At 42.0% G+C, this 67,500-nt stretch overlaps 3 protein-coding genes across 4 annotated transcripts in view; 1 reads left to right on the plus strand and 2 right to left on the minus strand.

The window, feature by feature from the left end:
• prr5l (proline rich 5 like) overlaps nt 1–1,356 on the minus strand; it is a 13,020-nt gene extending 11,664 nt beyond the window's left edge. The window contains exon 1 of the mRNA XM_063196238.1: nt 975–1,356. Coding sequence (XP_063052308.1) covers nt 975–1,025 — 51 coding nt within the window. The 5' untranslated portion in view covers nt 1,026–1,356. The remainder of the gene's footprint in view (nt 1–974) is intronic.
• Nucleotides 1,357–16,946: 15,590 nt separating this feature from the next.
• LOC134447899 (ubiquitin-conjugating enzyme E2 H-like) lies at nt 16,947–29,403 on the plus strand. Its single transcript, XM_063197611.1, has 7 exons — nt 16,947–17,253; nt 21,867–21,943; nt 23,130–23,204; nt 23,670–23,709; nt 23,827–23,879; nt 26,356–26,484; nt 27,809–29,403. The coding sequence occupies exons 1-7, from the start codon at nt 17,201–17,203 to the stop codon at nt 27,925–27,927; spliced, it is 546 nt and encodes a 181-aa protein (XP_063053681.1). The 5' UTR covers nt 16,947–17,200; the 3' UTR covers nt 27,928–29,403.
• Nucleotides 29,404–34,859: 5,456 nt separating this feature from the next.
• Nucleotides 34,860–52,795, minus strand: nr2c1 (nuclear receptor subfamily 2, group C, member 1). 2 transcript variants are annotated; one of them, XM_063197613.1, is made up of 14 exons: nt 52,255–52,795; nt 51,383–51,508; nt 50,942–51,166; nt 50,433–50,505; nt 50,087–50,266; nt 48,172–48,319; nt 47,665–47,761; nt 47,198–47,376; nt 46,536–46,683; nt 45,265–45,386; nt 44,726–44,868; nt 43,399–43,536; nt 39,978–40,083; nt 34,860–37,403 (listed from the first exon to the last, which is right to left on the minus strand). In XM_063197613.1, exons 2-14 carry the CDS (start codon nt 51,440–51,442, stop codon nt 37,229–37,231), a joined length of 1,794 nt encoding a protein of 597 aa, XP_063053683.1. In that variant the 5' UTR covers nt 51,443–51,508; nt 52,255–52,795; the 3' UTR covers nt 34,860–37,228. The 2 variants fall into 2 exon arrangements, with proteins under 2 accessions (XP_063053683.1, XP_063053684.1); XM_063197614.1 differs by lacking the exon at nt 52,255–52,795 and adding an exon at nt 52,005–52,062.
• Nucleotides 52,796–67,500: the final 14,705 nt, after the last annotated feature.

The raw sequence follows: 67,500 nt of genomic DNA on the forward strand, positions 1-67,500 counted from the left end.
GTCTCTTTGTGTCTTTTCTACCCCCTCTGAAGCAGTTGTCTTTGTCTGCTCGACTGTGGGTTGCTTGGCGACGCTAAATAAGTATTTAGCGATCCCTTCTCTATTTGGCAGACGCATGAAAATAAACAAAGACATGCCTGTGAGCGCCAATCCTCGCGAGCGCTCAATGTGCCTGGCTCCAGAAGCGCGTGGCTGTGGATTGAACTGAAACGGTCCAGGCAAAGCACAGCAGACGTAAATGTACCGACTGATGCGTAAAAGCCAACCCGTATATAGATCAAAGCAAAGTCTAGTGGGCCATCAGAAAAGCAAAGGATGCATAGCCTACGACTGGCATCCACGCCTGACCACAAACGGGAAACACAATGTCAAGTCAAGACATCTTTGTGGTATTCTATCCCTCTCTGATGCAGGACCTGTTGCAGGACAGCACATCGCCAAATGTTGTGACCCATCAGTGTGACGGAGTAAGGCAATGTGTAGACCAGTAATTCTATACGAAGACCACGATCATGGGAAACCACTCAGTGGGGTTAATACAATTATATTGGTAGGCCTACTGAAAAGAGAAACATAACTTATTTGAAATGGTGAGGCATTGGTTCAAAAGAGACAGATCACCACATCATAGTTAGATTAGATCATCTCAGTGTTTTTTTTAATCTACGGTGCAACCAGTCCAGGCCAAGAGCCTTTTGCCGCACACCCCACTGTTGTTCTGGTTAACTTCACATGTTGAATGATTTGGTTACAATTCTTAGCCCCGGGCTATCCTGCATCTGGTGTTCACACAGTGAAGCGCAAACGATGACAACGTGTGCATTCATTTTCCATTTGGCTATTTTCTAATGGACTATTATGTCAATGATGGCGTTGACTCAACGGGATGAGCACATTTAAATTCAGGAATCTAGACTTGTAACAGGTAGCCACGCATGTTTCTATTCAAAGGCAACACGAGGATCTATACTTACAGTCCTTTTGCGCCAAGTAATGCTTCCCCAATCTTCTTGTAGGTCTAACATTAAATGAATTCACAGGTGCACGGACCACAGGACGGAAATAGGCTACTTAACAGACAAGTAGGGCTACTTTTCGAAGAGTCAATTACGCTTCACTATGCTTCAGTCAGAGTTCAGAGAGAGACATCAGCGCGTTGGCAGCGCAATCCATGCGATGCGTCTCGGAGACATGGCGCAGATTTCCCAAAGAAAGTCGATGATAATAACCCAGAATACTCCAGCGACGAGCGTTACTTTTGCACACTGGAGGTAGAACTAGTCTGCGTGTCACACCAGTCCCGTTACAGCTCTTAACTTTGTGAAGCATTGCACATGAAAAGCGCATGCGAGTGTGAGGGAGAGCTTTGATATGGCGCCTCCCAGCATGCTTAATAGAAAGCCCTCCTCCTCTTCATCAATTATTCATTCTAATAAAAACCCCTTCATGTGGTTCATTATCATTAGGCTACTCAGTGGTCATAATGATGGAAAAAAAACAATATATTGGTTGCCTTAGTTGGGAGAAAAAAAATCTTATCTCAGTTGAAAAGCGGTTTAATTCATGTTTATGCATAACTCATATCAAATGAAGACTTAGAATACTTTTATATCAACTGCCTACCAACGAGTTATGCTATATAAAACTGTAAATAAGTACTTGAAAACTTTATTTCACGTGTGAGATGGAGATGCAACATCCAGTGATACAGCTCTGGATGAATGTATGTTCTGCCACCTAGTGGACCACGACATCACTACATCAACAGAGGTCCCTTGCATTTTTAATTATAGCCTACCGTGCACATTAGTCACCAACAGGATTTTCCAGCTTGAACAAAAACGTTATATCCAGTATTCAATGAGGTGTCAAATATGTGTAGGTTAAATGTTAATGTAGGCCTAGTTAACCTAATAATAAAAATAAATAAATAAAACAAGCACAATCAGAAATGTCAACTTGACCTAAAAAAGTGTCACAGGGACTCTTATCAATTGACTCTGACTTAGGCGTGTGTGATGCATTAATGACTGAGTATTTGACAAATTAATTTGATAGACTAATACAGCCAAATTGGTAATTGCAATACCTGTCCAAAGCCTCTCCATAATGCCAGATAGGCTATAAAGTAGACAGTGCCATTGCAATATCTCACTGGCAAAGCAGTAATGGCAAAACTCTTTCAGTGAACTAACCTGACTCTTGCCAAAAGAACTCTGTCTTGAATGAATTCCGCCTTGCTCCACGAACATATGGAGTTATGCCATATGCATAGGTCTGCAAGGGCGTGGTTTTATCAAAAAGACCTTGCATGTGATTGGGGAAACACTTGAATGACATTCATTAAGATATTTTAGGGCTTTTATGCATGTAGGAGAGGACAATTAAATCGGCAAAAGACCTCCAACCAGAATACCCAGTTCACAAGCAATATGGCATCTTAGCTCATTAAGCCACCATGCCCCCATGTCTGACATCTTTAATGAGGTGCTACTCTACCTACTCACAGTCAAAAATACAGTTGAAATTACAGAATCAATGTCGATGAGTGAGTCTATGCGCGTGGCAATTGTTGTCTGAAACTGAAATTGTTGTCTGTTGTTTCATTTATTTTCCCCTTCTCTGCTATGTTTAAACATTGACTAGGCCTACTTCACATCTCTGAAAGTCCTGTGATCCTGATTGTTTCCATAGTATGTAGGTTTGGGCGGGTAAATCTGAAGGTTCTCCAGACCCTCATGTGAGCTCACAAAGCTGAGCGGAAATACACGAGGGTCTGGCGAGAGTCAAGCTGGTGTACCAAGTCAGAAGGATATTAAGCCTATATTCCGCACAATTTGCCAAATGTCAAACTGCATGTGAAAAGTTCAGATGCAAAACCCCCTAAGTGCCTTTTCAGAAAAAAAAATCTTAATTCATTTTTATTTAATACAAAGCCATCAAAACAGCATATTTTTTTATTTTATTCATGTAATATAACTATTTATATGTATTATCAAGTATATGAATGTAAACCAAACCAACAACAGGGTTCTCTAAAAATATAGAAGTGCAGGTCTTCAGAAATAGAGTTAGGGGGGTTTGCATCTGAACTCTTCATGTGCCAGCTTGTGCATGGGAAGGAGAAGTAGGCCTATGTGTCCATGTGTTTACATCATTTTTGAACGCTGGTGAAGTGATGAATTGGTACATACAAGTGGGTAATACTAGCCTAGCGCAGCCAGACCCGTGCCCCCGGGAGCAAATTCAATTTGCGGTCGCTAGGGGCGTCTAGATTTCTAGGCTAGGGTAATAGAGCTCTTCAGCGTTGACGTCAACTTGTATGCGGCGTTTGGACTACCGGTTCCATGGCGATTTTTTACATTGCAAAACGCCATAGAGATTCAGGTTTGGCAAAAATATAAGTTGCACGGCAACAACGAACATTAGCGTGTCCCCGCATCCCTTTCTCATTAGTGGAACGGATCGTATCATCATGTTGGTGTATTCACATGTTAAATCATGACGATTGTAATTCAATATTGCTAACCCCTTTCTGATCATTAAAACTTCCGAACTACATACTTTCCTTTGGTTGCCATGGGTACAACCTTCCGCACGTACATGCCGTTAGATACTGGCGCCGCTTCTGTAGTCGCCAAAAGCTTCCGGGTTTAGCATATGGACGCAACATCGTATTTATGTCGAAGTTTAACACAAAATGATCAACCATGTCATACCTACAGCCTATTTTTAACACCCTCGACAGTTTGCGGGGGTTCGCTAAGCGCGTGCTTGCACTCGGAGCTTATTTGAAATTTACCCCTATTCATTCCCAATGGAGGCCGGAAGCCGATAGGAACCAGGACGTCCTTAAATGCTAACATGAAAGACTACAATCTACTACATGCTTCCGCTTCCGCTGAAGAACTCTATACCTGAATGAGGGCTGGTTTACATAATGATCACAACCTCAGCTGTGTGTGTGTGTGTGTGTGTGTGTGTGTGTGTGTGTGTGTGTGTGTGTGTGTGTGTGTGTGTGTGTGTGTGTGAGTGGGAGAGAGAGATCTGACTTTGTGAATATATGTATGGTAAATGTGCAATGTTGTGTGTAATGTCTGTCTTTTTTAAATTTCCCTCGGATTAATACATGGTACTACTTTACTCTAATGCTGTAATTCTTGTTTGATTGTCTTACTATGCTCTATGCCAGTGTTTCTCAACCAGGGTGCCGGGGCACCCTGGGTTGCCGCAGGACCCCCTCAGGGGTGCCGCGGAAACATGACTGATAAATAAATTGTGTAAAGTAATATATATTTGTCTAAATTAATAAATTAATGCTTAGTCAGTGGAATCTTTCGTCCATTTACGCACAATAATGTAAATTTAGGTCGCCCCAGTCAGCTGCAACTTCAAACGTAGTTTGTGTGACGTCTACAAATGTATTGCTTTTCTAAGCTTGTGTGGTATCGGATGCGATGCCATGTTACGGCTTGTTAGTTCAGGGTGCCTTGAAATTTTTCATGAATTGAAAGGGTGCCTCGCCTAAAAAAAGGTTGAGAAACACTGCTCTATGCTGTCGGGGTGTGTTCAATATTATCCCATTGCAATATATAGGTAGGGCCTATTGTATTCTGCCTCTTTTTGATACACATATTCTGTCATGACCCCTACATCGAGGTGTTAAGCAAAACCCAGCTATCCAGTTATCAATTGCTATGCAGCGCAATAAAAAAAACAACAACCTTAGAAGGCTGATTACTTTTGTATATATCACATGTATCACAACATCATGATCTGGCCCTACAGTCTCTCTCTCTCTCTCTCTCTCTCTCTCTCTCTCTCTCTCTCTCTCTCTCTCTCTCTCTCTCTCTCTCTCTCTCTCTCTCTCTCTCGCACACACACACACAGTCACACACACACACATGCACACACACATTTTTGTTATTATATCTTACCGTCTTTTTACCTATATGTTTAAGTGTTCAATGTTAAATGTTTAAATTGTGATTATTACTTCATACATTACATCACACATTATTGTTAGTGGTTCATCACTGGTCCATCACTGTCACTCACTGATGTTGTCAAATGCTCAGGTACTATTTACTTAATCACTTTACTCTTTTGGTCCATCGCTGTTACTTGTCCTGTCTTGCACTTTGATGTCAGCTTGTGTATGTCCATGTTCTTTCATGTCAAGTCAAGTCGGCTTTATTGTCAATTTCTTTACATGCTCTGGTCATAGACTTTAAATATAAACATAGACAGTAGCCTATATGTATAGACAGTAGGCCTACACATATATACCAATACAATACACATTTAGACATTTTACAGTGCAAGACAACAGAACACATACAGAGAACATATAGGCCTATTAAAAAGAGGTATTGTTGTGCATTTCCAATAATGTCCTATTGTGACATTATTGATAGTAGCATTGTGAAATATTAACAAATAATAAAGTGAGTCATTTGTATTGTGCAATATTTACATTGTCTTAGTATGACATTCTAAAAGTGGTTGTATAGGCGCATAGAGATACAGTAAATAACACAGTTTCTATCAGAGCTAAAAAGTGTGTTGTGTGTATATTTACCTTAGGTTCATAACTAGTTTTTCAGTGCAGTAATTTACGTAAGTAGGCCTATACATGCATGATAAGCAGCAGCAACATGTTTTTGTGTGTGTGTGTGTGTGTGTGTGTGTGTGTGTGTGTGTGTGTGTGTGTGTGTGTGTGTGTGTGTGTGTGTGTGTGTGTGTATGTGTGTGTGTGTGTGTGTGTGTGTGTGTGTGTGTGTGTGTGTGTGTGTGTGTGTCTGTGTGTGTGTGTGTGTGTCACACTACAAGGCAAGGCAAGGCAAGGCAAGTTTATTTATATAAACAGTGGTGGTGGGGATGGTCAGTGATGGAAGGGTGGGTTGAGTGTTCAGCATTCTGATTGCTTGGTGAATGGAGCTGTTTGCTAGTCTGGTGGTGTGGGAGCGGAGGCAACTGTAAGAGGGGAGGAGACTGAACAGTTTGTGCGCAGCGTGGCTTGTGTCCTTGATGATCATCAGTGCTTTGCGGGTGAGGCAGGTGGTGTAAATGTCCTGCAGGGAGGGCAGTGGTGCTCCAATGATCCTCTTTGCAGTGTTCACAACGCGCTGGAGCATATTCCTACCCACACTGTGATGCAGCTGGTCAGGATGCTCTTGATGGTTCCTCTGTAGAATGTTGTCATGATGGGGGGTGTATCACTTGCCTTCTTCAGGATGCGCTCATGGTATAGAGAGAGAAATGTAATTTCAATTTCCTTGAATGACCAATGCACATGAAGAAACTGACAATAAAAGCTGACTTGACTTTACTTGATATTCTTGAACAACCCTTATGTGACTGTGAGACTGTTGCATTGAAATGGAATCGGAAGCATTCAGACACATTTTCGCAGGCATCAAGTCAAAACTACACTCACCGGCCACTTTAATAGGCACACTTTTCTGCTCATTCACGCAAATTTCTTATCAAGCACAATCTTGCCGACTCAATTCATTTAGGCATGTAGACATGGCCAAGACGATCGGATGCAGTTCAAATCAAGCATTAGAATGAGAAAGGGTGATTTAAGTGACTCAGAAAATTGCATGGATGTTGTTGGCAGAGGAGCTTGGTTTGAGTATTTCAGAAACTGCTCATCTGCTGAGATATTCAAGTACAAGCATCTATAGGGTTTACAGAGAAGTGTCCAAAAACATTAGAAAATATCCAGTGAGTAGCAGCTCTGTGGGTGAAAATGCTTTGTTGATGTCAGAGGTCAGAGGAGAATGCCCAGGCTGGTTTGAGCTGAAACAAAGGCAACAGTAGCTCAAATAGCCACTCGTTCCAACCAAGGTATGCATCAGAACATCTCTGAGCCCACAGCACCTCGAACCTTGAGTCAGATGCGCTACAGCAGCAGAAGACCCCACCAGGTGCCACTCCTGTCAGCTTGACAGGAAATAGGTGATAATTCTCACATGTTTACCAGAATTGGACAATAGAAGATTGGACTTTTTTGATGAGTCTTGATTTCTGTTACAAAATTTGGGTGATATGGTCGGAAATTGGCGTCAACAGCATGAAAACATGGATCCACCCTGCCTTGTATCAACGATTCAGGCTGGTGATATAGTGGCCAAGGGATATTAAGGTCGTTCATGATGGTGTTTTTTCAGCCAGGCAGCAAATTTGCTAGGCAGCGAGCATGCTCACTGTGTCCGCGTGAAGCATCCTGGTTAGAATTTCCGTTCACTACGCAGCATAAGGGAGTGACCTCTGCGCCGCAGTCGTGTCAAATGGCGTTAAACCATCGCGGGAACAAAAGTTTTGTCAAGCAGCCACGCAGTACCACAAGAGCAAGTGCTGGGCAGAAGACCTCCTCCATGCCGTCGGTAATCTGCTGTGATTGGCATTCATCAATCTGACGTGAATTGCAGGTGTAGCCCACATGCTTGTGAGGCAGTTCACTCGCTGCTCCAAGTAGGAAGCAGCGTTTTTTATGTCTTGGGAAATCACGTTAGAAAAAACTGTCCAACTTGTTTGCCAAGCATTCAACTCCACCTTTATTAGACTAAGCAGATCTCGTGTTGATCAAGCATTTTTATGCTTGGTTGCGACCGTGCCTATTTTCTTGGTTCGATATGGGCCCCATAATATCAATTAAACTTTGTTGGAATACCAACGCCTATATCTGAGTATTGTTGCATGGAGGAAAGGCATTTCTGAGGGCAATAGGGGGTCCAACCCAGCACTAGGAAGGTATGCCTAAAGTGGCTGGTAATTGTATAGGACCATTTTCAGTTTTTTTTGTTTTTTTTAATAACCTTTTTTAAGTAAACGATCCCCTGGACCTCATTCTAAGCCTGTCAACACCCAACTTGGTATAAAAAAATTAAATAGACTAATGCCTTAGCCCTACCCCCTCTCAGTTGCACTTTGTGCACTGTAAACTGAGGCTATGTCTCAAATGACGCACTTTTGTCAGTGCACTGACAGTCAGTGCACAGTGCACACAGTGCACTGAGGTCTTTAGTGCATATGTGTCTTGGAAAAATTTGAGCACTATGCACTGTGCCCTCACTGGAAGTGACGGCTGAGCATGGCATTAGCTCGCCAAAATATGAGTTGGCTACTGTTTACAATGCACAGCGTCTGGTGCTTGTATTTCCATGTCCTTCACCCCAAAGGACAGCAATCACACATACAATACTTTGGTTGGCATGAAAAGGTTGGTGTCCCATCAACATTACTTACAGAATTAGGAGACTGTTGACCAAACTCTTCTACTGAACTGAATGCCACATTTCCTCTGTGTCATTGTCAACATGGCCGCCGTTTAGTGCGTGCAGTGTCCATTGCTGTGTTCCATTATTCACCCTCTGTACTGTGTACCTTGTTTGAGTGCAGTGAAGTACCCTTTCCACCCTCCGCAATTCACGAGGAGAGTACATTCTGATACCCATTCTGTCTGATACACTTAACGGAAATGACGGTTGGTCTCGTGTCATCCGAGTTTACCAACCGCCAATATGCAATTCAACACGGAAGGCACTGTTTGTTATGCTAACACTTTTTAAAGTTACCCCTGCCTCTAATACACATGGCGATTGTCTTTGGAATCAAAACTATGCTGTTATCACGGAGATTCAACCGTTTGACAGATCTGACACTCAACTACGTCACAAACATGGCGGCCGTTGAGTGCGAAAAGTGTACAGTAACTGCACACTTCGAAAAATGGCCGTTTTGGGGGCGTTATCCGGGTAATTTACAGTACACTTTACCGTCGCGATTAGAAATGGAACACCCTCCGTACCCAAACACAGTGCGGAAAGGGCGGACAGTACGAGTATTGGAACACAGCACATCAGTCAAGGGCTGAATCTCAAATGGTGCACTTGTGCACTTTAGTGTTCATGTTTCAGTGTGCATGCCGTATTAGTTACGCACTGAAACATAGTGCCCGAAGTGCACAAGTGCACCATTTGAGACATAGCCAAGCACTGCATTTTTCCGCCATTGTTAGGGGATCATCCTGGCACTTTCAGTGCACTGGCTCAACTGAAACTTTCAGCGTGAGCGCCCTAGGCACTGAAAAACAGTGCCCGAAGTGCACATTTGAGACACAGCCTGACTGTCAGTGCACTAACAAAAGTGCGTCATTTGAGACATAGCCTTACAGTTGGAATAGTAGGTTATCCTGCTGTACTGTATGCACAAGTGACATTATTATTGATTGGTGAATCCATCTTGTAAAATTACCTCTTTGGCTGTAGCAAGTTAGCTAAACATGGTTACGACACAACTAGCTCATTTACTCTCTGAAGGGAGACATTGTGTGCATTCCAATATGCATACTCCCATCCTCCACTTGTGCTTGTGACCTCGCCCTACCTCCTGGTCCCGCCTCCATGGAGAAAACAATAAAGTTTCCCAGCAGTCAGCCTGGCCAAAACAATTTTTGGAGGATTATTCTTCATCCACCATCCAGTTTGCAAATGAGAAAATGACTTTACAATTCTTGGGTTGCAGTTACGTCAGAATGCCCCTTCACTGGAGCGCGCGAATTTGAAATGGTGGACAACCCTGGCTTGGAGCCATTGAAACCCATTCAAAAGTACATTTTGTTCGATGTTCGACAGAATATTTTTAATTAGACCTTAAGACACACCATGGGTCTTGTTTAAAAGCTGAGAACCTCAGCTTTCCATACCTGAAAACGGTATTTTCCTAGCATCTACCAATCCGAAGGTAGCCTACTTTAAGTGCGGAATTACTTTTCTAAAGATAGCATTTTGTTTCCTTGGAAACGGACGCGGTTTATGTGTTACGCATACGCTATTTGACTCGGTTTTGCATTATTATGGATGAATTTCTAATCTTGACATTCTAATGGACAATCTGTGCGAGTTTCAAAATGCGTTTTTATGTAACATGGGAGTAAAATGTGTTAACAGTACGCCCGTCTGGGATTTGTTAGCTAGTTCGCTAGTTAGCTAGCAAGTAAGTAATAGATATTAGAATCGATCTGTCTCAATGGCCCAAGCATAAACAAAGAAACACCAGGATTTGGATGTAATGCTATAATATCAGCAATTTGTCAGAGCAAAACATTCTGAGAACATTCACAGAACCAGTTCATTATATCCACAGCCTTGAGTGTCGGCAAATCTTTCCACTTTTGACATGATGTAGTGTAGAGACCTAGCACTTGCTAGCTAACTAGCGGGCCAGCTAGTTTAACAAATCCCAGACGGGATGTAAACACATTTACTCCCATATCACATAAAAACACATTATGAAATTCGCTCGATGTTGTGTCTTTAGGTATAATTAAAAATATTCTGTGTCAGATCGAAAAAATGAAGTTTTGAATGGGTTTCAATGGCTCCAAGCCCAGGTTGTCCACCAGCAGCGGTAGATCACCACCAGGGGGCAGCACTATGACGTCAGCTGCAACCCAAGAATTGAGCTTTTGCGAGATATTGAAATATAATGCTGTAGTCAGTAATGTCATCACAACGTATTACTTCCTGGTATGAGGCCACAAGCACAAGTGGAAGATGCAAGGTTGCATATTGGAACGCACTCACAGACAGAAGAGGTGCCTTTCATCCCTGTGTGTGTGTTTTCGAAGCAGTTGCGCATGCTCCATGTGCAAGGGCGATCATGTGACGTGATGGCTGATTAGTAATGTGACCAGCGAATCAAAAACAAATCAGCTTTTTAATGACAGGACAAAAACTTGTTTGTAAACGTAAGCAGTTTTCAAGACGCCCGCACAATGATATGGTGAAATGAATGAATGTAAATGGCACATCAGAAACACTACTCTATGCAAATGTGTTGTCTGTTATGGTCACACTCTGGCTGAATCTCAGATGGTGCACTTGTGCACTTTGTGTTCATGTTTCAGTGCTTATGCCGTATTAGTTACGCACTGAAACATAGTGCCCGAAGTGCACAAGTGCACCATTTGAGATCCAGCCTCTGTGTACAAGTCATATAGTTCCTCCTTTCCTTTCCTGTTGCTTGTCAAAGTCAAAGTACTTTATTGTAAAAAAAAAAAATGTAACAGGGTTAACGCAGAAGCTGCTGGCCAGATGGTGCAAAGACAACAACCTCCTGCTGAATGTCAACAAGACCAAGGAGATTGTTGTCAACTTTCAGAGGGTCCAAAAACAACTGCCACCACTGACCATCGACGGTGATGCTGTGGAGAGAGTGAGCAGCACCAAGTTCCTTGGAGTGCACATCAGCGACGACCTCTCTTGGACCACCAACACTACATCACTAGCGAAGAAGGCCCATCAGCGTCTCTACTTCTTGCGCAAACTAAAGAAGGCAAGTGCTACACCCTCCATCATGACAACATTCTACAGAGGAACCATAGAGAGCGTCGTGTCCAGCTGCATCACAGTGTGGGGAGGAAGCTGCACGGAGAAAAACAGGAAGACACTCCAGCGTGTTGTGAACACAGCGAAGAAGATCATTGGAGTACCACTCCCCTCCCTGCAGGACATTTACACCGCACGCCTCACCCGGAAAGCACTGATGATCATCAAAGACACAAGCCACCCTGCACACAAACTGTTCAGCCTCCTGCCCTCTGGAAAGAGGTACAGGCGCCTCCGTTCCCGTACCACCAGGCTTGCAAGCAGCACAATGCATCAAGCAATCAAGATACTGAACACTCAACCCACTCTCCCTCCACTGTCAGCCTCTAGCCAGCCAGGCCACTGACAAGCCCCCCATCCCCACCACCATATCTGCGACTGAACATTCCACCTGCACTACTACATCTGTGACTGAACTTTCAACCTGCACTAACTCAAAACATGCACACACACACACACACACACACACACACACACACACACACACACACACACACACACACACAAGCACACCGCACTTTCTGCACTAAACCCATACTCACAAACACACACACACACACACACACACACACACACACACACACACACACACACACACACACACACAGACACACAGACACACACAGACGCACACCGCACTTTCTACCTGCACTAAACACACACACACACACACACACACACACACACACACACACACACACACACACACACACACACACACACACACACACACACACACAAACACACACAAACACACACACACACACACACTGCTGGTGTAATTGATAGACCTATTTTAATATTTATTTTTCTTCAAATGCTACTATTGCTATGTCAGAACGCTATAAAGGACTTTTAGAAAAAGCACAACAAAATACCTCCTCTTAATGTATGTTCTCTACAAGTCTTCTGTTGTCCAGTCTTGCACTTTAAATGTCTGTATGAGCACTGTCTATGTCCATACTGTCTTATGTCCATGTATGAGTACTGTCTATGTCTATACTGTCTATGTCTTTACCTAGATTAGTCTATGTCTGCATGGGAAAGCAAGAAACGTAATTTCAAATTCTTTGCATGTCCAGTGCATGTAAAGAAATTGACAATAAAACCAACTTGACTTGAGAAGATTGAAATTGCGTTCGTGCAGTTAGAGTTAAGTGTCAGACACACCAAGGCCGAACGGAACGGAAGCGAGACCAATGAGGTCTTTCGGCTTCCGGCCGGTGTGTTCTACTCTGCCTTTCACACTGACAGCATCGGTGTGCACGGCCAGTCCTGTTCAAAAACCCCCCCACAGCCAAAGCTAGCGTGCTACTTTGCCATTCATTTGAATGAGACACCGCCGGTCGCCGGCGTGAAAAATACGGTCGAGTTCTATTTTCCAAATCCAGCGCGGAGTGGAGCCGGCTCCCGCACCGCTGACGCCCGACTACTGCCGTTTGGTGTGTAAGGACAGATGTTTCCATGTATTTTCACCAACGCCGGTAAAAATCGCTTCCGTCCCGCAACGCTTTACCGCCCTACTGTGTAAATGGCCTTGGACTAACATATAAATAAGACATTGACAGTGATCACACACACACACACACACACACACACACACACACACACACACACACACAGACAGGGTGCGTTCCAATATGCAACCTTGCATCCTCCACTTGTGCTTGTGCCCTCATACCAGGAAGTACTATGTCATGATGACATTACTGACATCAGCATTATATTTCAATATCTCGCAAAAGCTCAATTGTAAAGTCATTTTCTCATTTGCAATTGGGATGGTGAATGTAAAACAGTCCACCAAAAATTGGTGTGGCTAGGATGACAGCTGGGAAACTTTATTATTTTCTCCATGGAGGAGGGGCCAGGAGGCGGGGCGAGGCCACAAGCACAAGTGGAGGACGCAAGGTCGCATATTGGAATGCACTCTCACACACACAGCAGGAGAAGTATAATCACTGGTCATTCAGGTTATGTGCTCTCGCCTGGGTGTTGCCCCATCCAACATCCTGATTACAAATGGATTGTGCAAAAGTATTTTGAAAAGCATTGTATTGACTAAAAGCACAATCAACAAAGACGGCCACATGCAAAAAGAAAGGATATGAGGAACTAGCTTGACATGTAACCACTTTACATGGAATGGATGAGAACATGTTAAGTATGCTAAAAGATTTCTGAACCGAAGCTATTCTCTCTAATTGGGTTGATAAGAAAAAACAAAGGGAGGACTTTCATTGGGGGGAGGGGGGGCGGTGTTATCAATTGCTTGGTTTCAGAGTATCAACATTACAGTGCCTTAATGAGATAGGAAGGTGCCAAACCATCAATGCAGCTGTCATTCAATCAAGCCTAAATCCTAAGTTTAAAGGTTAGGAGTGATCGAAGGAATCCGATCGAAGGTTAAGAAAATAAATGAGGTAGTCCTTATGGCTAGCCTACATATCAAAGGTCACACAGTAGATGTAGTCCAGGTAGTCTCCTCATATATCACTGATTCTTGAGAAAGTGGCTAAAACATGTCTCAGCAATAAACTGCCAATTTTGTTGAAAATAAACTACATTTTCATGAACAAAATGAATCCAGCTAAAGACCCAGGGGTCTGTTACACAAATGTACAGTCGTTTGATATATTTAAGTGTAATTTCATTACTTTTCATGGCTATAAACCTGCCCACACCCTGTAAAAACAGCTGTCCCAAGGACAAACATCATCATTTCAATTGACTTAAAATGTACAAATCACTGATATTATTGACTAATATCACCATGATGTGAAAGTCCATGTTGAAGTGGTTCTACAGATATGCACATAGTGTGTGTAAAACAATATTTACTACTATTTTCTGATTGCTCAAAATGTGTCCAGCATATTAGTCACCACCGTCAGATTTTTTTTAAAGACAATAAAATCAGGTCATTGTCATTACTGAGGACCCCTTTTCAAACCTTTAGCTCTACCGCATACTTCACCATCACTGAAGCTCCTGTAAGTTTACTATTTTCTCCTCAATTTGTTAATTTATTTGGACACTGGTACTGTCCCAACCATAAACTGTCAACACCGTCGGGGGTTTTAATAGTATTATGTTACATTAATGTTAATTAATATATACTTTTTCAGAAGCGGCATGAAGCCCCTAAGAAACAGAGCGAAAACGAAATGGCTAATGTGAGCAAAAAATGCATAATATGTAAAAGTTTTTTTGTCTCACACCGTCAGATGTCACCAACATCAGATTTTGTTCCGCTCATCATCTTGTTCCATATTTTACTAAATTGTGCTGGTTAATGAAACATTACCAGACATGTTAGTAATAACTGTGATCCAAACCTATACTCTAGCCTCCACTGAGGTGCATTTGGAGGTTTTTTTGTCACACAACCTGACGGTGGTGACATCTGATGGAGTTCACAAAAAAGCATGTGTTTTACATGTTTTTGACAAGTTTTAAGAATATGCTCTCAATAAGTATCTACAATTATGTTGAATTGTGAAAGTAATTCACTTAAATACAGTAAACATATATTTTTTACTTCTAATTCTGTCTGACGCTGTTGACAAAACCAAGAAAGAGCCCATTTTATGAAAAATGTAAAACATGGGGAGCTTGGCCAATACATTCACTGCACAGCCAAGACCTTCATCTATGATAATACACCTCTATATTTTGGATTTGAACAACTTAAAACCTGTTTATGCCACATTTTCAATAATCTAGGCCTACTTCCTAGAGTATCTAACAAATGAAGAAAAAACATACGCACAAACATACTGTGCACACACAAAAATAAAGTGTTTATGCTAGATGTCATTGACTTGAGAGGGCTATTTATTTTGCAAAATGTAGGTAATAATTAGGTCACTTTCACCACCCTCAGATTACTGTCACCACCGTCAGTTCTTAAGTCACCACCGTAAGAGGTAGTTTTGGACATTTTAAATGAATATGCTTACAAAATGTTCCTTTGAAGTTGTTGAATTATTAAAGTAATAGCAAATTTAAGCCTACACGAATATTTGTGAAATTACAAAAAATTGTTTGGTCTATTTAGGCATTAAGTAAGCATTGTCTGACAGCAGCTATTTTTAAATTAGAACACATGAAACAGTATTAAAATAGAATGAAAGTGAATTTTCAACATTTAAAGGCGTATGTGTGAACCAAAAAACACACATAATCACTTAAAAACTCCAGATACATATGAAACCAAATCAATACACTTTTTATTGCTTTTAATTGTGTCTGACGGTGTTGACAAAAAACAAGGTATTATCGGAGAAAAACCTGATCTCTGAAAAAAAATCGAATTGTGGAGATTGGCCTTGCGCATTTCTGAAAAGCTAAGACCTTTGTCTACGAGGATATACCTTATTATTTTGTAATTCACTTAGGTTTTTTCTTTCAAGATTACAAGCTGTTTTAGCCACTTTTTCAAGAATCAGTGATATGTCCACCTTGATTACAAGCTAGACTGGAAGGAGCTGCAGTCTTCCTCAAAAAGGCCCTGATATTTTTTTTCCCAGGAAACTGAGGTGGTTTCATATGGGAAGGCATATTCTAAACATGTAAACATGCACTGGATTCTGTCAGTTATGTGTATATGCTATGTAAAGATGATCGCCCATTGAAGGCTACAACATGTTCACTAGTGGCAGGGGGGGTCATCCCTATGTTCCCCGGGTCCTATGTTCCCCTCTACCGGGGAACATAGGACCCTTTTTTCAAAAAAGGGTTCTATGTTCCCCACTGCTTCCAAGTAGACTGCTGCCGCATGGCAAAGCGCAGGTTGTTGTTGCACCTCTGACAGGTTAGGTTTAGGGATAGTTTTGGTAAGGGCACAAATTTAAAACTCAGAAACACTGCATTACTGACAGGTTAGGTTTAGGGATGGTTTTGGGAAGGGCACAATTTGATAACTCGGAAACACAATGCTGGGAACTTAGGACCGTTATTTCAAAAAAGGGTCCTATATTCCCCGCTGCTTACAAGTAGGCTAGACTGCTGCCGAATGGCAAAGCGCAGGTTGCTGTTGCTCCTCTGACAGGTTAGGTGTAGGGATAGTTTTGGTCAGGGCACAAATGTACAACTCAGAAACATTGCATTATTGACAGGTTAGGTTTAGGGATGGTTTTGGGAAGGGCACAATTTGAAAACTCGGAAACATACAAGGCAGGGAACATAGAACCCTTTTTTAGAAAAAGGGTCCTAAGTTCCCTGTTCCCTAACAAAGACAGGGGAACAAAGGACCCGGGGAACATAGGTACGCTCCCGTGGCAGGAGGCAAAGGCACCTTCAACTAATAGGCCTAGTGCTTTACAGAAGGGATGTTCTTTCAGCAGCCAAAAGATCCCCCTTTGGAACTCAAATCAACATCTACTTTGATCAAAGTGTAAGCTAATAAATATGTGTTTGAATTGCATTGTTAGAATAATACGTCTCCAGTAGATACATTGCTGTTCTTACTTATCATTTGCGGCCTATGGAGGAGTTAATCATTTACAAACTACAAGGACTACAATGGCGCATTGGTGTGACATGTAATATATAGGCCACTTTGCTGCGTCGCTTCTGACACGTCATTAGCAGAGGGAGAGAACGTTCAGGAGAAACAGTGAACAGAGTTCTCGTGGTTGACAGAGGTTATTGTGGGGTGAAAGTGAACAACGTTTGAAAAAAATAAGGAAGGGAATACCTTAGATTTGGTGGATGAAGTAAGATTAACCTCCGATATTTGTTGTCATATCGTACAAAAAGGATTTCACTGCAGTGTTGCACCGTACAGGGACGCAAAAATGTCGTCTCCAAGTCCGGGCAAGAGGCGAATGGATACCGACGTGGTGAAACTGTATCCTTTTTCTGAAGATAAAAAGAATATTATGTTTTAGTTCCCAGATTACATTGACAGTTATCAACACCTAATGGCAAAGCGTTGGGATTATATTGTATTTGTTTATTATTTCTCTGTGTAATGGGATTTAGTTTGTCAAGTTAACTACAATACTTTTGTTTTTTAGTTAGGTAGGAGAATGGGGCAGTAAATATACCAGACCATATTTGACTGTCACCAAACTGTTTATTTAGTGTTATCTTTTGGGTTGAAACCCTTTTGTATGCTGCACTTAATTGACGAAGGTAGGTTGTGGAAATCAAAACGATCGCTTTGTTAAATCTGTGTTTGTCCAAAAATATTAACGACATAACTTCCATTTAAACGTTAGGTTCTCTTAATCACCGAAATAGTTTAGTTACTGAGCTTCAACTCGTCGTAGCTGTCGAGCTAGGTAGCTAGCCACGGAGCTGTTGAGGAAAACAACTCGAGTTAATTTGGTATTGGCTAACGTTCACGTAAGCTAGCTATCTGTAACGCTGACTGAACTACCATTGAAAACTATCAGCTGCGTTATGCGAAGACGGTGAAGGCCAGAACGTTATTGCCTTTTCATGATGCAACCTGGCTAAACCTTCGGAAATTAATGCGTTGTATAATCTAGTGCAGCGTTGACAGCTAGCTAGCTAAGTAAACTGACATAGTCAACCAAATAAGATGGAACCAGTTCAGAGAAGGTGCAGGGGCAGCTAGCACTTTGATTAGGTTTGAAACACGAATCAGCGAACATGTAGCTGTCGTGATGATCTTTTTTGTGGACTCCGTAATAATTTAGCACCCACAGTCTCTTGTTTGACAACATACGCCTTGGCAGATTTACAAAGAGGTTTCTGTATGAGTAATCGTCAGAGTAGGCCGACGCTGTTGACAGGCCTGCTTTGAGGAAAGGGGGGAGAAATGTATGTGTATCGCAGCCTCTATATATAGGCACCAGCTTATGGTGTGGGGAGGTGGACAGCATGGAAAGACAACGAAAACACAGCATTGAAACACAGCACTAAACATGCCTGTCGACCTATTCTATGGGTAGAGCAGAGCTCTAGTCTTTGGTGTGCCACATTATGGTTGCAATCGAGAACAATCTTGTCTGATCCAGTATGCCATGCATGCAACATTTGAAAGGTTTCAAAACGAGTGTTGATGTGCAATCGTTGCCACTATCATGCAAGATTAATAGAGTTCTTCAGCGGAAGCGGAAGCATGTAGTAGATTGTAGTCTTTCATGTTAGCATTTAAGGACGTCCTGGTTCCTATCGGCTTCCGGCCTCCATTGGGAATGAATAGGGGTAAATTTCAAATAAGCTCCGAGTGCAAGCACGCGCTTAGCGAACCCCCGCAAACTGTCGAGGGTGTTAAAAATAGGCTGTAGGTATGACATGGTTGATCATTTTGTGTCAAACTTCGACATAAATACGATGTTGCGTCCATATGCTAAACCCGGAAGCTTTTGGCGACTACAGAAACGGCGCCAGTATCTAACGGCATGTACGTGCGGAAGGTTGTACCCATGGCAACCAAAGGAAAGTATGTAGTTCGGAAGTTTTAATGATCAGAAAGGGGTTAGCAATATTGAATTATAATCGTCATGATTTAACATGTGAATACACCAACATGATGATACGATCCGTTCCACTAATGAGAAAGGGATGCGGGGACACGCTAATGTTCGTTGTTGCCGTGCAACTTATATTTTTGCCAAACCTGAATCTCTATGGCGTTTTGCAATGTAAAAAATCGCCAGGGAACCGGTAGTCCAAACGCCGCATACAAGTTGACGTCAACGCTGAAGAGCTCTATTAGTTCACGGGTTGAAGTTGATGCCAGCCATGACGGAAACAATGGAGTCGAATATTGTGTTTGCGCGTTCTAGTTTGATAAAGACAAAGCCAACGAGAAGCTATTGCTACAATCGCTGATCGCTCGAAATTTGACCGTAAAGCTTGGATTACAGTAATTTGTCCTAGGGATATATTAATTCAGTGTCTTGATTAGGCCAACGTTGCAGCGTTCCCTGTTTGTTTGTGTTGGTAAACATTGTAGCTCCAGAGTGATGTAGTCATACATCGCTGTTATTTGTACCGAATAGGACACTATCTGTGGATTACATGTCGAATGCGGAAAAATATGGCTTGTTATTGATGCCTGTAAATAATTCTGAAAATCTATTCCTCTCACTTATAAACACAGTCGTGTCTGACGGTGAAACCATCTGGAAGATTAACTCAAATAGATGCGATGTGTGTTTCTGTAAATAGCGTCGTTTTGCGTAGATTATCCATTTAGTCTTTTTAACGTCTGCCCCACTGCGTTTTACTGTCTGCATCAGCGGGATGTAGTCACCGAAGTTTGGGCAAAGGCTATCCTGTGTGGACAATCGGGTCTGGTATTGTTTTTGTGCGCATGCAGTAGCAGCTCGGAAGGGGATTGGCTGCTGTGTTACCATCCGGAAGAGGACTGGAGGCGGAGCTTCACAAACAGCTGATCGAGGACAACAAACTCTCCACTAGTCAGGAGCGGGGGTTGGGAATAGCACACTCCAACCAAATGACCTGGGCAGGCCATAGAGTTGGGCTGACTGGGTGGGTTTACAAACTATTCTGGGGAAATAACTGCTGAATTCCTTTGGATAACCTGGCATTTTTTAGCAAATTGTTCATTGATTTTGAAATGATTAATCCAGTTATGGTTATTATTGTAGGGATGACTGTGGCGATGGAAAGACCCAGTTTTTGTGTGTATGGATGACCTGTGCAGTAGTAAACAAATTGCATAATTGCAGATTCCAGAGTTCAGTTGACTTTGTTGTGGTGAGTAGATTAATATGTTTGTACAGTAAGCATTAGATTCTGTACAAAGTGTGCTACGTCAATAATTAAAATGCTTCTGTTGCTGACGTGTGGGAGTTAACACACCTGATTAGACGCTGTGTAGGTCTGCAGGTTGTGACCTGTTTTGCGAGTGCTAATAGGGAGTTGGTGGGGGAGGGGGGGGGTGTAGACAGAGGACATGTGGAGCCAGTGGCTTGTTTGGATTAGGAGCAGAAGAGACGTGGGACCACTTCTCACCAGGCAGGAATTTCAACACGGGGTGAAGTAGTGAAGATGACAGAGCTGTCAGTGTGTCATTTGTGAATCTCGGATCTCACTGCAACATCTGGTTTAATCTCATTGTAATATGCTCACACTCGCAGCATGTGTGGGAGGCCTGTCCTGTAATGTTGATAGCATAAGCATTTAGAAACTGCTTTATTCCACATAACTTGAGAAGGTGGTAGAATTCCAGTGATGGCTCATAAGCAATTTAAGCATTCTTTTGGGCTTGCCAAACTGATTGACAGAGAAATGGGGCTTGAGAACAAAACAGCTGAAGACTGCATACCACCCACTTCAAGGGGAAACATCCCTCTAAAACTTTGAACAGAAGAGCTCACTTCAAAAACCGCCAATATAAGAACTAAGAAGGAAAACTCCCTAAAATGTCAGCAGAAGTACACATAGTGTGTTTAATTGCCACCAATCGATATATAGAATAAAAAAAATAAAAATAATAATAATTCCGGCCATTTAAATCACACCTTTTTCAGGCATTGATCCAAGCACTAATGGAAAAGTGTTCTTGGTGTTATACTGTGGGTGGGTGAGGTGAGGTGAGGTGAGGTGAGGTGAGAAATCTCTCTGATCATTCCTGATCTAAGTTCTGCCATCCCTTGGCAGCCATGACCTGAGTTTTCACTAAAGCTGAGCTTCGTTTTTTCCATGTGTTTATTCATCATTGTGCTGAACATGTGGGTGGGTGTCTCTATGAGGGAGATGTCTCCTATAGTATGTAGGTCCACTTGGACATGCATCTAAGTGCAACTACGTACAGCGATCATGGTAGGCTGTGGCAGCTACCCTAGACCAGGCATATTCATCTAGCGGCCCGCGGGCCACATGCAGTCTATTTAAAATGTCCTGCGGCCCAGTGACTGACTGATTTGATGTAGATGAATAGATTTTTTGTATTGTCTTATTTTGCATGAACTCTGAAACACCACTGTTAGCTGCATTTGGCCATCCTAGCGCTGCCTTTGAAGGAGGAGGGGGATAATGACGACGTATGTCTCGCAACATGCAGTAAAGTCAAGAGTTGCCTCAAGTCCTATAAACATTTCAATCGGTTTTTGATATTTTTGTACCTGAAGGGGAAACAGTTTGGCAGCAATATGTAACACAAACTTAAACGACTTAATCATGACAAATGGTACAAAACCCCATTGTAGGCAATGGCATATAACAGGGTTTTTTCTACGCATAACATGCAGTATAGCTAATGTGTAAAAAAAAAAAAAGATGTAACTAGGTAATCCATTTGTAAATAAGGGCTACTAGAACAATGGGTAATCTATTGGTTTGTTTGGCTTCTGTCAATGCTTTAAAACGGTCCTAAAGACTATACTGTACATACAAAGCCCTACTGTACTAATTTCAACTTCATCTCCTGTCATCTGTTGCATGACTACCCTGAAAACATGCAAAGAGGTTTTTTTTCTGTCTGACTCACTCTGATGTTCCTTAACGACGTGACGACAGCATTGAAAGCAAACACGAAGTCACCATCCTCAGCGGGCTGAACGAGTTTGTGGTGAAGTTTTACGGGCCGCAAGGAAGTAAGACCTCTGGTGTTACTCATCGCCTTTGTCCTTATCTCTGCTACCAGTTGCATCCACACACCAGTTACACCACACAGCTCCTTCACACTGCATGCATGTTCTATTAGTGCTGTGGTGTCAAACTTATATTGACGTAGGGGCCACCACAATACATTTTGAATGAAGTTGGGGGGGACAAAAATTGTGCGCACAGACACATTACTCGTATTTAAATTTCATCATAGTTCACATGTGCTTGTATGTTGTTGCATACGAGTGTGAGCTGTTTCACTGGTCTTGGCCCACTCATATCCCTATGACACACCAAACTTCATGTTCAAGTCTTATTACCCTCCCTATATATCAATAATGTGTATGAGCCAACTGTATTACACAGACACACTTCAAATGATTTCGCGGCCCAAATAAAATTACTCCTCAGGCCAGATCCCCCGGGCCCGAGTTTGACATCCCTGTATTAGTAGTCTAGTAGCCTTGATTTAACAAGGAAAGTGTCACCATTTTTTTTTAAGAAACGAAAGGGCAAGAAATCCTGGTTGACATAGACATTTTCCTTTTTTTGTCTAAGTTACTTTGCTCCAACTCCCAGGACAAAAAAAAAATGGATGTGGGGTTCTTTGACTAACCTCAGTTAGCCTTGACTCGAGCAAGGGTCATCAAAGGTTTAGAGCAAGGGAATCTCAACACATCAGGCAAAACGTTTTTGTGTTGTTTTGATTTTCTACAGGCAGCTGGGAGATGTGCTGTTCTAATTATAGCGGAGCATGTGTCCGCCCAAGTCACTGGCTGTTCCTTTCAGCTGGGCACAGGCAGAGCACATGCATATTCTATGGGGTGGTCTTCAATAGCTGTTTGCCCTGCACTCTCATCAGTTTGCCACCAAAAATGTTTTCATGACCATTTTTGGTAATATTCCTGTTTAGTAGTTTCTTGAGTTCACTTGTGTCTCACATGGAGTCTAATCGCAAGCATTGGCTTTGGATGGTTGGAGAAGACAGAATTAAATTTTTCCTTGTTCCATGTCATGTTGCAAGAAAAAATATGCACCACCTACTGCTTCAGATACAAGAGAAACTGTTTAATCAACTTGGAATTACCAGTACAAAAACACTAAGAATTCTATTGGTATGTGTAAATGCACGTTTCCATGTTGTATTTTTAACTCTAATTTATAATTTTGCAGCGCCATATGAAGGAGGCGTGTGGAAGGTGCGAGTGGACCTGCCAGATAAATACCCCTTCAAGTCTCCATCAATAGGTACGACATGAGCAAGAACACTGCTTCATGCTGCCACCTTGTTTTGTCGTGTCTGTTGTTGCTGCCAACTCATTGTTCCAGGAAGTCACTGTATTGAGTCATGCTCTTAAATGAGTCAAACTTTTGAAAAAAGCTATATCAACACACAATTGGCTGTCAGACATTTTCAGTGGCCAGTGATGATTGTATAAACAATATTTATCATAAAGAACTTGAGAACTAACTTTTTGTTGTTACTTTGTGTCTGGATAAATGCGAAAGTATAAACCTGTTTTTATGTTTAATTATATTACAGTGTATTTTGTCAGTGATCACTTGCAACACCTGTAGACTGGCTCAGTTTCTACAGCTATGTGATGTTTTAAAAAAAATAAAATAATCATTGCTTAATTAAAAAAAAAACATCACACATTTTTGCGTTGTGCTTGGATTTGAGATCTGATATGGCCTTTGTTATTTTTGTAGGTTTTATGAATAAAATATTCCACCCAAACATTGATGAAGCGTAAGTACACTACAAAAAAGATCCATAAACCAACTATTTTTAAACATTCCCCGCCATTGTTTTTCACATGCATACAACATCCATTCATTAAAAATACTCATTTTATATGTTTTTCAGGTCAGGCACTGTTTGTCTAGATGTCATCAACCAGACGTGGACAGCCCTTTACGGTAAGCAGATCCGAGGCTGGAGCCCAACACTCATATCAGCATTAATGAAGTTAACGTGGATCCTTCTAGTATTTCCACTGATTGCTATTAGAAGAGTAGAGAAACTATTAGTAGTAAACACAGTGGTATAATAATCAGGGTTCCCACTGGTGCTTGAAATCCTTGAAAATGCTTGAATTTCAATTAAGTGTTTTCAAGGTTGTGAAAATGCTTGAATGTTTGGTGAAGCGCTTGAAAATGCTTGAAATTTGTGTCAAGTCAAACTCAGTAAGCCAAATAATAGAAATAGATTGTTCAGGTACATCAAAAATCTGAGGGACTGAGATGTCAGATGGAATTTGCCATTTGACACCCTAAAATTGATTAGAATGCAGGAAATTGCATCTTAAAAACACAACATTTTCTGGGGGAGGACCCCCACACCCCCTTCCCGCAACCTATTTAAAGGTGCTGGAAAACTGGCAATTTGGTGCTTGAAGGTGCTTGAAAAGTGCTTGAATTTGTTCATGAAAAAGGTGTGGGAACCCTGAATATCTTCCATATGTCGAGTGGTGTGGGACCCCTGCTGTCTCTGCAAGTCTGTCAGGGACAGTATTGGCAAAGCTCCCACAGGTAGACACGTACACTCGCCTCCAAAAGAGTTGTCGCCTAGCCATCTGTTTGGAATAACAGCTAATAACCTGACTTTCAATTTATCAATTGGCTTCAGAAGTCACTCATATGAAAGCTACAACCCTCCCGTATGAAAATGTACTGTATGTACAAAAATAAATTTCATCCACCAACGAAAGATTGACCCTCTATTGAACACAGACAGGGCAGATTTTCACAAGACAAAAGTTTTGTCCCCTATCGGACATAATATGAAAATGAGCAGATAAGTCACTTCAAAACACTTCAAATACGCAGATTGGGTGTCATACTTAATCACTGAATCACTCTCACCTCTCCAGAAAATCAACTTTGGCCTTAGGTGTATGTTTAGGGTCATTGTAATCATGGAAAGCAACACAATGAAAATCAATGGAGTTCAATGAGAGATGGTGACATATTCGCTATTCGTAGAGCAATACATGTTTAACTTCATGATTTAATCAATGATAAAAGCCCTCAAACACCTGCAGCATGCATGCAGCTCCTCATAAGAGCTGTATCTGTACCATGTTTCACTTTATGCACCATTTCTCTTTTTTCATATTCTTCATCTCCAACACCATATAGTTTTGATGCTATCAGTTCTAAAATGGTTGAGCTTGGGATCTTGACTTCAGAGTATGAGTCCCATTAGCCTTCATTTTTGTCAGAATTAGGCCTGACATACTCTTGGCTGGCTTTTTTGAGACAGGACAGTGGGAGAGACTTCTTTGGTGTTAAAGGTGAAGAATTTGGAAAAAATACATGGTGCCTAAAGTCAAACATGGGAGGGATACAGCTCTTATGTGGAGCTGCATGCATGCTGCTGGTGTGTGAGGGCTTTTATCATTGATTACATCATGAAGTTAAAAATGTATTGCTCTACGAATAGCAAATATGTCACCATCTCTCATTGAACTCCATTGATTTTCATTGTGTTGCTTTCCATGATTACAATGACCTTAAACATACACCTAAGGCCAAAGTTGATTTTCTGGAGAGGTGTGAGTGAATCAGTGATTAAGTATGACACCCGATCTGTGTATTTGAAGTGTTTTGAAGTGACTTATCTGCTCATTTTCACATTATGTTCGATAGGCGACAAAACTTTTGTCCTGTCAAAATCTGCCCTGTCTATGTTCATTAAAGGGTCAATCTTTCTTTGGTGCATGAAATTTATTTTTGTACATTCATTTGCATTCGAGAGGGTTGTAGCTTTCATATGAGTGACTTCTGAAGCCAAGTGATTAATTGAAAGTCAGGTTATTAGCTGTTATTCCAAACAGATGGGTAGGCGACAACTCTTTTGGAGGCGAGTGTAGTTGATGCATGTGCTCTTGAGTTTATGTGTGGTCTTGTACTTGAGGATGGAGATTATGCTTTACATTTTACCCCATATTGAAATAAAACTGCGAGCAAGGTATCTGTGCCGGCATGAAAAGTGCTTTGTAGCAGGAAAGTCTCCAGTCAATTTACATTTCTCTTCTATCTAATACATTTCTATTACGTCTGGGTTGGGTCATCTGGGACCCTGTCAGCCGCTTTTAGTTTTTGGAATTTGATTTTTGGAATGTGAAGTTGACATAGCTTGGTAATCATGACATTCCAAAAAATGAACGATACTAACATTAAGCATCAACTGTCATAGTCATAATGTGTTATTAATGTTCCTGACACGGGTCTTATGCTGGTTACAAGAGACCCTTGTGTATACCCATTCAAAGAAAGTGTTGCCTATCATTGCTCTATTGTAAGCATTGTTGTGATTTGTGCATGTTGCTGGCATCTGACTAGATTTTTGAAAACTCTACTACATTAAAACTGTCCTTGTGTTCTCTTTCAGATCTCACCAACATTTTTGAGTCATTTTTACCTCAGTTATTAGCGTACCCTAACCCCATCGACCCGTTAAATGGAGACGCAGCGGCCATGTACCTGCACCGGCCAGAGGAGTACAAGCAAAAAATCAAAGGTCAGTCTTGAGTCTCACCTTTTGAGCTGAAAATATGTTACATGTACTAAAGCACCTGGTTTGGTGGAAATTCTCCCCTTCTTCTAGCTCTAGGGGTGTAAATAATAATAATCGAAATGTATCGATGCATCTATCCTACGGCTAGCGATCTAATTGAATCGTATCATATTGTTGGGGCATTCTAAAGTATAGAAAATAATCGAATCGCTGGCCCCTGTCCAATGCCCTAGCTCCATAACATAATAACAGTGGAAAAATAATTGGAAAAAATCAAATCAAATCGTATTGTGGGGCATTCTTAAGTACCGAAAATAATTGAATTGCTGCCTTAAAGGGACACTGTGTGAGATTTGTAGTTGTTTATTTCCAGAATTCATGCTGCCCACTCACTAATATTACCTTTTTCACGAATACTTACCACCACCATCAAATTCTAAGTATTCATTATGACTGGAAAAAATGCACTTTTCATACATGAAAAGGGGGATCTTCTCCATGGTCCGCCATTTTGAATTTCCTAAAAGAGCCATTTTTAGCTGCAAAATACCTGAAAATATTTGTTTATTACTTAGTAAACTTTCATGTAAAGATCAAATTTGGCACTAGGGAGCCTAGTTTCAATGAGCAGCATAGTTCCAGTACCTTTTTTGACCATTTCCTGCACAGTGTCCCTTTAAGAAATCGATACCGAATCGTATTGTCATGGAGGCTGTGATTCACACCCTTAGTGCTAAGTCCGTCCCAATGACTTGCTACACATTTGCAAAACTAGACAGAGTGTTGTAATTGGAGGACAGCGCCAGGTCAGATTCATGGACCAGCTGCAATCAACCTGCCAGGCAAAAACCCAGTAGCCTGGATCTGCCCATACTTTCTGTGACGCCCCAAAACATTCTTGACCAACTCACTCTGGCCCAACTATTTTACCTCAATTTCAAATCTTCCTGGGGGTAGAAGTAAACTAAATAAAGAACGGCTTGACGGGGCAGGTTTAAGACAAGTACTCATTTGAACCCTGAAATTGTGTCCGCTTTGCCAGACTTAGAAGCCGATTGCTAGGCTACTACCTCTGTAAAGTTCTTCAGAACTTTTCAATCTGCATTCAATTCCTCCTTGCAGGCCATCTGACGGGGGTAGAGGATAAATTGGTATGTTGTCCCAGGCTTGGGGCAGTGGGCTGGATGGGGTTATTGGGTCCCCATTACATTGTATGTGTCGGGAGGGGATGATTATGCCACAGGCCTTGCCAAGGTTGTCAGCAGCCCTGTCTCCTTGTATGCTTGTATTACATCTCTGCTTCTCCGTTTGTTCTGTTTGTTTTTAGAATACATCCAGAAATATGCAACAGAGGAGGCGCTGAAGGAGCAGGAGGACGGAGACTCCTCGTCTGAGAGCAGCATGTCAGATTTCTCAGAGGACGAGGCCCAGGACATGGAGCTGTAGTGACATCCCCCACTCTTCTCCAACCACAAAGACTGATATTTTTCTCTTTTTTTTCCTGAAATATTCGAAGCAGACTTATGATATTCATATTTAAACATGGCAATTTTTTATTACTAAAACAGGAATTTTTATGACTATATTCGCGTCTGTGTAAAAACGCCACCCTTTTGTGAGGGTTTCTTTTTTTATTATAATTTCTTGATCATGCTCCCTCCCTTCCACAAAATGTCAGTAAATATCGTCATGTACTGTCCCACAAATAAGTAGTAGCCCAGTCTGACTGCATGAGAAGACTCATTACCCCTAACATTATTCGTCACAAAAACAAACAAACAAACAAGCAAACAAACAAGCAAAATTGGGCTGATGTGGGGACAGCGCAGTGACGATAAGTGGTGGCCTCCTGCACCCACTGGGAGAAAAAAAAGGCAAAGGATGCTGTTGTTGCTATACCGTGGCAACACTAAAAAATAAGTTCACTTTCACACGTTTTTTTGAAATGAGCTGTTTTATTTTTACAGTATACAAGTATAGTTATGTAAGGGCCCTAAGTAAGGATCTCAAAAGGCTTGTGCTCGTTATGTACTACCTTACTTGCCTCTTGATGAATTTTTCTGCGGATTTTTGGATTTCTTGCTTATTCTGCGTTGTGTGTGGGAGGAGGGCGGGACTAAAAAGGGGATTGTGGACAAAAAAAATCATCAGCAAGACCTTTTTTTATATGCACAATGGATATTTTCACCTTATTGTTCATATTAGGAGCATCTTGTGTACATAGAACATGGCACCAAGACTGAGAATCAGTTGGCTTCTCTGATCTCAGATGGGAACTCCTGTGTCTGGCCTTCCATTCCAACAAAGACATTCTTCAGGTGAACTGTTGCCTGACCAGGAGATGGCTATCCAGGCTGCCGACTGATGACATGCCGGTTTGCGAAAAAGGCCTCTTTCCCGTTTTGGTTTTTTGTCTCTTACGTGTCTGTTATCCTTTGCTTGTGACCACGAGGATTATTAACACAGAGATGCCCACCGAAAGAAAAAAAAATGCCCTGAGCATTGCTTTTAAACAAACAAAAAATAGCCTGCAGATATTTTTTGGGTAACTGGCTGTGTGTATGTATACATCTTGTGTAGGCTAAACAGTATTCAGTTTTTATCTGGGGTTGTGGGAAGGGAGGGAGGGGGGAGGTTTGGGGTGGGGGTGTTGGTGTGTGTTTCATTTATCCTGTTTTCCAGATTGTTAACACATGGATGTGTTAATACAAAAATAGTCCCACATATCATTCTCCATGTTGCCAGTCTCAGCAATGGCTCTGTATCCCCTATGACTACTGTAAGATGGATGGATTACTACTCTGTGTCAGTAGGACTGTAATCTTGTAAAAGTCAATGTACAAGCCATGTCTGTAAAGCAAACTTGGAGGTGTGTTTTGCAGGAGAGGAAATGGCAATAAAGAGTGATATGGGGGAAACCAAGCTTGTGTTTGGGAATGATAAAAGGCCTACCAGTAGAAACCTTAAAAACAAATCTTATCGAAAATATTGAACGTTGAACAATGCAAGCATTTTCAGTTGAGATTAAGAATGTTAACATCAAGTTCCATTATGATGACTTTGGCAATGATAAGTTACTTCTAGTCAGGGCCGCTGACGGCTGTGGCTGGGCCTGGGACAAAAACGTCTGAAACGCCCCCATACCTAATCTATACAATGTAATGAGAATCCAATTCTGGGCCCAGGACAAGTGACCCCTTTATCCCCCCCCCCCCCCCTGTTGGCTTCCCTGCTTCTAGGCACACATCCCTATGTGTTTCACTTCCTAAATAGGCTGACAGATCTCATTTAAAGGCCATTTGTTCGTACAACTGACCACTGGATGAAGCAAGAGCAATGGGGACAGAGGAAAACCTGGTGTTTGATCTAGGGTCTCCGAGGGTAATTGGAATGCTGAAATGCCTGGTAGCTCCATACAATGTCTGGACAGTGGGAATTCTGGAATGTCTCCAGACTGACTAAGGACACTTTGAATGCAGAAAGTTCTAAGAACCCTGGACAGATTTTGAGTTTCTTTCTTCGCAACATCTCTAAGGTTTAGGAATCATCTCTGCATGTTGTTTGGGTTGATGAATGACTCAGCCAGTGCATGGCAAAACCATGCTCGTAAGTTGGCTTGTTCTCGTGTTCTGTCAATATGCGCTACTTTGTTGAAATTAGCTACCGTAGACTGATAACATAGCCCTTGCCCTAACCACTGACGTCGATCTACCTTTTGCAGCTACTGCAGCCTCAACTGAACTTGAAAGGCTGTCCACAGGATTGAGGGTGTTTTTATAGGATTTTTTGATCAATCTTCGAAAAGTGCATTGATGAGGTCACATGCTGATGTTTGTCGAGAAGGCCTGGCTCTCAGTCTCCGCTCTAATTCATCCCAAAGATGTTCTATCGAGTTCAGGTCAGGACTCTGTGCAGGCCAGTCAAGTTCATTCATATCAGACTTTGCCTTTACGGACCTTGCTTTGTGCACTGGTGCACAGTCATGTTGGAAGAGGAAGGGGCCTGCTCCAAACTGTTCCCACAAGGTTGGGGGAATGGAATTCTCCAAAATGTTTTGGCTCTCTGAAGCATCCAACGTTCATTTCACTGGAACTAAGGGGCCAAGCCCAAATCCTGAAAACAACCCCACACCATAGGTCCTCCACCACCAAAATTCACACTTGACACAGTGGTCCGAAATGTGCCATTCTCCTGTCAATCTTGAAATTAGCTACCGTAGACTGATAACATAGCCATTGCCCTAACCACTGCCGTTTTTTGTAGCACAGCTCAATTGGAAGGCCCAGGCATTTTTGTGGCGCCCGCTCTCAATTGTGGGTCAGTCTCTAAGAAAATAAAAAAACAACCCAACAGCGTTGCCTCCTGAGGACTGTCAGCCCCCTGGGAAATGGCTTGTATGCATTATATACAAAGACTATCAGTCCAGACTTGGGTAGGCCATATTGACAGAAGAACACCTGGTCATCACTTGTGTGTTGTAACTAGTGATCATTCGAATCTGGCCTGTAAGCAGAGCCTCAAACCAACAGTTGCCTAGTGTTACTTTAAAGCAGTGGGAATGTTGAAATGCCTGCCGATTACAGACAGAATGAGAGGAGAGGCAATATTTTAAGGACCAGTGGCAAGGCTGAAGTAAGAATAGCCAGTTTTGTTATGTTTGAGTTAGGAAACAAACAAGGCAGTGTCCTTTGTCAACAGATGGAGTGGTAGCATCTTGACTGAAAGCATTGTTCGGGATGACGTACTCCTTGTTTCTTCAAAGTAAGATAAATGTATTTTGTGGTTTAACATTTTAACAAGGTAATTAAATGAAAATAAGCTGAAATCGTGAGAACCTAGTATTACTCTCTGGTCTTTAAGGGTTTTCTGAACTTGTTCATTGTAGCAGGAGTTGTTTTTGTTAGGATTTAAAAGCAAAAGTCTAGCGGGCAAGACTACAGCAATACTAATTTGGTTAATCTGGCCTCTACAGCTTTCATTAGGATTTACTGTAGTGTGTCCAAAAAAGCATTGGAATGGCCTTTCAATTCGGCATACTTAGTTAATCAGAGCTCAGTGCTCAGTTTACCTTTTGATAGTTGTGTTTAGTAAGTGTTTGAGTAAACCAGTACATATTAAACTAAATGAATGCTGTGTCCAAATGATATTTTAAGATTGATTTAACATGTCATTATATACTTCTATACTATATGATTCTGCTTATGCCACATTCAAATTCAGTGTTGCAACCGTTCCTGGTTTTACCCCATTGTCCCAGATTTTAACTCATTGAGTGCCAGCCATTTTCAAATTCAGACCGGGGGGTTGCCAGGCTTTTTTCAACATTTGAGTGTTTTTTCAAGAGCCATGAAAATTTGAATTCTCTGTCTATGTGAACAACAAACATACCAGATCAATGTGTTAGGCCCCACCCCCCATAAAAAACGCAATTGACTTGATACCAAGTCTTTGGCACTGTGCCATACATTCTGAAAAGACTCGTTTTCAAGTCCATGGCACTCAAAGAGCTACTGGTCTGTCCCTGGAAAAAGTAGTTCGTTGCAAAATAACACATGTCCATTTTGGGAGTTTTGTTTTATTGAGCATTCCATTGCATTGCAAAATGCATTTGATGTGAGTAGAAAAATAGTATTTTCAAAATATTTGAATGCCAATAATTCACACATAGATTCACACTCTTCAAATACTCTACCCCTGGACACTAAATGAAGGGTACAATTGCTTACAAGAAAAAGGGGTGTTGAGTTGGATTAGGTTGGGTCACTGTAATGCCCCAGTGTTTTGTCAGACTAAATTGGCAACCTTTTAGGGGTCTAGGGGTATGATTCTCCCCTCGGGTGTGAGAGGTCCCAGGTTCGACTACCGGACGAGCCCCTATATATCCCAACCACTGGCTTGTAAGCGGTTATGACATTAAGGGAGAGCACACCGATTTGTACAAAAAAAGAGGGTTTATTTACACATGTATAAGATATCAATAATGTTAATGTGTATCAATAAGTGTAAAAGGTGTAAGTGTGGTCTAATCCAGGCTGCCGGTGGCCCTGACCAAACAGCCGCCTCACAAATGAGCCCTATGGATGAGAGAGAGAGAAAGAGAGCGAGAGAACATGCTGGCTAGGGAGCCCTTTTATAGGCTGCCCAATCAGCAGCCCACAGATGCCCAATTCTTGTCAGTCACAGCTCCACCTGCAGGCCGGAGGAGAGAAATCCTACACCCCAAGCCACCAGCAGAGCCGAGCATGACATCAGTAACCTTACTCAAACCCTACTGGCAGAATATGTTTTGCCTGGCGAGTTGTACACTATATTACCAAAAGTATTCGCTGACCTGCATCATTGCTAACCAGTTGGCAGGCAACTTACTAGGTTTCCAATGGGAAATTGCGAAGTACGATGCTAACTTAGTTAGCAACAGTAATGTCGAGAAAGAGAGACTCACACATAAACTTATGTATCATCCCATTCCTAACCCATAGGGTTCAATATTATGTCGATCCACTTTTTGCAGCTACTGCAGCCTCAACTGAACTTGAAAGGCTGTCCACAGGATTGAGGGTGTGTTTATAGGATTTTTTGACCAATCTTCGAAAAGTGCATTGATGAGGTCACATACTGATGTTTGTCGAGAAGGCCTGGCTCTCAGTCTCCGCTCTAATTCATCCCAAAGATGTTCTATCGAGTTCAGGTCAGGACTCTGTGCAGGCCAGTCAAGTTCATTCATATCAGACTTTGCCTTTACGGACCTTGCTTTGTGCACTGGTGCACAGTCATGTTGGAAGAGGAAGGGGCCTGCTCCAAACTGTTACCAAAAGGTTGGGGGAATGGAATTCTCCAAAATGTTTTGGCTCTCTGAAGCATCCAACGTTCATTTCACTGGAACTAAGGGGCCAAGCCCAAATCCTGAAAACAACCCCACACCATAGGTCCTCCACCACCAAAATTCACACTTGACACAGTGGTCCGAAATGTACCATTCTCCTGCCAATCTTCAAACCCAGACTGATCCATCAGATTGCCTGATGGAAAAGTGATTAATCATTCCAGAGAATCCATCTAACGGCTCTAGAGTCCAGTGGCGGCATGCTTCACACCATTGCATTGGATGCTTTAAACTGCACTTGGTGATGTAAGCTTATGGCTTGGCAGCTTATCAGCTATGAAAGGTGAAAAAGTGGATCGCACTCGGGTTCTTCTTTTTTTCTTTTTTATTTTGTATTTACATAGCAGCAGAAGTGTACATAGTAGCATACATTTCTGCTGCTATGTAAATACAAAATAAAAAAGAAAAAAAGAAGAACCCGAGTGCGATCCACTTTTTCACCTTTCAAGTTATTCAACTGGAGACGCACCACACGGAAGAGCGCGGTGTATGAACTACAGCTTATCAGCTATGGAAAATCATTCCATAGCTCTCGTCATACTGTATTTGGGCTAATCTGAAGGTCACATGAAGTTCGGAGCTCTGTAGCAATTGACTGTGCAACAAGTCGATGATCTCTTGCACTATGGGCCTCCGCATCCGCTGACCCCTCTCCATCAGTTTACGTGTCCTGCCACTTATTGTCTGAGTTGCTGTTGTTCCCAAACTCTTCCATTTTCTGAAAATAAAGCTGACAGTTGACTGTGGAATATTTAGGAGCAAGGAAATTTCATGACTGGATTTGTTGCACAGGTGGCATTCTATGATAGTTCCATGCTGGAATTCACTGAGCTCCTTAGAGCGGCCCATTCTTTCACTTTTTTTTTATTTTTAAAACAGTCTGCGTGCCCAGGTGCTTGATTTTATACATGGGTTGTACATTTTTGTTTTCTCTCCCGACTGTGCGAAACTAGCTGCGCACAACTCAAAAAAATAAGCTCACGTGGTTGGCTGCCAGTGTCTTGCGGCAAACCCATGTGTACATCTGTGGCCAGGCCAAGTGACTAGGACGCCTGATGCAGATCATTTGGTTGGGTTAGCGAATACTTTTGGTACAAACTAATACAGTGTAGCTGGGCCATGAATGTGCCCTGGCTCTGTCCTCTAATAACAATGCCCTGTCTAGTTTGAGCTACCATAGTTGGCCATCAGACTGAGGTCACTATCTGGGAGATCCCAGATTTAAACAGCATTGTGATTGTGCAAGACTTCCAGTAGCCATAATCAGGAGCCAGTGTTTGTCTTAGCCCCTCAGAGTAACTCGTTCATAGTACAAGTCATTGTTCTGCTTCCGCTCGACTTGTTCCATTTCAACAATATTATGTCACATATTGTGCAAACGTGTGCCGTCCGTCCTTCCTCCGTGTGCTTCAGGGTACCAACCTTGTCAAAGCCCACATTACAATGAAGGGAAACCGATGTGCCAAAACAACAAAACTGAAAAAGACAAGCAAAGTGTTGCTGACACTCATTGTACCAGAGGTTTATTACATAACCATGTTATTCCAGTCATTCCCTTGTTTTTAAGATCTATAATTTAGAAAATTCTGTTTTTTTTCCTTCTTCTTTTTCAATGAGCAAAACAGCTGAAGTCACATATGAAGCAAGAGAGGTGCCCATTTATTATAATTATTATTTTAGCATCACTTTAATACCAAAATGGTGGCTTAGCCTTACAAAAGGTATATTCATAAACCTTCATTGTAAAATTCAAGACAAGGATAATATTGGTAAAAGAACATACTGAGCCTGAGCAAAATACACTTTCCATAGGAAGTTGTGATCACTTGCTTACAGAGGAGATAAAAGCTACATGGAAAAAAAACAAATAGTGTCTTCACTTTTACCCCTGACCAATGTATTCACACAATGGTCTGTAATATTAGATAACATACTATATACAACATTATATAATCCTCAAAACGATCATTAACATGATTTCAAATCAGAACCCTGAATGATAATTTAACACTAAAATCCCAACAGCCAAGATGCACTCACAGTTCGAACTTAGCTCTGACAATAAGAAAACACCAACCCTCTCTTTATGAAGCCCCAAGAAATGCTAAAAATAAACGTGCTAAAAATCTTACTGAATATCTCCTAAAACATTGATCATGGTTTGTGTGTTACACCCCGTTGTGTGTATAAAGTGGTGACATGATTACCTGCCACCCACTGGGAGTTGAGCCAGCTATTGCTGTGTGTGTGTGTGTGTGTGTGTGTGTGTGTGTGTGTGTCCGTGTGTTGTCTGCAGGGGTGCCAAACGCACACTGAGCCACACTGAAAACACGCACAATGACATGCAGCTAGTGTTGGCCAGGGAGGCAGGTTGCCATCTCTGATGTTGTGACTAGTTATGAACAGACCACATGTATGCACTACATCCATGATGGTTCGTCACCGCCCAGTTAGAAGGCTCCCACATGTGCAAATGAGTTTAACAAGATTGCTTTGCGTTATCAGGCTAATTACCGGTCCAAATTCAAACATAGTTGTTGGTTTTAAAACCTAAAGAGTGGCAGGCGGGTTTGCTGAAATAATTGTGACGTGAAAAATACAGAAACTGTAAAGACTTAGGTTGGCTCTACGGTAGATATTACAAACAAACTGTCTATGACGGACGGGTATTCAATTAAATGTTAACGAGGGCCAGTTTTTCAAATTCCTCCCAGCACAGGGGCCGAACTATACGTATGTATTGTGGTTGCCGACGACTGTCAATTTAAAAAATACGGAATACTTCATTGAGGTGGGGGTCTGGGGGTCCTCCCCCAGAAAGTTTTGTATATCCTAGATGTAGTTTCCTGCATTTTAACGTCTGTTTCAGCTCAATACGGAACCCATACTTTTATCTCTAAATTCCGAAAAACGATTCTGTATTTCAAGGGGCTTATGGGGGGCCAGAACCTTGCCATCCAAGAGCAGCATCTGGCCCCAGGGCCGCCATTTGAATAGCCCTGGTCAATGAACTGTTGTGTGTCCCAGCTCCTAAAGTCTGCTGCTGTGTCTAGAAATGAAGTCAATCCAGTTGCTAGTAACTAAGTCTGTACTTCTTGATGGGTGACTCCTGTTTGTCTACTGGATGGAGGAGGACCACTCCTCCAGGAGAATGTCTCTCAAAAACATTCTTTGTTGTTTGCAATGTCATTTCCCATTGGAAACCACTACTGTATGTTACTATGTGGACAAGCAACAGCGCTTTTGAGAAACGCAACCCTGACTCTGGGCGCTCTCCTCTCCAAAAGAAAGAAGGGGAGGAGGGAAGGATTTCACACTGGAAAATGCATGGGCAATGATCTTGGAGGGCAAAGTGGATATGGGTTGGTTGCGCATGTGCAGACCCTTTACTTTACAGCATTACGTCAGCAAGATGAGTTTCATGTGTGCGTATTTAAAGAATTTATGGCAAAAGATGAAGTAACTTCTCGTACTCCAAAATGGCGTCCGTACTACACATTTATGACATGAGAAAGCTTTCTCCCCCTCATATTCTTTTCTCCAAATGCAGAAACCCAGTACTGCCCATGATACAGAACGTATCCAACAGATAACGTTGAAGTTGGAGCCTCCAGGTGCTATGCCAGGTACCAATCTAATTTGAGGTTGTTATTCATGACTGACGAAGCAGCAAGGTTGTAAAGGAGAACTATTTTCCTCTCAAACTCATTGTCCAAACAAACATGCACACACTCTATGCTTGATGATAGCCATTCCATTACACAGCCAAAAAAAAATCACAATAATTAATCAAAAAAAGTCCATCCAGGAACGTGGAGGATACATTGCCTTTTCTACATATCCAAGATGAATGTCCCTAAATAATCAGGCAGTGGCGGTGACCACCTGGCTGTTGTAGTCGGTGGCCTCCATCTTGAGGATGTAGGGGATGATGCTGTCGATCTGAACGCTGCCGATCAGGCCGGCGAAGAACAGCTCCTCCGTGATAGCCGCACTCATCGACCGCAGGGCCGGGAGACGCAGCAGCAACTTGGACAGCCTGCGAGACACAGAGGGGGATATAAGGAAATAAAATGTGTCTGTATTCAGGGTTCCCACACCTTTTTCATGAACAAATTCAAGCACTTTTCAAACACCTTCAAGCACCAAATTTTCAGTTTTCCAGCACCTTTCAATAAGTCGTGGGAAGGGGTGTGGGGGTCCTTCCCCAGAAAATGTTGTGGTTTAAAGATGCAATTTCCTGCATTCTCATCAATTTTAGGGTGTCGAAAGACAAATCCCATCTGACCTCTCACTCCCTCAGATTTTTGATGTACCTGAACATTATTTGGCTTACTGAGTTTGACTTGACACACATTTCAAGCCTTTTCAAGCATTTTCACAACCTTGAAAACACTGAATTGAAATTCAAGCATTTTCAAGGAATTCAAGCACCAGTGGGAACCCTGTGTATAGCACTTTGCATAGACAAATCCAGAGGTGTATAAAGTAGAAGAAGTACTCTTGCTGATGAGGTTGCAGCCAAACTACTACAGTAGTGTACATAGTTTAGACATCAGCTATTCCACTGTACCTGATGACGTAGATACACTGTAAGAGTATTTCTAGTTCTACTTTATACACCTCTGCAAAAAAAAAAAAAAAAAACTGTTATAACGTACTTCACAGTGGCAGGACTGGGAGCCATAAGACCATAAAACTACACTATGAGGGAAGGAAGAGCAATCCTTGATAAAAATCCAAACTATAGAAACAGACACATGAATACACTAGAGGGATATAACATACAACAGCTCAATTGTATCACCACTCAATGCTGACATGTACTGTATATGAAAATGGAGTGTGCAAGACGGGGGATAGATAAGGTAAGACAAGCCTAACATGACTCTTCATTTCAGAGCCTGCTGCCCTCTGCTGTTGTGTCTTCAAATGATTTACTTTTTAAAAATATGTCTGACATATTTGTAAAACACAGTTCATATGAATAATGTCATGCTGTAGTTTGTTAGTTTTCATGAAATGTATAGCATACACCGCCAGCAAAGCAAGCGTGTAGTCGTGGCATGTGACTGAAAAATTGAACATAACCAAGCTTCATCTCTGAGGCATGGAGGGAGCAATATAGCAGCTCAATTGTACCGCAACAGAATGTGACAGCCTGGCTGAACCTCTATGTGTTGACAGACTGGGATCTGGATGTGTGGGCACAGCAGTCTGTGCAGGGTGGTATCATTTGGAACTGTTGAAATCTGGCTGAAAGAGCCATGGCATTTGGTAGGGTATCATTAAAATGTAAACAGCCTGTAGTCTGCACTGCACTCCGCAGTTAACTGTATGCAGCTGGCATTCTGTACACGGGTGGTTGACGTGACGCCTTGTTTTTTCGTAACATTGGTTAAAAACCTAAAAAACTATTATTTTTCCTCTCAAAAACAAATGTCAATAAAGAAGATGTGGTACATTATGTTTCATATTAGTCTTAGATGAGAAGAAACATTTTTGTTAAGATTTATGTAAAGGTTTATATGTCAAATATCCTGCGGTATGACTGTAACATTAATGAAATCTGGAATATAATATATATATAAATTAACCAACAACATTTCGAGTAGTGTATGAAGCATTTGGCATGATTGCATAAATATTAGCTTCATATTAAGATATGTGAAGGTGAAAAAAACTCAAGACAGTAATATTAACTACAAGTTCAATTTCGTAACACAAATTGCGTCCTGTGGAGTGACATGTATGTCGGTGTTTGTGAATGGGCAGCTACAAGGCCAACTATAAGGGTCTTAAAGACTGGCTCCTAACCAGTCAGTACCTCAGTTATTGGAGAGTGCTGTGGAAGTTTAAGGTGACTATTAACCTCTTAATATGTCTTCATATTGCAATGTTTCTGTCACGCAATGCTTAGGTTCATCTTATGGTGTCCTGTGGTGTGACTGCTCTTATAAAAGGAAAACAAGTTTTTTTTTATAAATGAAAACACATATTAACATGAAACACAATATCATTATCAAGTTAGCATGAGCTCAGATGTCAGTCATGTATACAAAAGGATTAAAATGGCATAATGCAGTGAATTTCCTGTGGTGTGACTTAATTTTCCTGCGGTGTGACATACCTATGCAATGTGTTGATGCAGGACACATTTTCCCAAAAATGGCAAAAATAAGGCGAAATTCCACGGACCACTAAGTGCTTAATATTTTTCTTTTTTTCCCCAATTTTTTCCATCATTTTTTTCAGGAATTGGAAAAACTTTTTTTTTGTTTTTGCGTTACGCCCTTAAACGTCAACCACCCACACATAGGCTTCTGTTAAACTGGTGTGCACCAGATAAGTGAGAGACATCATGCTACCACCCAGACATTTTGGAGACCAGCCATCTATGGAGCCCTGAATGCATGCAATTCGCACTTCACTCCCTCCAGCAAGCTCTAACATTCTAGCTTCATGATGCATTTTCATTGAAATCCTATATGCATACAGGTCCATAACCAGATGAAATGTTGCCAGGCAAAACATATCACTGTAATGCTTGAGTGTGTAAGCTTGCTTGCGAGTCTGTCCCACTCCTGAGACTGGTAGCTGTGCCGTACAGTACCTGTATGTGTCCTCAGGGTAGGTCCTCGTCACATAGTCCTGGAGCTCCATGATGGCTTTGTCCTGGAAGCGCTCAATCTGTTGGGTGTTGTCCACACCAGGGTGATCTGTCAAGTACAGATGTCAATATGGGCCAATATTATACTGTGTATTCTTAAGTATTATATTACATTATTCTGCTCTATATGCAGGTAATAAACCTATGATGTGATGATGATGACCTAATGATGTGACTTCGTTTTCTTGGCTGGACACATTCAAAAAGACCCAAGGCAGCATGAGTGAGGCCTTTCCAAATTGTATCACCTTTGAAGTTTTCACACTTCAAAAAGATTGTCATTCTTGAGAGTAGAGCATGTCTTTTGGCTTTTATTCTTTTCTATATTCTTTTTGTTAATCGACAGATTAAAGCCATGGCATGCTATGGTACCTGGACGGCACAGTATGCATCTACTCCCATGGGATGCTGTATGTCACAACCCACAAGGTAATGATCTGTTTCTGACCATTTCTGTATTTAGCTCTCACACTCAGAAGCTGTTAATACAGCTCCGCCAGTTAGTATTGGCACCCGTTAATTTTATTTACAAAATGTGCAATATATCCAAAGGTAAATGGAAATATAAACAACTTTTACCAACAGGATCTTTTAATTGAAGGTCCAAAGATATTTAGAATAGCAAAGTATTTTTTTTCCAAATGCATTTTGTAATTTCAAGCAAAAACATGAAAAAGGGCATGTCCATGAATATTGGCACCCCTCCTTAACAGATTGGTTTCACACCATTAGACAGCAAAAGCAGTCTCCAAAGGTTTTGGTATTCCACCAGCTTCTTGCACTTCTCTGGTGGCATTTTGATGTGTGCATTTGGATGTGTGCTTTGGGTTTTTGTCTTGCTGGAGTTAACATGATCTTCACCTCAAACCAAGTGTTCTTGCACATGGTTACACATTTTCCTGTAAATGATGATACCTGTGATGCCTGTCATGATACCTGTGATATGGTCAAAGCCTGGAAATACCTAATGCAGCAATGGGGTGACATAATATTATGGATCTGACACCATGCTTGATTTTTGGTAGGGTGCTTTTCCTGAAAGACTTTCTTGCAGAATATGGGTGGTTGATGTGACGCCTTGTTTTTTCGTAACATTGGTTAAAAACCTACAAAACTGTTATTTTTCCTTTAAAAAACTAATTTCAATTAAAGAAGATGTGGTATATTATGTTTCATATTAGTCTTAGATGAGAAGAAACATTTTTGTTAAGATTTATGTAAAGGTTTATATGTCAAATATCCTGCGGTGTGACTGTAACATTAATGAAACCCGGAATATAACATATATATAAATTAACCAACAACATCTTGAATAATGTATGAAGCATTTGGCATGATTGCATAAATATTAACTTTATATTAAGATATGTGAATGTGAAAAAAACTCAAGATAGTAATATTAACTACAAGTTCAATTTCGTAACACAAATTGCGTCCTGTGGGGTGACATGTATGTCAATGTTTGCAAATGGGCAGCTGCAAGGCCAACTACAACGGTCTTAAAGACTGGTTCCTAACCAGTCTGTACCTCAGTTATTGGAGAGTGCTGTGGAAGTTTAAGGTGACTATTAACCTCTTAATATGTCTTCATATTGCAATGTTTCTGTCACGCAATGCTTAGGTTCATTTTATGGTGTCCTGTGGTGTGACTGGTCTTATAGAAGGAAAAAAAGTTTTTTTATATAAATGAAAACACATATTAAGATTAAACACAATATCATTATCAAGTTAGCATGAGCTCAGATGTCAGTCATGTATACAAAAGGATTAAAATGGCCATAATGCAGTGAATTTCCTGTAGTTTGACATTTTCCAGCGGCGTGACATGCCTATGCAATGTGTTGATGCAGGACACATTTTCCCAAAAATGGCAAAAATAAGGCGAAATTCCACGGACCACTAAGTGCTTTATTTTTTTCTACTTTTTTCCAATTTTTTCCATCATTTTTTTGGAAAAACTTTTTTTTCTCCCGTTACGCCCTTAAACGTCAACCACCCATATGCAAACATGCTGTTTGTGTGTATCACTGAAAAGCTGTACTATTGCTTCATCTGACCTTAAAATATTCTTAAAAGGGCTGTGCTTTCCCTGTATTCTCTTATACAGACTTCAGGTGTTCCCTTTTATGACTTTCATGAAGCAATGTGGTCTGCCTTTGCCTCCAACCAAAAACCAATACTTTGTGTAGTGTTTAACTTGTGGTGCTTATTGAAAAAAACTACCCAAAACAGTTCAAAGTTGATCTTCAGGTCTGTAGATGTTAGACCCTGTGTTAATATTTGACTTCTACAGACTTCTATCATAATTTCTTCCCTTAACGCCACATCCAAGGATGTTCTTTACAGCTCCCTGTTTGGCAGATTTCTGAATAACACAACACAGTGTTGGAAATTGTATACTAGGGTGTTTTGAAATGACCTTTTTATCATTTGGAGGTCTTGTTTCTGCAAATAATAGTATTTCTGGTGTCGCCAGGCAGCCCCTCTGTCTTCACATTTGTCAAAGACGCACGAGATGTAACAGGTGGCTATTTAGAACACAAATATAAAAATCACTTGCCTAATTCATGTTCTATGGTCAAAAGCAATTTGTCAAAGGTGATTGTAAAGAACCCAGTAGCCATGGTTCTATAATCAATGATTCCCATTTGTTATCTATCATATTTGAGTCAAATTAGGTTTCTGCAATGATATCCAGTAAAGGGTGCCAATACCAGTGATTCCAGGAGCTTTAACTTCTTCATTTTCCCTCTTGTAGTTTAGTATTCATTGCTGTTGATCATTTTTACATTTAGCATCAACCACAAGCTATCTAAAGAAAAATCATGGTTGACCTTATTATTTGTTGTCTGGAGATATGTCCTATAATGTGCTTAAACTTCAAGGGTGCCAATACTAACTGGAGGCACTGTATGCTGTTAATAAGGACATTTTTGAAAATGTATTGGTTTTGGCCTTACACCTTAACAGATAAAAAAAAGTCCACATACATGTAACCAGCACCTCAAAGATAACATTGCATTCCCAAGAGAAGAGAAGGGGTCTATACTACAAAGCTGGTTCAGGAGTAAGCCAGGTTAAGTTAAGAGGTAAAACTCCAAGCTCTTCTATTAGATGATTTACCTCTTAACTTGACCTGGTTTACTTCTGAACCAGCTATGTAGTATAGGTCCCATGTCTGTTTGTTATTCTTTTCGATAGCCCATATAGACAGACTAACGCTATGATGCCTGTGCAGCCTAAGTGCATTTCCACAGGATGCTGCATCACGCAATCCACAAGCTACGGGTCTACTCCGGACAATCTCCTACATCCACCCTACACCACACATCAGTGTGCAATACTCTGCCGTTTGGCGACTCACCAGGGCTGAAGAGGACGGCTGATTTGAGGTAGGCGTACTCATAGTCGTCAGGGGCGAGGCTGGCCATGCTGTTGCAGAACTCCTGCATCCTCCAGATGTGATCCGTCACCTGCTGGAGCCGCTCAGTTGTCAACCTCTCTAATGGGAGGGAGGGGCGACAAGACATACTGTAAACACAAAATACTTCGCTCGTCAATGAAATCCTGCAAAAGAGTTTGGTCATAAACACACCTATATTAGTTTGATCCATTCAGCTGTCACCCACTCAAAATGTAAGGGGGAGGACAAGACATAATCAAGACAATAGAGCTGCATGTACACCAGAAACGACCGACACTACCCGAGAAGTCAAGGTCGATGAAAAAGTTTCGCCATGAATTTGCTTTATTCACTCTGGACATGACATTGACATGTTTGATTTGGCTAATCACATACAGTAACGGCTCTGGCTTGTCAGCTTGGGACATTCGGAGATTCCAATTGGTTTTCGCTGAACCGCATCACAAATTTGTATGTCAACTCGTGCTCCACAACGCCCTGTGACAGGTTAGGTTTAGGCATGGTTTTGGTCAGGGCACAATTTCACCACAATTTTGCCATTTCCCTTGCTTGTTTCACTGTTTTTGCCAGACGTAAAACATTTCTTTACTGACAGGTTAGGGTAAGGCATGGTTTTGGTCAGGGCATATCAGAGCATTTTCACGTTTGCAACAGAAAATTCACTGTGGCAACAGAAAACTGTGCGAACCTGGTCACGTAACAAAAGTGCTTTCCCGCAGTGTTGAGGACCAAACCAGACTTAAAGGGACACTGTGTGAGATTTTTTGTTGTTTATTTCCAGAATTCATGCTGCCCATTCACTAATGTTACCTTTTTCATGAATACTTACCACCACCATCAAATTCTAAGTATTCATTATGACTGGAAAAATTGCACTTTTCATACATGAAAAGGGGGATCTTCTCCATGGTCAGCCATTTTGAATTTCCAAAAATAGCCATTTTTAGCTGCAAAAATGACTCTACTTGGACCATACTAGAAAATATTTGTTTATTACTTAGTAAACTTTCATGTAAAGATCAAATTTGGCAATAGGCAGCCCAGTTTCAATGAGCAGCATAGTTGCAGTAACTTTTTTGACCATTTCCTGCACAGTGTCCCTTTAACTTGCAAAGGCGTCGCACCTAAACGTGGAATGCACTGGCGGCGTGAAATAAATACGCCTTTGCATGATGTCAGTCTGGAGTTAGGAGTTTTATGTTAATGCTGTATGTTGTGTGGAACATACAGAATTGACAAATGCAGAGAGAAGCAATAGATTTGGCACCTTCTTCAAGGCTGGTCTGCAGATGGCTGGTGATGGCGGTGAGCATGGTGGGCACGTTCATCACGGCGGCACACTGGGCCAGGCCCAGAGCAAACAGCTCGTTCCAGCACGCCTTCATCAGGCTGATCTCATTCTCATGTCCTCTGCAGCACACCAGGAGAGAAGAGATAAAAACAACAGATTATTAAATGTTTCATTCATTACTCCTTTGAACTACCGACTGGGTAGTTTGGCATATGTAGAATCTTTCACAGAGGGAAGGGTCCTGGTGTGCTTTCTGACTGTACAGCACCCATACCATATACCCGGGCCGGGCACCCACTCAAATCTGATCTGGCAGTAATTCCCGATCCCATAATCTCTTTCATGTATTGTCTGTTACTCTATGGTGTTATTACATAGGTTACTTACTTACGCCTACTGCTCAACTTTGGGCATAGGCCACAAATAAGTGCTCTCCAGTCATCGCGGTCCTGGGCCATCTGATTACATTATGCACATAAATAACTTTAAGAGCAGCGGAGGCAGGCCTCACTCACCCCAAGAACTGGAAGGCAGGTATGGAGCGTGCCCAGTGCACAGAGAGGAAGAGGAGGCGTGAGGCGGACTCACAGATGTAATTGACATTCAGGTACTCTGGCGTGGGCGAGGGCATCGTCAGCTGCACACAAATACACACAGATCACATCAGACTCTATTCAAAAATGGCATTACAAAGGCCTGCTCTTAAGATTGACCACAGACCAATTGTTACAACATAACATTAAGATAATCATGTGTGTGTTTAAGGGGCACAAGGTAGGATGACGTCGTTTGCATGGTGCCCATGGCATGCCTGTCTCAAAATCTGCACCATAATGAAAAAAAATGCTGTTCAAATAAACTCACTGTGAGAATGTTTTTCATCATGGAATGCCAGCAGGTGATACAGATCAGAATACGGTATGTAAAGCTATTTTTTGTATGAAAAGGGTTTCCCACGACACTCCTTCGGACCACGATTCTGACAGCGGACCGTGGAAGTGGCCATCATTCACTTACTAATGAATCACATAACCATCGGCCGACTCGGGACAGTGATTAATTAAACTTTTAATCCTACCTGGAGCCCCTTTAACAATAATCTTTGTGTGTGCCATAATAATACATTTATTTAGACCATACAGATACTGAAATGTTTCAGAAATGTTTGTAAAGTTGTAATATAGTGCATCAGTGCTTCAAAAACCAATTGAAGAGATATGTGACACCATCACTGTCCAAATTAAAAATAAATAATTTTGACCAAAGCAAATCGTTAGTGAAGCTAAAAATTCTACCCCTAACTATCCTGACCAGGCTGTCATCATGCTTTGGAGTATGTATCGCTCGCTAGTGCATTCATCGTGTTGGTGCGACGCATTTTGAAGTTAAGGCGTGCTCCTCAACGCAACGGCAAAGCGCTTTCATGCACTTTTGACACGTGACGAGGTTTACGCAGTTTTCCCGCTGTGTCTTCGATTTTGCCACAGCGCATTTCTGTTACTAAACGCAAATATGCTTTGCTGTGCCCATAACCAAAACCATCCCTAAACCTAACCTGCCAGTAAAGCAATGTTTCAGCTGCTTTACTTTTGCCAAGAACAGCGAGATTAGGCGAATTTCTAGCTAAATTGAGCCTAAAACAAAACCATCCCTAAACCTAACCTGTCACAGGGCGTTGTGGAGCACGACTTAACTTGGAAATGCGTATTGGACACATGCGATAGTGGGTTCAAATCAGCGTGTCATCTGTACGCAATGCATGATGACATGTCCTGACAGGGCTCACCGTAAAGTGCACCAGTTTGTCTGAGAGCAGAGGGCCCTCCAGCTCTATGATGCTGTCACACTGCTCTGCCGACTCCAGCTGCATGCAGGCCTCCTGTGACTCCTCGAGGCCTGAGGGGTTCATAACCCTCGCTAGGGAGTCCAGGGCCCTAGAACACACACACACACACACACACACACACACACACACACACACACACACACACACACACACACACACACACACACACACACACACACACACACACACAAGGTAACTTACACCTGTATGGATACATGTCAATTGAACTGCACCGAGCAGTTATTACAGGTTGTTTGTGTTCAGCATTAAGTGCAGTATGGTATTGGTCCCTTCCAGCTCTGGCTAGAGAGTCAAGCAACCTGGAACACAGCCACCCAGTGTGAATTACATTTCTTACAATGGGTGGTATACTACCTTTCACACAAAGGTACTGTTGTGTATACTTAGCATTCGATACAAAACCATGTTAGTACTCCATCCCACCCCAACAAAATGTTGGTCTCTTTAGGGGGTATTGGGAATCCTAAACTGAGGATGAGGGGGGTGATAAGGAAGTGGAAAAAAACAACATTAGACTGCTATAGCCAACATTTTGGGTAAAAACAGGATAAAACAAAAAAAAAAGAACACATGTCCCTCACCTTGTAACATCACTTGCACTCTGTGCATCTGTGGTGATGCTGTCCTCGTGGCTCTGTGTCTCAATGACCAGAGTCTCTGCGTCCTGGCAGCCATCGCTTAGCTCCCGCACCTTACTCAGCTGGTCCAGAGACGTCACCACGTTGGCCAGAGTGCTTAAGTCATCCTGGGAGTGCTCATTCTGGAGAGATGGAAAGAGTCCAAAGTGAAGCAAAGAGCCTTAGATAAAGGGCTGACAGACATACATTGTTTACTGAATTGTTTACTGAAATATTGTTAATAGTTGATTTGCCAAAAAAAAGGTTTAGCTTGTAGCTCTGTTCATTTAGGTGACCTTAAATTTCAGCAATTTACAGATCATCTTTGCAACGTTACAAGTTCAATGCTCTCCAGCTGAGCATTTCGCAATACCAGACAGACAGTTAGTAACAACAGTTTCTTCTGGACATTTTGACAATTCCAAACTCACCATTTCAGAAGACACTGCTATCAGGTCTGGGTTCTCCACTTTGGGGAAAGGTTGCTGAAGATTCAGCAGTACGTTGGACTCCAGCAGACCTGAGGATCTATTATTCAGAAGCCAAATAAAACACAAAACCGATAACCATTCTTACAAAAACATATTTAAAAAGAAAACTTGGTCAAAAGCTAGAAACATTGGAATGGGGTTGGCCGAACAGTTTCGCTCTCCAGAGACAAATAGCTTCTGATTCCCAATAAGAACCGAAGTGCCTCTCTTTTTTTGGTCCATTTTTGACTTGGTCATTAATGTTGATTACTTTGTATACAGCTAAACACTCAATAAAGGTACATTGATGAAAAAGAATTAGAACAAAAGAAGTCTCAGTTGAAGAGACAACACATATTTCAAGATCCAAGAAGACAACTCTTTTGACTATGACGATCATTAATGAGAATCTTCACACAGACATAAAAGCTAAGACAGTAAAGCTCTTTTGTGTGCCTGTCTTCATACTTTACAGCGTCTTTTGTGGTGACGAAGGTGGGTGTGGCGGTGAGGGGGCTGCAGAGGTTCTTGCGGATGTAAATTTTCTGGGTGGATGCTGCGCAGCTGTTCGACTTCTCTCTGCAGACCTCCACCGGCTTCCTCTCGCACTGCACAGCTGAGTGGGTTCAAATGCACACATGGGAGGGAGGGAGTGAAGCCAGGCCAGCCAAGCACAGTGGCACTGGGGCACAGACAACTTGGCAGACAAAACATCTGAGGGAAATTCTGATCCTCTCAAATTTGGTTTTTCTTTGGTTTATGTAGCGTTAATAACTGGTTATAATGGTACTTTCTGCAACAATAACAGAGAAAGCCAGATCTACACTGAAGTAAATCTATTATTACACCTTAATTCTTAATTGAACTTTTAAAATAGGTCTTTTTACAACCACTATATTGTTATTACACAAACATTTCAATTCAATGTGGTAAATCGTAAAAATATTGTGAACCACGGAATAGGGTGAAAGGTAAGGGGAGGAACCATAGAACTACTACCTCAAGTGTAACGTACCAGATCTGTGTTAAGCAGCTATGGACTATCAGCAAGCCTGGCTATGTTCATTTCTGAGTAATGAGAGCCAAATGGTTTCATTAACCATGCAAAACACCATGATGGTGTCCTTCTACTTGCAGATCTAACATTCACCATAGGACACTCTTGCACAACTCAATTCGAATGGGTGCATTGGATGTGACCAATGGTTCAAATTAGTACACAAATAGCCTGTACACCGCTCACGACATTTGCATTTTTATTGCTCACAATGTTTTGGAAGGTCTGAATGACCAAAACGTTGTGAGCAATAATAAAACAACAGCAATGGACAGTGCAGGATATCTGTCTACTAGATGTACCATTTAAACCTTGGAAAAGTGCTCAGGTGTGGCCAGGGCTTTGCATAAGCCCCTGAGGTGGGGCTGGTGGGACTGGGGCATGTGACTAAGCTCAGTGGCAAACTGCAGTGTTTGACAAGTAATCTCCTTCAAGCTAGCCATGAAAATGTCATCACTATTTTTATACAGTTTTATACAGTGTTACACACTGAGGGCCCTTCAGGGTGAAACGCATCTGACTTGACTTGAAAGCTTTAATGTCCTTTAAAAGGCAATTTGATTTACAGCACAGCAGAATGAATGGCATAAAAACATATAGGCCTACAATAAAACACATACAGTACAACAAATACACTCAATAAATAGCTAAACATATAGTTACTATGTAAATAAATACGTAATAAATACAGACCACTGGTCAAATGCATCCATTAACCCAATATGAAAGTCCATAATGTCATGAATGTATCTCCCACATCTTGTTCAATTCGTTAATTGCCATGGGGATGAAGGAGTTCTTTGCTCTATTCGTTCTAATATTGGGGTATCTACACCTGCGTCCTGAAGGGAGTGTTTGGAACTTAACTGAGAGGGGGTGGGTAGTGTCAGTACAAACTTTATCCGCTTTCTTTGTTAATCTATCTAAATAAAGTTTATGAAGCTCATTTTGCTGACGCCCCATTATTTTCCCTCATGTTTTCACAATTTTACCCAGTTTACTGTTTACAGTTTACATGTAACCTGGACATGAAGAAGAAAATAAGCAAAAGAGAATAAGCAAGAGGGTGCATCCTTTTGTAACAACTGTACAATAAAACGTCTTCTTTTGGCACTGCCTGATCAGGTCTGATTTGTTGTCAAGGGTGATGTCACATGTTCCAAAATGGACTTTCATGAATAAATGAAATAACAGTGTCGTTGATCTTTCAACTGATCTGGGACTTCAAAGAGAGTTTGAATTCTAATTATGTTAGCTAGCTAATGTTAGTTAGTTATGTTAGTTGTCGGTTGTAATGTATGTGAGAGGGTTTCCTCAGTCCCTTACATTCTTGCTTCATGCCCTCAGCTATGCAGCGCTGCAGCCGGCAGGACTGGCAGCGGTTGCGGTGGTGCTTGTTGATGACACAGTCTCCAGACCCCCGGCACGAGTACATCAGGTTCTTCCTGATGCTCCGCTTGAAGAAGCCTTTGCAGCCCTCACAACTCACTGCACCATAGTGCCGCCCTGTCGACAAGAAGAAAAAGAAGAAGATGGAGGAGGAGAAGGAGAGGGAGAAGGAGAAGAGGACAAGAACAACACAGTCAGCAAATGTCAAGCACAACTGTGTTTTGAAATGAAAACATGTCATGGAACATTGTGAAACAATATGGTGTCCCAAAGAAATTTTCACCTGAGGCTTTGTCACCACACACCACACAGTATTCCACCACAGGAACGACCTCTGATCCATCTTCGGTCACAAACTGAGGAGAGGAGAAAGAATATTTGAACTCATTTAACTCATTTATTTGAACTGTCATTTAAAGAACAAAAAATCTAGGCCAAGTTCAAGTTTGAGTGTGCAAAGCATAAGTGTGATTTATATACGATACAGTAAAGGTTCTTAAACTTGGGTGCAGACACCCCCTGGGGGTGCGCCAGAGATTGCAAGGCATCTGTGGATTTTTGTTTGTGCTGAGGTTGTGACCAAAATTATGCTTGTGAACATTATAATTAGGCCAAATCAACACCAAATGAAAGCCACATTTGTTACCCATTTAAAGTCATTAAGGTATTGATTAATGTCTCGTTTGTTTTTTAACGCAAGGCACAAATGGCACAAGTCACAGGGAGAGAGTGGGCAGAGGGAACAAGTGGACACAGGGTGAAAGATGGGTGCAAAAGGAAGCAAGAGGACACCTGTATCTGCTGTCCTGCCAAGTCAGAGGCCAGAAGAAGCTGGTTGCCATCCGGGGTGGTGAGGACCACTTTGCTCTGTGGGGACTCCTGCTTGGTAAGAATCACTTTGCCCGAAGTGGCATAGTCCGCAGCATTGGTCAAGATGTACTGCTGTTTCCCTGCAGACAGCTGCTCCAGCGCAGTGACAATCTGTATCTTTTGGCCTGTCTGCGGATCAGTCACAATCTAAAACATTTCCAAAGGGGAAAAGTAATTGAAAACACAGCATGGCTGGATTTTTAAAAATATATATTTTTACTATAAACTATAGGCCTAGCCACAACAATTTGGTAGGCTGTGTTCAATTCTAATTAAAAAACAAAAACAAGTCAGTTCTGATTTTTTGTTTAAACATGCCGGCCTAGAGAACAGTGCTATGTTGTTATTCATAATTTATGTAACCTGAATGCGATGTCCTAGTCCGCCTGACAACAGTTGAAGTTGCTGAGTCTCTTCATCCATCCTGAGACCCACATCAGAACTGTCACTTCTCCAGCCAATGATGAAAATGAAATTGCTACTGTAGGCCTACCACAAAGACATACGAGACACAGAATAACACTGTTTATTGTCGTTATGTTATCAGTCAAACAACAAACATTCCGAACCAGCTAATAAATAAAACAGTTAGACTAGACACACTCCGGCGCAAAACAATGAAGTCAGGGAAGAGGGATACAAGTTAACTACTGTATTAGCAGTATTAGCATGGTCATCGTTGAAGGTGTACAGCACGTTTTGTAGCATGAACGCATGCCATGCCGTCTGGTCAAAATAGGCCAACAGATGACACACGTGAAATTGTACTCGAAAACGCCAAAATTGTAAGCGAAAACGCCCAACCCCTGCCACAAAGCCCCATGATGATAGCCTTATTGGTGACAAAAAATTACAAAACTTGGACGTTTTAGTGAAGTTTCTTTGTTAGCTAACTAGCTAGCAAGCTAACCAACATCATCGACAACGTTTGGTTAAAACTTGGTGGTCAAATAATGCATTTTATTGTGATTGATGGACATCCTACATGTCAACATAGAACCACGCCTGCCAGCCCAGGTTTGGGTTAACAGCTGATGGTCGGAGTTCGTAACAACGGAAGATAAATAGATTTTTCTTTTCCTGTAGGTGAAAGGTCAACATTGAAGGGTTAAAGAACGCTGGCTGAGGTCGCCTCGGGTCGAGCAAACACGCGATGGGATGCATCAAGAAAGCTGCACATGGCTTACATGAGACATTTTTCTATTTAAGAGTCGATATTGTGATGGATAACGTACCGTTGCTTATTATATCGTCGAGGAGACCCAGGGCCAGCCGCTCCCAACGGTTCTTCTGTTGGCACAGGAAGGATACAAATGTTAGCTATCTAGTGCCTATAGCCACTTTTGCTAATAGTAAACAAACACGTTAGCTTGGTATCCTTCCCATAGCTAGCTATGTTTGAAACACATTTCTCTCCTTAGTTCTGCACGGAATGATTCTAGTGTCATAGCGATACACTGCTGATAAAATCACATATTTCGTTGAACTGTGTGATTGTGTATCATGCAGCCCAGTTATGTTTAAAAAGCAAACGATGGGCAAAACAAAACGTACGCTAACAAGCTAGAGGTAATTTCGTTAACCCTTAGGTGAGGTGACTGAAAAATATTCTATTTCTAATACTTATAGTTATTACCGCACAAAAACGTGCAATGAAATGCTCCTGATTTTTTTTTAAATATATAGGCTTAGGCTACGCTGTGTTCTATAGGCCTAATACCACTGTGATCAGCAAAATGACAGCTGGAAAATTATAATTTTAGGGTGTAGTTTTTATTCAGCAATGAAATATCTTGACAAACTTCAGCAAGTGTTTGTCCTAAAATATGGAAAAATAAATAAACTGAAAACTGACAAAGCCCCGTTTTTGATATGGCAGTTGGCAGTTGACCATTTAGATGTAGGCCTAGAGTAGGCCTACAAATAGAGATGAATACAAACTTTTTGACTGAATGATGATGGTGTAAAAGTGGTGCTGCCAGCTCAATTACTGTGTCATAAGCCATTATCGGATGTCTGATGGCCAGCCCTTTTCATAATATAAACACTGAAATCATATGTACTCTCGTTTGCACTGTCTGCCAACACCCACAATTTAATTCCCCTCTTTACTGGTTTGTTTGGCATGAACTGACGAATTCCACACCAATGCTTTGACTTTACCATGCGCTCATCTACAGCAGCCTGCTAAAATGGCTGGTAAAGACCCATGCATTGGCCTTTGATAAGGGCCATGAAGGTGGTGATTATGGCAAGCCTCTCAGTGTCGCTTTCAGCATTCGGGTCGACAATGTGGAGCATAACTTTTAACACTTCATATGGGTCGCGTGTCATGAAAGAACGACCCCATAGACCATGATTTTTACTCGAGTAACAACTGGTGGGGCTGAAATCCACTAAAACCCATGCTTGTTGGCATATGTTTGCTTATGCATCACATCACTCCAACCATATGCTTTGGCAGGGCCCAGGACAAAGTCAACTCAAAGGGCCCCCCAGCTCAATAGATTGAGGACCCAATCCTGGGGCCCCTCTCTCTCTGGGCCTAGGACAATTGTCCCCTTTGTCCCCCCTGTCAGCACCCCTGTGCGTTGGTATACTGTGCAATGTGTGCCATGATCTCCTCTGTAAAAAGAGCATATCTCATTGCACCACTGAGCGGTGTTGCTGGGAGGAGTAAGCCTGGTTGTCTTAGGGATATGAATGGTGGTAGCTGGTTTGGTGTCGTACTGTGCTGCGACACACTGGCTGATGTGACCCAACTCCTCCTCTGACCCTGGAAGTTGATACCATTGACAGGGTGTATGCAGGGTTTTAAAAAGTATTAAAAGGTGATAAATTAAAAACCCAAAATTTAATGGCCTTAAAAGTTGTAAATTTGCTCAGAAGGTATTATTTTTTGAAAAACGAGGTATTATTTTTTGTAGTTGTACCATTTTGACAAAAAAAAAGATTGATTCTGTATCTGAGGGCAGTCATGGGTACGCGGTTAGGGCGTCAGGTTGCCAACCCGCCAGGTTGGTGAGGGGAGTAATTAACCAGTGCTCTCCCCCATCCTCCTCCATGACTGAGGTACCCTGAGCATGGTACCGTCCCGCCACACTGCTCCCTTTCGGGCGTCTTTTTGCAAAAAACGAAAGTATAATGAAATGTTAAGGAGGTAGAAATGACAAATGATGTTTTGTTAGTCGCATCGGAGTGTCGTGATGGTTGTAAAAAATAATCTAAAGGTAGTGAAAAGGGTATTAAATGGTAGTAAATTTGACTTCAAGATTGGTGTATAGGCCTATACCCTCATTGAGGTAGTAGAACATAACACTAGAGTGGACACAGCAAATCGCGACAGCACTTAACGGAACATGCACCCTCTCATCTTGTGTAGGTAGTGTTCTGTAGGTACCTCCAGTCAATGCAAGTCAATGGAGAACATTAAGTGAATATGAAGTAACACATTAATCAAAGACCAGACTTGAAATGTCAGGCTAAATATATACTTAAAATCATATGAGTCGATAAAATACATTTAAAAATCAAATTATATTAGTTATGTAGATAATTAGCAACACACAAAAAGCTATTTTTTGACAGAGGTGAGCCTCCTTCTCCATTCATTTCCATTTCTCAGGTCTACCTCCAAAAACTGTCTGACACTGATTGCTGTCAAAAAGGGGGGCGGGGTCTACTCTAGTGTTATGTTCTACCTCTATGGTTGATACTTGCCATCTGCCCCCACGTCCTCTTGTTTGGCCTCCTCCACTTGGTCTGCACACTCGTCCTCTCCCTGTATCCCTCCTTGAAGGTTGACATGCTGGTTCTGGGTCATCTCCGGGCCGTTCTCAGATGAATACTACAAAGGAAGCCGACAATGACACTGGTGATCCTGAAGCTTAATACAAATAACTAATGCTGATAGCTCGCCCAGACAGCACACACCACTTCTGAGCACAAGGTGCTGGACCCAGATAACACATTTAACACAAAAAAATGTACATACAACTTGCACAATGATTCATATAGGACTGGCCCATTCCTCATTTTATTCAAACATTGTTCATGGAATGTATGTGACCTTAGATGGCATAGGCCTTTAGACTAAATTGGCCCCTTTATTTTTTTCCACATTATTTGTACAGCCATTTAAAGTTTGTAAGCTGTTTCTCCTATGGGATTGGCCTACCATGTGAAAAAGATTTACAGTATATAATACTAATAACATGATTAATATGGACTACACACTGCTTATATAGGCTACTACAGTATAAAAATCACATTTACAAACAGGGCTTATGTTGTGTCTTGTTACTTTCCTTATATTTACCAGCAGATGGCGCCACCACACATACTGTATAAAGAAGTGTTGTCAGAAGATTGGAGAACGGGATAAACGGCAGTAATGTACATTTCTTTTTTCCCTTCTTTTTTATCATGTAAGATTTTTATAGCCATGTACATTTTATTTTTCCTATGGGAATCAAAGTAGATTACACCTCTTTTGAGTAATATCGTCATAGCTCGTACATCTCGAACAGAAAAGCACTTAGATGGCCCCTTGTGCAGGTGACAGGCATCTTCTAAAAAAAATTGGACTTGCTTCTGTAATGCGAGTGTCGACCTATTTGCAACACTCATCTGAACACTCACTGTCCTCTGTGATTCTCCCCATGGGTTGACAAGTCCTCTTTGGGGGCGAATGCGTTAGTGCATCTCTGGGCCAAGGGTCTTCTATATGCTTTCCCCCCAATCACGCTGTTTCCCCAGACCCTGGCCAGAGTGAGAGAGGATCGAGTAACCCTCATCCTTGTTACTCTGATGTGGCCCAGCCAGCTGTGGTTCCCGGATCTATGCAGTTTAGTGTCAAGCACACCGTGGATGATCCCAGTGCGCCGGAACCTGTGTGTGGGGGGGTAATGCACCCTCGGCCCACAGTGGGGAAGCTGGCGGCCTGGCTGCTGAGAGGTCTCTCGCAGTGGTGGAAACAGTGCGGGCAGCCATGGATAAGTGGTTAGGGCAGTGTCACAAAGCCAATGGGGGTTGGAGTTTCCCAGGTGGGGTTTCACTTTCACTTCAACTACTCAGAGCTTGAGAGCTCCATCTACCCGCTCCCTTTACGCACAAAAATGGCGTGTCTTTGCGTGGTGGTGCGCCTAAGGGTCACGACTAGGGCTGTAACAATATTGTATCGGACCGAGAAATCATGATACAAAGAGTCACGATACTGTATGGCGATATAAGGAGGCAGTATCGTGATACATACACCCTTTTGACATTTTGATACCCATCAGCCCAGAAAAAAATCACATGATATGAAGTGATAGTGCTTCCAAGCATCATCATTATTATATAGAAACTTTTACAAGTTATTAGCAGCCTCTACCTGTAAACTATCATAGTTTTTATTCATACGGTTTTTAATGTTGGCAAATGTGAAATTGTCTGGCGTATCGAACCGTAGGTCATGAATCGTGATACAAACCGAATCGTGAGTTGTGTGTATCGTTACAGCCCTAGTCACGACCCCTTCCAGTGCCCAGTTGCTGGGATACTAGGCTTCCTCCATCAACTGTTGGAACACGGTGAAGTAGCATCTACACTTAAAGTGTATGTGGCAGCAATCTCAGTATGTCATTTCGGCCTGGTGGATATCAACCCTGGTTCCCATCCCCTAGTGTTGCGCTTTATGGCAGGCTGGAGACGCCTCAGAATATGCAAACCGGTTCTCTTCCCAGCATGGGACCTGTAAGTTGTCCCGTATGGTCTTTCAGAGGCCCCATTCGAACCTCTGGTTACGCATTAAGCTTCTGTCATCTAAGACAGGTCTGATCATCGTGTTGGCCTCGGCCAAACTCATCAGTTCACCCGTCTTGCATGTGCTTCTCTGCGAATGGGCATACAGTGCTGTTACGGCCTAACAACGCCACCACCCCAAAGGTGATCATGGCCCCTCTCCAGGAACAACTGATTGAGCTGTCCAGTTTCTCCCCACCTCCCTTCGCTTCAGTGGAGGAGGAGAATCTTCACAAACTCTGCCCAGTGCCTGCCCTTCTGTGCTACCTAGAGAGTAGTGATGGGCCAATGAAGCTTTGTTGAAGCTCTGAACCATTAGGCACATTGCTTCAAAAAATGGGTTAGTACTTGAAGCTTCAGTAACAGGGCCCTCTCCTGGTGAAAAGTCATGTTTGCAATTAAACGGGCTCAATTCGATAAGATGAGATGTTGTGCCCTCATCATCTGCGACATTATCCCCAATATTGGACTGCTCTCATACTTTTGTACACTGACTTCCAGACATTTGACATTTTGGGCTACTGATGAGGCAGTTGAGGTAGACGACATTACAAAGGCTACGATGCCACATTTATTTATTTATTAATTTATTATTAGGCTATTTTTTGGGCGATCAGAATAAAATGTTGCTGAACATTAATGTCGTCTCCTTGTTGTGTTCATAACGTATGATGATGTTGTCTACTTGTCTATCAAGTGGGACTTATAGACCTAATGGCAGTCAATAAAATATCTATTCTCTCCAATGCAACCTGGCAGACGGCTCTGCAAAAGTCCAAACACATTTGCGCGCGCCTGCTGGTTCGTGTGGCAGTGCAGCTTCTTTCGGAAAACTGAACCAATTTACTGTTTCATACGTCATATATCACGTGGTTTTTCCGTACTGAAGCAAACTTCGGAACAGTGGTTTAATGGTTTTCACAGTTGATGGTTTGAAACACGTTCCGGCGCGCTTGTGCCAGACTGCCATCACTACTAGATAGCACCAAGGCATTTCTCAGCTGCGACCATGGGTGCCGCGAGGGGGGGGAAGGTGGTACAGATTCTAAGGGCCCAACAGCACTGACAGGGCCCTTGGAAGGATGCTGATAACATAATTTGTCATTTTGGGGGCCCAAAATTTGAATCTTTCATGGGGCCCAACATTTTTAGCAGTGCCCCTGGCTGCGACCAACTGTTTGTATGCTATGGCGCAGCCTCGAATGGCAAGGCCCTCTGTAAGGACAGATCAGTGTAGGAATATAGAGATATACAAGTATGAGCACTAGCAAGACCATTAGCTTGTGTGCCCTAATCAGGAGACTTAAGAACATTCCTCTTTTGATACAAACTGAACACAGGCGGCAGAGTGAGTTCAGACACACCAAGCCATTGTTGAGGTATGTTACAAATGTAACATGAAAGTCTCTGAAGGTACTGTGCAGCTTCTGCCAGGATCACCCGATAAGGACAGCTAATCAAAACTGACAAGACCAGTTCAATAAAACTACCTTACAGGCACTTGGAGGGCAGAAATGTGCCTTTCTCCGATGATATGACTGATTAAGCTGTATCGTTGTAATGACCTGAGTATCCGCAGTAAACTCTGAACATGATTGACAAATGTCTGCCTCTGTGTCTATCTTCCACCTGTGAACACAATTCTTACAACTTGGTGACCCCAAACATGTCCTCAGGTGGGGGATAGCGCAGCGTTTTGCGGGAGCAGAGGAGGCCGTTTCGGACGGGAGACTGACAGAAAGCCGGCTTACACATAATAATAATAATAATAATAATAATAATAATAATAATAATAATAATAATAATTGTATTTGTATAGCACTGTGTCATACAAGGCATGTAACTCAAAGTGCTTAACAAATGGGAAAAAAAACATTGTTAGAGATGGATTTAAAAGGAGAGGTATAGAGGAGAGGCAGAAATAGCAGGAAGGCAGAGGAAGAAGAGATAGACAGAGATTGTAGAGTCATAAGGTCAACGTAGGTTAGGACCAGGATTCTTAGATGCGTGAGGTCCATAGTGGCTGGGCCTATCATAAGTCATAGATAGTCACACAGAGATTGGGCGCTCAGGTGCGGCCCCTGGTGGCATCAGGGGTGAGGAAAAACTCCCTTTCGCTTGATTCATAGTTTGTAAGGGGGAAAAAAAAGCTCAGTGAGGTCTGAGAAAAAAACCCCTATAGTCAGGAAGAAACCTCAGGCAGAGACCAGCGGCCACCTAGGGGAGCCCCCTGCCAGGGCTTGTTGCGAGTAGTAAGGGCGCTGCGGCAGCAGGGACACTATGACGCCTTGGCAGCTAGGAGTTGGCAAGGATGAAGAGGTGGGTCTTCAGCTGCTTCTTGAAGGAGTCGACGGAGGTGGCTGATCGGATCTCGATGGGGAGGGCGTTCCATCTCTTGGGCGCATAGCAGGCAAACGCAGCGTCGCCGATCTTCTTTTGCGGGGGGGTGGGGGTCCTTAGCAGCTTGGCATCAGTGGACCTGAGAGCTCGAGCAGGGGCATAAAAAGAGAGCATGTCAGAGATATAACTAGGGGCAAGTCCATTTAATGCTTTAAATACTGTGAGCAGAATCTTAAAGTCGATTCTGTATGAGACAGGTAACCAGTGCAGGTCTGCCAAGACAGGAGAGATGTGCTCTCTCATTCTGGTTCTTGTTAGGATTCTTGCCGCAGAATTTTGAATGAGTTGCAATTTGTCAATTCATTTTTTTGGGAGACCAGAGAAGAGAGCATTGCAGTAGTCTAGCCTACTGGTGACAAAGGCATGAATAAGTTTCTCAGCGTCTTGTCGGGGGGCCAAGCCGCGCACTTTGTTGACATTTCTAAGATGGAAAAAAGCTGATTTTGTTATCTTGTTGATGTGAGGCTCAAAGCTCAAATCCGAGTCTATGACCACACCTAGGCTAGTAACCTTATCTTTAATGTGCATGCTTAGGTCACCTAGGCTTGAGTGGAGTTTTGCACGTTTTTTCTTAGGCCCAATGAGCAACACTTCAGTTTTATCCTCATTTAATTTTAGGAAGTTACTGTTCATCCAATCTGTGATGGCAGACATGCATTTAGTCAAGGCATGAATGGCAGTGGTTTGGCTAGGCTCAACAGAGATATATAGTTGAGTGTCATCGGCATAGCTATGAAAATCATGGTGAGGAGAGAACGTTTTGACAAAATTCTCCATAGTTAGTATATCATTAATTTAGTTAGTCTGTCGGTCTACCTATAGGATAACCTTTTTAAAGAATAAATTGACTGAGGATACCTGGAGATTTAACTAAAGACTCTAGAGCACACTGTGTGTATATGCTTAGTGATAAGTACACACTGATAGTGAGGAATAAATGTGTGATACAGTTTGTTCTGCATAGTGATTCCAGGTGGTTTACTATGTGGGGCCTGCTGACGTGTCTTGCTGTGTGATCTGGATGCTTAGCAGAGACGTATGCCACTCAGGTTAAAGTGCCTGCCACTCAGCTTAGTGAAAACTAAAAGTGGCTGTGAGTGAGATAGGCCTATAGTCTTTGTTCTGTATAGTGATTCCAGGTGGATTACTATGTGGGGCCTGCTGACGTGTTTTGCTGTGCGATCTGAACACTTAACAGTGACATTGCGACCATCTTAGTGCATGTGGCAGACCGGTCATGTATATAGCTTTGTGTGCCCATTGCATGTTTCTCTATGTGTCGTGTGTTGTCTGTCCTTGAAGTGTGCTGGTGACTGTATGGGGGGCACCTTGCTCTGAAAAGGCCACAGATCCCCCGCAGCAGTGTAGCCGGATGGTGTCCTCTGCATACTAGACAGAGGCGTGCGTGATTGCGAGTAGGTCCCATAAGTAATAGACCGCAGTTCCTGTGATAGGGAACGTCTGGGTTCCCTGAGTAGGGCCCAGACCTATTACTAAGTTGGCACACGGTGTCTCTGCTGAGGTGCTCAGCAGTGAAAAGAGGAGGAGCGATGGCATTTCAGGGTCTTTATAGAGCTCTTAAGTGATGTCATGCACTTCCGTGTCCACAGGACCTCAGGAAGTATATTTGATCTGATCCCGTTTGAATTGTGTCATAGGCTTCATATGTATTGTTTCTGATGTTCTGGGCACTGAGAAGGAGACAGGTAAGAGGGTGAGCACTGTTGCAAATGGGGGACAATAGTCTATCCTGCAGTTTTTTAATACTAAGGTGGGGTGGGGGTGGTTCTGGATTTCGGTGAGTTCAATGGGGTGTTTGATCAAAAAGGTTGAGAACCACTGATGATACCTCTTGTATTGTGTTTAGTGCTCTGATAGTTCTACAGCAAGTAGGCCTACTTGCTTCACACATGGTTGTATGTGTACTTTAGGCCACACAGAGAGCAGAAAGAGTGTGTGCGTCCTCTTCCATATCAGGCCTGGATGACATTCTGTCGTTGCTTTATGAAAATCACCATGATCTTGTCAGGGATGTTGAGACGGCTGCACTTTCTCTCTCCCTCGGAATCCATTTCTTCCTACTCCCTCCTGTTTCAATGTACGCTGAGAGAGAGAGAGAGAGAGAGAGAGAGAGAGAGAGTGTGTGTGTGTGTGTGTGTGTGAGAGAGAGAAAGAGCGAGAGAGAGAGAGAGAACTGAAAAAATACAACGTATGATAGATGTGACATAAGCTACCACACACGTGGCCCTCCCACACTATAAAGGTTGGATCGGCGTCCAGGCCTCAAGGTGTAAAGAGTAAAAACAAAAAAATCCTGCTAAACTTAGAAAAATGAGCTTTAACGATCAGAAAAAATGGTACTAAACTTAATGCCCATTTCTCAAAAAAAAAAAACCTGGGCATTTTGGTCTTAACCCCTTAGCGCAGCACTATGGCTCTCTGTAATGTCATAGATGTTGTTATGATGTAGTTATGCATTTTCAGCGAGTGAATAGGGTCGCCGGCGACCCTAGCTGCAGTAAGAGGCTACACCAGCCTCTCACACATACAAGCCATTTTCATATGATATCCTGCTTGCCTCAGTCCACTGTCTTTATTGAAGATGGACCAATGGGCTGCCCTCTCTGAACTGTGGGCCAGTCCCTAAAGACAAACAAACAAATGCAACAGTATCTGCCCCTGGGAACTGTCTGCCCGTGGGGAAAAATGCCCTGGATGCCAGATTACCAGTCCAGCCCTGTCTCATAGGGCCTGGACCAACTTTGTCTCCCCCTAGTGTCTTCCTGGAAATCCACACGTCTCCATTATAATATAATATAATATAAAATAATATAATATAATATAATATAATATAATATAATATAATATAATATCATTACCGACGCGTAGAATGCCTCATCCAATCAGATATTGTAAAATAAATTGACCGGATCTAAATTTTGTATAAAATATAATATAATATAATGATTAATTGATATTCGATTTTCGTAGTGTAGCCTCTTACTGCAGATGGGCTCGTCGACGGGACTATGTACTCTTTGCTGAAAACACTCAAATAGGCCTACATCATAACAACATTGCTATGACAATGCAGAGAGTCTTAAGTAACCGATCATTACCATTTTGGTGACAATAAGGTTAAAAAAGAGGCTCTGTGGTAAGGGGTTAACACAAATTAAAGGAGCTTAATTTACTTAGGCTACATAACAGATCAAAAACAAAAAGAAAAAAAGTAGTCACATGTCAAAGATGGACTGTTCAAGCAGAGCAAAAGTATTGTTTTGAGGGAAATACTGTATGAGCTAATTTAAAATTTGACCCATGCAACAAATCTCAAAAAAGTTGGGACAGGTCAATAAAATGTTGTAATAGTTTGAAAATGGTTAAAAAAAATAACACAAGGAAGAACATTTTAAAATTCACTATAGAAAACCAGCATGGATGCATAAATAAAGGACCATTACATAGAGACTGTGTCGCTCAGAAGCAAAGATGTCGAGGTACTTATTACCGGTACTTATTTATTACAGGAAAATATTGACATCAAAATTGCAGGGATGTAAGACCTATTATTGTAATGCAAAGTTATGTAAATCATTGTATGAGTTTATGAGATCATTAAATGCCCATTGCCAATAAGCGCTACTCCAACAGCTGTTGAAAAATTGACCACATATCATAACTGCACATGATGCAGTTGCTCAACAATGTTGAATGTGGCAATCAAGATGGACCTAGAAGATATGTGAAACTGTCCTCTGATTACAGAATGGAAATTATTTCATGATTTTTAAAAACATGGAGCCATGCACCCTCTAGACTACACAGAAGATGAATGATTCAACTTGATTTGGTGGTCAATCTGAAAGACAGCATATATGATGGTATGGGGATGCAGTGATGCCTTGGTTATGGTCCTCTTACTCATGTGGAGTGTTAAAAGAACTCTGAATGATACTTTAAACAGCATACACAGCTAGGATTTATATTTTGGAGGACAGCCTGTGTAGATAATGCCACATAATGATGACAAACCGTTAACAAGTTAACGGTTAACTTGTCTTTGATTGTATCCAACTTTAAAGCATTTTATTCGCCCTGTCCCAACTTTTTTGGGATTTGTTTGAGGTGTGAAATTTGAAATATTTTCCTCAAAACAATAATTTTGGGCTTTAACATGATATCGTGTCTTTGCTCAGTGCTCCATCTTACGTAATAACATATTGATTGATTCGGAAATTTTGATTTCATTCACAAAATACTTACTGTCCCAACTTTTTTTGGAATCAGGTTTGTAATGTAGTTTATATAGCCTAGTCCAGTGTTTCTCAACCTTTTTTTAGGAGAGGTACCCTTTCAATTACTGAACATTTTCAAGGCACCCCTAAGCAACAAGCTGTAACATGGCATCGCATCGGATACCACAAAAAGTAACACATTTGGAGACGTCACACAACCTACGTTCAAAGTTGCAGCTTTCTGGGGCGACCTAAATGTACTTTATTGTGTGTAAATGGAAGATGAAAGACTCTCCTGAGCACTGACTAAGCAATACTTTATACTCAAATAGACAAATATGTGTTAAATTATATAGTTTATTTATCAGCCACGTTTCCGCGGCACCCCTGAGGGGGCCTGCGGCACCCCAGGGTGCCCTGGCACCCTGGTTGAGAAACACTGGCCTAGTCTACATTTTGGAGTTAACACACAAGACAGGAGGTAAAGCTGTCTGTTTTTTTGCTGTTTGTAGACTGCTCTATTTGATTTAAGGGCAGACTGTCTACGTCTAGAATATAGCTGTCTGGTTCTACAACAGCATGCCTGATTCTAGAATAAGCCATTTGTTTTGACTAACCTGCCTGTTCCTAGAAGTGACTGTCAGTTACCCCTTTCCTTAATGTGTTGTTCTTCTCTTGCAAAACCACTGTCAATATGAGTCCCTCTGGCCGTGTGTGTGTGTGTGTGTGTGTGTGTGTGTGTGTGTGTGTGTGTGTGTGTGTGTGTGTGTGTGTGTGTGTGTGTGTGTGTGTGTGTGTGTGTGTGTGTGTGTGTGTGTGTGTGTGTGTGGTTGGGTGAATCAACAATGTTCGTGATTGTACACAGGTGTGTGTGTGTGTGTGTGTGTGTGTGTGTGTGTGTGTGTGTGTGTGTGTGTGTGTGTGTGTCTGTCTGTCTGTCTGTCTGTCTGTCTGTCTGTCTGTCTGTCTGTCTGTCTGTGTGTTTGGTGTACTAGTCTGTTCTGTACATACTGTGAATACACTGTAGATGCACAGTAGTGTGTGTGTATAAGTGTTATTTTTCCTGTGTGTGCACACGTGCATCTGTACGTTTGCTCGTGTGTGTGTGTGTGTGTGTGTGCGTGTGCGTGTGCGTGTGCGTGTGTGTGTGCATGAGCGTCTGTGTATGTGAGTGTGCGTGTGTACGCGTGTACGCACGTGTGTGTGTGTGTGTACTGTGTGTTTGTGCAGCTCAGGGGAGACTGCTCTGTCTCATTACATGCACAGCAAAGCAGTGGTGGCAGCTCTCTCTCTCTCTCTCTCTCTCTCTCTCTCTCTCTCTCTCTCTCTCTCTCTCTCTCTCTCTCTCTCTCTCTCTCTCTCTCTCTCTCTCTCTGTCTCAGATCCATATGTAAACCATTTCCTCCTCCTCCTCCGCTGGCCCTCCTCCTCCTAGGCTCATTAAGGCGGCCTTTATGACAGGGCTCTACCTAAATGCCACGGATTTTTCCATTCCCCTTCCCAGCACACAAACACACTCACACTCACACACACACACACACACACACACACACACACACACACACACACACACACACACACACACACACACACACACACACACACACACACACACACACACACACACACACACACACAGAAACACACTCTCTCACACACACACAGAAACACACACACACACACACACACACACACACACACACACACACACACACACACACACACACACACACACACACACACACACACACACACACAGAAACACACTCACACACACACACACACACACACATACACACACACACACACACACACACACACACACACACACACACACACACACACACACACACACACACACACACAGAAACACACTCACACACACTACACACACAGACACACACACACAAGCACAAGCACGCGCACACTCACACTCTCAGCTTGCGGGGAGTGTTTAGGCCTATAAGTGAAACCCCTTCTCCTCAGCGTATGGGAAAAATCCAAATGCTTGATCCATGCCACCAGTCGAGGGCTTTGCATTTCAGATTCAACTTCATAACCTTTGCCCATGTTCCTTGACTTAGTGCACCACAGAACGGCAAAGTTTAACGATAAAATGAACACAGCCTACTTGTATGGTTGATAAACGGATAATGCATTTTGGTCAAGCAAGTTTCTATATCAGCACATGCAGGGATGCTTGAAATGTTTTACTTAACTTGTTCATCCCCAAAAACTTTTTCATGAACCTTTGTTACAGTTTTTCTTGATCGCTTTAACACGATTTTTTAAACTGACTCACACAAAGTCGTCATGATCACTATTTCAGCAAAGCAAAAAACACGTTGTGCATATGTGATAACACATTCTTGTTGTCTTGACATATTTCCCATTCATATAACACAGTTTTTGCTAAACAGTTAACGCATGTGCCATTTAAGTAGTGCACATTTAATTGTTTAAGGTCTGATAACCATACAGAAAAATCTACTCCTGACTTTTAGAAACTGCCGTCAGTTGTGTGAACACACCAGAGCACCTATTTGACACTCCTTCTCAAAAATCTTAATTTAGCAATCAGTCTTTATACACAGTGTCTTCTTGTTTGTTCTTGGCATGGAGTTATTTTGCAAATTTACTGTAAGTGCATTCCCGTACTGCAACATCATATTTTACTTTACACATATTTTCTGTAATACCGTTATCAGCCATTAGTAAATTTTTGAGTACAGTGAAAAAAAATGAAAACAAACAAACAAACAAAAACAAAATAAAAACTACATCAAAGCATTCTGACTCTCAATCCAATTCTTTGCAATAAGACATTATTGTTACACTACCTAGCCTATTGACAATTTTACATAAGAAAAGACACACAACTCAAATCTTTATGCAAAGCATTTACTGGGCCCGGCATCTCTCAGTCAGTAGATCCTGATCAAGCAGAGTCAGTGGCTAAGTAAAAGAAACAACAATGGAACTTACTGGCTTGAAAGTTATGTAATTGACAACAGTGTTAAATAACGGCAAATTCTGTCAACATGATAGCCGTGTTTTGGATTTTTACGACCATTGTGTAATGACTGACTGGGAGTGTTCATACACTGCTATGCAGTGTGTATTGGACTGAAGACAGAGTTTGCTTTTATTACATATGTTAAATATTTTGGAAACGTAGTAGCCTTTAGCAAACAAAGATGTTGTGTTTGGAGAATCGGTTTAACTGGTTAGCCCGTTGCGTGAACTGATATGAAAATGTGCTTTTTGGAGTGACAACTGTGTCAAAGCAATCGAGAAAAACTGTAAAATAAAGCGTTGTGGTAGGTCACAAAAAACACCACTAGGTGGCAGTAAAAACATTGAGAAAAAAACTGTGTCTGATGCTTGCTCTTCCAGCACTCATTACCAGCATGCAGTGACTCCACCGGGAGTGCACTGGGGCCCTTTCAAGCGTCAATTTACTGAATTATCCCCCTCTATAATTAAATCTCTCAAATTGAGGCCACAGAAGAAATAAACCGCTAACCAGTCGAAATAGATTAATGCACCATAGAATTACCACTTCTATCCATGCCACGGCCACCATGCCCGGATCATCATCCATTTTGTTTACTTCTAAAAAAAGAGGGGAAGCAGAGGACATGGGACATGGGTGGAGACCCCTTTGGTTAGACCCCTGCCCACCATGAGAGGAAGAAGGCGAAGGAGAAGAAGAAGACGAAGACGAAGAAGAGGAGAAACAGGCAAATTAAGACTTTATTCCATTGGAGTAGTGGCTTTAATGGGACGTGTATAGGACTGCTGCTGCTGCTGCTGCTGCTGCTGCTGGTCTCTGGTGAGCTTCATTCCTTCATGATGTCATAGGGTTGTTATGGACATATGCACCCCTTTGCCCTGCCGCATGGTCCGTTCCCCTCGCATTCCTGGCTTTCAACATGCCATGTCTTTGAGTGTGCGTCCAAAAAACAAGGCGAGCGGAGAGATGGAGAGATGGAAGAAGAGGGAGAGCAAGACAGAGAGAGAAATGGAAAGAAAAATAGAAGAGAGAGAGAGCGAGAG

This window comes from Engraulis encrasicolus, chromosome 4 (assembly GCF_034702125.1).
Source record: "Engraulis encrasicolus isolate BLACKSEA-1 chromosome 4, IST_EnEncr_1.0, whole genome shotgun sequence".
In the NCBI taxonomy this organism is placed as follows: domain Eukaryota; kingdom Metazoa; phylum Chordata; class Actinopteri; order Clupeiformes; family Engraulidae; genus Engraulis; species Engraulis encrasicolus.

What these genes read in the sequence shown, in the direction of transcription:
- nr2c1 (XM_063197613.1), bottom strand. Translation starts at nt 51,442, where the DNA reads ATGGATGAAGAGACTCAGCAACTTCAACTGTTGTCAGGCGGACTAGGA. An exon ending in CCTGCCTTCCAGTTCTTGGG is followed by an intron (nt 44,869 to 45,264) that starts GTGAGTGAGGCC and finishes GGTGTGCTGCAG; the next exon opens with AGGACATGAGAATGAGATCA. An exon ending in GCAGACCAGCCTTGAAGAAG is followed by an intron (nt 43,537 to 44,725) that starts GTGCCAAATCTA and finishes CCCTCCCATTAG; the next exon opens with AGAGGTTGACAACTGAGCGG.
- LOC134447899 (XM_063197611.1), top strand. Translation starts at nt 17,201, where the DNA reads ATGTCGTCTCCAAGTCCGGGCAAGAGGCGAATGGATACCGACGTGGTG. An exon ending in CTTCAAGTCTCCATCAATAG is followed by an intron (nt 23,205 to 23,669) that starts GTACGACATGAG and finishes TTATTTTTGTAG; the next exon opens with GTTTTATGAATAAAATATTC. An exon ending in GACGTGGACAGCCCTTTACG is followed by an intron (nt 23,880 to 26,355) that starts GTAAGCAGATCC and finishes GTTCTCTTTCAG; the next exon opens with ATCTCACCAACATTTTTGAG.